This window comes from Pocillopora verrucosa, chromosome 5, assembly GCF_036669915.1.
Source record: "Pocillopora verrucosa isolate sample1 chromosome 5, ASM3666991v2, whole genome shotgun sequence".
Classification (NCBI taxonomy): Eukaryota; Metazoa; Cnidaria; class Anthozoa; order Scleractinia; family Pocilloporidae; genus Pocillopora; species Pocillopora verrucosa.
Genome location: NC_089316.1, coordinates 1,729,049 through 1,788,811, shown reverse-complemented (window position 1 = coordinate 1,788,811; position 59,763 = coordinate 1,729,049). Strand labels below are relative to the sequence as shown.

At 38.3% G+C, this 59,763-nt stretch overlaps 3 protein-coding genes across 3 annotated transcripts; 1 reads left to right on the top strand and 2 right to left on the bottom strand.

Moving 5' to 3' along the window:
* Positions 1–3,491: 3,491 nt before the first annotated feature.
* On the bottom strand, positions 3,492–8,917 carry LOC131781587 (retinol dehydrogenase 10-B). Its single transcript, XM_059098280.2, has 6 exons — positions 8,731–8,917; positions 7,208–7,291; positions 6,531–6,769; positions 5,833–6,077; positions 5,557–5,682; positions 3,492–4,956 (listed from the first exon to the last, which is right to left on the bottom strand). Exons 1-6 carry the CDS (start codon positions 8,855–8,857, stop codon positions 4,863–4,865), a joined length of 915 nt encoding a protein of 304 aa, XP_058954263.2. The 5' UTR covers positions 8,858–8,917; the 3' UTR covers positions 3,492–4,862.
* A 10,067-nt stretch (positions 8,918–18,984) lies between these two features.
* Positions 18,985–24,692, bottom strand: LOC136281167 (retinol dehydrogenase 10-B-like). Its single transcript, XM_066167405.1, has 6 exons — positions 24,493–24,692; positions 22,978–23,061; positions 22,298–22,536; positions 21,602–21,846; positions 21,326–21,451; positions 18,985–20,725 (listed from the first exon to the last, which is right to left on the bottom strand). The coding sequence occupies exons 1-6, from the start codon at positions 24,617–24,619 to the stop codon at positions 20,632–20,634; spliced, it is 915 nt and encodes a 304-aa protein (XP_066023502.1). The 5' UTR covers positions 24,620–24,692; the 3' UTR covers positions 18,985–20,631.
* A 2,996-nt stretch (positions 24,693–27,688) lies between these two features.
* LOC131781560 (60S ribosomal export protein NMD3-like) lies at positions 27,689–37,386 on the top strand. The gene is made up of 16 exons (XM_059098245.2): positions 27,689–27,738; positions 27,846–27,980; positions 28,749–28,842; positions 29,519–29,599; positions 29,783–29,911; positions 30,601–30,691; positions 30,832–30,910; positions 31,164–31,260; positions 31,821–31,873; positions 32,340–32,404; positions 33,220–33,365; positions 33,838–33,953; positions 34,262–34,334; positions 34,807–34,919; positions 35,391–35,461; positions 35,872–37,386. Exons 1-16 carry the CDS (start codon positions 27,695–27,697, stop codon positions 36,012–36,014), a joined length of 1,530 nt encoding a protein of 509 aa, XP_058954228.2. The 5' UTR covers positions 27,689–27,694; the 3' UTR covers positions 36,015–37,386.
* Positions 37,387–59,763: the final 22,377 nt, after the last annotated feature.

Genomic DNA, 59,763 nt, shown 5'->3' with positions numbered 1-59,763 from the left:
TTTTTGAGCCAGTTGTGTTTCCTCACCTTGAAGAGCTTCACGAAAAAGCGGTACAAAGGCTTCCCAAATGTTCATTGTCTTCTTTAAATTCATGTAGGCGGCTGGGGAAAGTTCTCTGTCGTTTACGTCAATGATATCGATCCAACTGACGTCAAATTTTTCTGTAGCGGTGCGAGCTCCAGGTACGCTGTCGATGTTAGCAAACATCATTTTCCAAACATTAGTTGGATTCTTTCCATCTTTGAGGCACGAAAATATGTACTGCAACAGCTCAATTAGTTGTAAAATCTTCACCTGTTGTTTTTTCTCTTCAACGTCCATCAATGAGTTGGCCATTTTGAAGCCCTTCACTTCGTTCAGCATGTCTTCCACGAGGCATTCCCGCAATCTGTTCTCATGTGCCTTGGATAGAAGTAGAGATGAGGGAATGAAGAAACTTGGAAGCTTTTCCTGCTTTATTGCTTGCAAAATGAGCTCCAAAACATCGATGATCATTTGAGATCGGAACTCCTTCTCCCAGGCATGGACATCTTTGGTGAACAACTGGGACAAGAGAACAGTCTTAAATAAGTACGACGGTAACAAGGAGGTCCTCAATCCCAGATTCTCAGACACGTCATCTCGTAAGACTTTTAAGACTTTGTAACATGCTTTAAAACCGTCAGGGGAAGTGGCCAGAATTTCTTTCTCGGCCTTAGAAAACGAGATGCGCCACTCGTCAAATCCAGCAGGAACGACATGGAATCCAGTCTTCTGTAGAATTCCTTGAAGTTCTGGCTGTACATCGGGGCGTACATCAGTTATGGGCTGAACGGGAAGACTGGATATGGGCAGGTCGATAGTTGGCGTCAAGTCCACATTCACTTTCAAGTTGTCATAAGGTTTGACCCCTTTCCAATGAATATCGAGGGTCGTCGATGGTCCATGCGTTTCGGAGTATGTGACACCAGCTGCATTTTCCTCGCCATTGTCACAAAGTATTCCACGATAAAGGAGCCACAAACGTCCCTCCGACTCGTCCTGGGGAGCTCTGTAAATGCTCAATCCTTCAGGAGTTTCCACATCAGAGATTGATTCCATGATAAGTTTTTTGAAGTGACGGGAAAGCAAGTATGGGCTGAAGAAGCCCTTTTCATCTCTGAAGTCTTTCCACTGATCTTCCTCAAGGGATAACTGCACGTAGCCGTCATCCCTCGCACAGGAGCTCTGCAAGATTGATGGTTTGTCTGTAAGAGGGGTTATCTTTACCATGAAGTCGAATTCATTCGGCTCGCAAACTTTCGTTCCTTCGTAAACACTTCCGCTTTTGACCAATGTACACTGAAATCGGCTGTCGTGCTTTTCCAGTTGGGTTACAATGTTGTTTACAAGTATTTCGAGTCTCTCTCGAATCAGTTCGGCTTCGCTTTCGTTTATAAACCTAGCTTTTTCTTCAAATCGCTCCACAATGTACGACATGATGGCCAAAAACTCGCTAACCCTAAGCAAGAACTTTGCGTTTATGTGTCACCGAATATCAAATATTGAATGTTTTACCTTTCTTATAAGGGCTTTTGAAGGCATTACGTTGTTTCCGGTGCCTATTGTCTTAAGCAAAATCAAGGAAGTCAAACTAATGCAACTCAAACATGCGCTGTCTCTTGGAACATAAGTGTTCCTTTCTTTCTCGGAAATATCAAATATTGAATATTTAACCTTTCTAATATGGGTTTTTAGAGGCGTTACGTTGTTTCCGGTGCCTATTGTCTTAGGCAAAATGGAGGAAGTCAAACAAATGCAACTCAAACATGGGCAGTCTCTTGGAACATAAGTGTTCCTTTCTTTCTCGGAATAATTACAAACAATTTAACAAGCGGAAATTGTCCTTCAATAGTGAAACAGGAAAATAACGTGGACACATTGAGCTTTTTCTCATAATTCAACCCACCAAAATTGTTTATCGAACGCCTCCAAGGAGGTAATAAATATATTAGTTTGAGGGTTTACTATTCAAAACTTTAATTTGTTAAGCTTACAAATGAAACCAGTCTAATTAAACTCAGATTTGTAATAAAAAAACAAAATAAAACAGACAACTTAAAGGAAAAAGTGTTTTAGGTTGTACAAAAATAATATGAGACGAAAAGCAGAAGCTATCCTCATAATAGTTATTTCACCCTGAAAATGTCAGTTGAGAATGCACCCCTTGACGTTCATAATCCAACGATTCATATTTCTCTCAGCAGCCATGCGAGCTGGGAGAGTTAATCTTTGTTGACCTTACTTTTATTTTTGAAAACTTTTATAGATCACGATAACCTACAAAATTAAAGGTTGATTGTCCAAAAGCTCAATGTGTCCACGTTATTTTCCTGTTTCACTATTGAAGGACAATTTTCACTTGTTAAATTGTTTGTAATTATTTCGAGAAAGAAAGCAACACTTATATTCCAAGAGAAAACGGATGTTTGAGTTGCATTAGTTTGACTTCCGTGATTTTGCCTAAGACAATAGGCACCGGAAACAATGTGACGCCTTGAAAAGTCCATATTAGAAAGTCAAAATATTCAATATTTGATAATCAGTGATACATAAACGCAAAGTTCTTGCTTAAGGTTAGCGAGTTTTTTGCCATCATGTTTCACCAATGAAGGACAATTTCCGCTTGTTAAATTGTTTGTAATTATTCCGAGAAAGAAGGGAACACTTATGTTCCAAGAGACAGTGCATGTTTGAGTTGCATTAGTTTGACTTCCGTGATTTTGCGTAAGACAATAGGCACCGGAAAGAATGTGACGCCTTGAAAAGTCCATATTAGGAAGTCAAAATATTCAATATTTGATATTTCCGAGAAAGAAAGGAACACTTATGTTCCAAGAGACAGCGCATGTTTGAGTTGCATTAGTTTGACTTCCACAGAAGATAAAGAGATTCCAGGCCGAGCAGCCACACCTGTCTAAAGAGGAAGTTCGAGAAGTAAGAGCCTGTGAACTTGTAAGCGACTGGCTTTTTGTCCACGTCGTTCAAAAGTACATGGATAACGACAATACGACTTTGTCAAGTACACACAAAATACTTCCTCTTGGATTCTGTCTGCCAGATAACAGTGCTCTTCAAGTAATTGCAGACATAGCCATGGAAAAAGGCAGCAAAGAGGCACTGGCTATTTTCGAGAAAGTTCTCAACGAGTAATTATCAGGGATTCCCGAAGAGTCTATAATAAAGGCCATTGTTTATTTTATCAAGGAAACGTTTTTGCATTCGAAGGAAGCGCTAAAACTTGTACTTGATCACATCACTATTCGAGAGCAAAAGCCTATCTCCTATGCAGAGCTAGATTTGGACTAAGCTGTAGAAATTGAAATATCTCTTTCCTCGGCAAGGTAGTCCTGAGGTAAATCTGAGTGTTCTGATTGGTTCTCACTTGGTCGGTAAGTTGGCATACGGGGCCGTTTCCACGGAAACGTTCATAAGCCGTGTAGAAAACCAAAACTGCGGTTAGTCGGCCTACTACACTCTATAATTTGCACAAGTTTATAATTTTTTAATTGTGATTGATTGGGGGAGCCGAAACGCCCAAAAAATAAGAATAAAAAAAAATGAAAAGCGTTATCCTTAATTACCGCCCAAATACTCGCGAACAATTTTAACTGCTTTGTCTCACTACATCTGACTTCAAGTTATTGTCGCTAGACTATACATACGCAAGTATTTTTTCCTCCCAGTGTTAGGATGTAAATAGCCCAAAATTGACATTTTCTGTGCAATTTTATGTACAACATTGAATAATGATTCTACTGACAAATAACATTGCAGTTGACTTCCATAAAGAAAACGCTAAGATAGATGTTTGGAAAGTTGATGGTATTAATAGTGAGACCCCACAAAAATGCTGAACTGAGATTGAGGAGAAGCCTATTACTCAAATAGATGTACAGTAATAAATTTGGAAAGCTGCGGCAAGCACAATTGATTGATTGATTGATTAACTGACAGACTGATTGACTGTTTGATTGATTGATTGATTGATGACTTATTGTGGACTGACTGACTCAGGCTACGTGAGTGACTTACTGACCAACTGATTGATTGATTATTTGATTTAAGTATTATTTGTGTAAGAAAGTGAAAGAAGCAGTTGATTTTCACTGCAGTCATATAACTAGTAAAGTGTTTGACAAAATGAATCTGTGGATAAATATTTTTGCTGAACTTTAAGCTCTAACTTACTACAAATTTGTGAGCTAAAAAGTTCATGAGGTGTTAGTTGAGTCTCAATTTCTAGAGAACCACTCACACCCCAACATTAATATTCAATCATATTCTCCAAACTGGTTCTTTCTACATTTCCTATGTTGGCTACTGTCAAGGAGAATTTATTTTGACAATCATGTGCTACTTAAATTGGTGATCATATCCTCATTCTTTTGACCTTTATATTTGATTCAGGGGTGTTATTGCACGGACAAATTATGTGTAAATTAATTTGAAGCTTCAGTATCTCCCCAACCCCTGGACATTTGAACTTTTGAAGATTGCTTTTTCCAAGTATCTGTCTCCTGGGGCTTAAATTGTGTTTAAATGCCCACGTGTTGGATTTGATGGTCAATTTAATTTTTAAAGGCATTCCCATACCTTGTAGACCTTTTTTATCTGGGCTATTCACGTGCACAACTGAACTCTTTATCTATAAACACTTCCATATAACTTAATAAAACAAGTTCATTCCGCTGAAAATATTTGACACTTCCAGCAGGGTTGAATTCTCCATCCCCCTTGCACGAGGGACAGTCAAATGTTTGTGGATTGCCCAGTGAGGTGGGGATGTCAAAGCTTCAAATTAATTGACACATTAGAAGCCAGTAACCCATAGGGGTGAAAGGTTAATCAGACTTCTTTTCATCTCTTGGAGTGTGTTCAGAGACTCCAACTTGAAGGAAGTCACTCAAAACAAGAAGAGCTTTAAATGGTAATATCCTGTAACAACATTAAAAAAAAACATCAAATTAATGTCATGAGATGGTTCTTACAGCGAATGCTTGACAATACATACATAAAAGTGTTGAAGAAAGAAAGAAAATTTTGGGAAGGGAACAATTGAAAATATGAAAACAAACAAAAGACAGAAAAGGAAGAATCTAATGGAAGTATACTTTGTCTAAATTTTTACTGTTTCTCATTCTGACATGAGCACGACTGAAAACAGTACAGTCCCTGAATTATAAGAATAAAAAATGACCATCCTTCACAATTGAGATTCAAACTGCTGAGTTGGGGCCTTTTGGCAAGAACATATATTGAATCTAGGTGGACCTGTTGGATATCAAAAATCTGGCATCCATCCAAGAGCAGTTAGGAATGTCCCCTGGGACTTCCAACCTCAAACTATACAAGTTGTTCCTTTCAGAAATAGTCAATAAACATACAGCTTATCACACAGCAGTTGAGATCTATAGATACAGGGATGCAGACACAGCTAGGGTTAGCTGCTCTGTGGGACCAGATGTTGTTAAGATTTGTGGAGTGACAAATCCCAGCTAGAGAGCCTAAGGATGATGGCAGCATATGATGACTTACCCAGTCAAAAAGAAGTTCACAGCTAGAGCACGGGGAATTAAGAGAATTTCCTCATCTCTAAGAGTGGCTGCCACAACCTCCTTGGCCACATAGTCTGGCTCGAGGACTGGGTATAGTGATGGAAAACTACAGATAAAACAAACAAATAATTACCAGAGCAGACTGATAAACAAATGGCTCAGGCCATTTAAATTTTTCCAATGGCATTTGAGCCAGAAAATTTTCCAGTCTCTGAAAAACTAAGGAATGCCTGTAGAGACCGGTTGACTGGCTTACCGAGCCTTTGGATACCACACTAGTCCAGTGTTTACTGTATAGGGTTGAACACAAGTCACTTTAATGCCAGTTTTTCCCATTTCACGCAGCTCCAAGGTTAATGATTGACTGAAACCTGTGGCACCAAATTTTGATGCACAGTAGTCAGTCAAGTTGGCTGTAGCAAAGCTGCCTGCTATGGAGGTTATGTTGACAATGTGGCCCTCGTTCTTCTCCATCATGTCTGGAAGGAATGCCCTCACAGTCTACAGTGATAAAAATAAGTATTAATTTACAATAGTTTCTTGGAGCCCTGAGAGTGACCAGCATCTAATTTCCCCTTACAACATCACCCCTGAATCACACATTAATGTTTCAAGATTGAAGGACAAAACTCTTGATTGTTCCACAAAATCTCCTTGGTACTATCTCAGGAGATGTATGGAGAACAGTTAATGGAGAATGTTCATACTGATGTTGGGATGTAAAAGATTAATACAAAATAACATTTAAGGCAGAGATGCCACGTAAGCGAGCTGGTGATAGTCTTGAAATCAAATTTAAAAACACATGTTGACTATGGATCTGATTATTAAAATATTCTCCTTCCATTTAGTGTACATTTTCCTTTAAAAAGGTTGAGAGAGTTTGGTTCCAATTCCATATAACACACTCAAGATGATAAAATTCTGGGAGAACTTAGAGAGTTCAAACCTTACCCAGAAGTGTGCCAGAGTGTTAATTCTCATGGTTCTCTCAATCTCTACATCTTTTAGATTCAACAGTTTCTTTCCAGACAAGATTCCAGCATTGTTTACCAATATGTCCACTTCACCAACTTCACGCTGCACCTTTGCAGCAACACGATAGACATCCTCTCTGTTGCTGCAGTCACAAATATAGGTGTGAGCGACCCTACCAAGGGCACGGACTTGTGCAGCAGTTTCTTCATTTGAATCTACACAAAAAGAATTGTTCAAATCACTGTCACCTAAAAGTTGGCAATCCCTCTATGATGTGACCTTCTTACATTACACTGATCATCTTGAAGCCTACAAACCAGTTCACCCTTTAACTTCCAAGATCTCATTAGTAATTCTCCTTACTGTCCTCCATATAAGTCTTGTGGTGTTACTTTGGAGAATTTGGTATTGGATCAACTGATAATCCCCTAATTGATATTTTTCTTGTTTCTCATCATTTGTCTGCTTGATAATGAATTGATATTGTTAAGAGAAATTCTGTCTTGGTCACTCATGGGGGTTAAAGGGTTAACAGCCATCTTTCTGGAGAGCAGAGATGCCTTTGTCTTCAGATCAAGGGGCCCAGGTTTTAATTATTCAGAGCATGCGGCCTGGCCAGGGGTGTTGTGTCATCTTCTTCTTTTGTAACTTACCTTTGTTTATATCCCACAGGACAAGTTTTGCTCCATGAGCAGCAAACTGGAGAGAAAGTAGTCTACCAATCCCACCACCAGCACCTTAAATGAAAATCGGCAAAACAAAAGACATGTAAATATGCAGCATTTATTATCCAATGGCACAAAGTAAAGAACAAATAACACATGAATAGAGAACAGATATCCTGCAATATTGTATGGCTATTTGGACAGTTGGTTATTTTGTACTGTAAAAAAACCTGTTTAACCAGTCAGCAGTGCGCACTATGTTTATCTATCTGCTTTGCTTTTCCCGCCCTATGAGAAATGAGTAGAAAGACTTAGCAGATAAACAAGAAGTTGGATAACAAATAACTCACTAGACATTAAGGTGTGTAGTATTGCTGAGTATTTTTACTTGTTGTTTGTATTTTGACAAGCCCCTACGGGCTTATCAAAGTACAGCACACCTTGTAAAAATACTCAGCGATACTACATACCAAAACATCTGATATATGTATTTCAACAAGTAGAATCAGGCCCCTATTTTCTTGAAAATCCCAGAAATATAATTGGTCCAAAGCTGAATTTTAAAACCTAATGCAATGCATGTCTTTTAAGCTCTGTGCTGATATTTTATTGGTTTAATTTCCAAAGCATAAATATCTCAATAATGAATGTAAAGGGCAGCTTTCCAGGACCACTTGTTACAAGGACTATCGTGAAATTGAATACCACACCTTGGAAAATTTAATTACTTCTAAATCATTATCAGTGAGGTTTGAGTAGTGCTCAGTGGCTGAACGTTCAAAAGTAATTAAATCATAAATCTTGTTCATAAGATATAAGGTACCTATGAAATAAGAAGAAAACATTGAGCGCTTTAACTTCAACATCTCTAAAACAACGAAGAGGTTACAAACTTGATCCAGAGAGTACCTTCTACCGATTACGCATGCATTGTCGAAAGTATATCGATAAAGGAGACATTTATCGTTTAAATATAAAACTGAACGGTTTGCGTTATAAAATGAACTGAGATCTGAAATTCTGCTCCTTCTTACCATCAAAAGGAATGACGAGTTGTCGAACACTCTTAGCATTAATTTAATCGTATGGAAATCGCGCATAATTTTATATTTAATTATTCACTATTGTTACAGGAGCAGTAAGCAAGAAATAACCTTCTGGAGGTCAGTGGATCAGTTTTTTGGCATACCGAGATGGAAAATATCTCAAATGCTCATGTAGAACATCGATAAAAACATGCAGAGTTGAAATGCACACATAATTTTGTCCTTACTGTTATAGCTAATCAATAGGCAAGAAAAAAAATCAACTTAAATTAATTCTGGAGGTCACTGGACCAGTATTCTAATGAGAGAAGATGGTATCTCAAATGCACGAGTAAAACGTCTATAGCAAAAAAAAATATCCAAAGCTGTTTGCACACCAAATTTTGAGTAGGATCAATCCTTCCTATATCGTGAGCAACGCCTGTAGCAGCTTTAGCAATATCATTGAGACGTGCTGTGCCTCACCTGTGATCAACACCGTTTGGCCTTCGATGTTTTTCTTAGGTGGAGGAATAATTCGACGAAAAGCTGCTTCCAGCCAATAAAAAACAAGCTTAAAGTACACCACAAAGATCTCGAAAATCAGCCACATCGTCGCAGGGAATTAAATGGATGAAAAGTCTGCAGGCTGTGCGAGTGACGCTGCGGTCCAGAAACAAATCAACAGGGGTTATCACGTGATCTAATATTTGTGTCACGCAAAGTTGTAAAGTGAAAAAGAAGAGAAAGAATGGGAACGAGAGGACTGCCTGGGTGCCTGCCTTTGCCACACAGAATCGAATAAATTTTAATGTCACCTTATGCATACTTTTGCACGGATTTTACTCAATTGCTTAATTTTTATTTCTATGTTTGTCCTCGTTCTACGAATGCACTTTTCGGTTGCAGAATTCAAGAGAAAATGATCTAAGAGAAGCTACCCCATGCGATTAGCGCCAGGTCAAATGATAATAAAGAAGAAACCAGGATAACTCAAGATGAATAAAATTTAACGGATTGTAATGAAGCAACGATAAGGGGCGCTAAACTTACCGGGTTGAGCTGGCTGTAATTGGCCCCGAGCTCTTGATACACATTCAAAGTCTATTATAAAACAACTACTCGCCTCAGGCTTGGAACTGTCTTGGAGATTATCAGAATAATAGTCACGTCGTCCTCGACAAATAACTCTCAGACAAAGAAAGAAGAGAAAGATGATTTTTTATTCTAAGTGTCATGATAAATAGATATTTTTCACGATCAAGTAAGTAGGAGAATTCTCAAATTATAACTTCATCTTCACTATAAGCAACATGAACTGATAGAGTAAAAGGAAAATTAGGTGTTTGTACAAGACTAAGAAAATGCTGTAAGTTAAAAGAAGTCTGCCACAAGAGATTAAGATTAATACGTTGAAGGATTCAAATAGAAAATAAATTTGAATCTTTTCTATTTCAAAGTAAAGCATTCTCGTTTATAAGATTCATAAATTCATATGTCATGCTTTTTAATGAGCAAAAAGAAGAAATTTTGACCGTTCAGAGCTGGCTTCCGTGATGTAAATATTTATCGTAAAATTCCGTTATTCTTTAGGGCATGGCCTTTTCCAACGGGGCAGGCACACATGAACTATTTCGTTGTGTAAATCTAAGCCTTCTAGATCGTTCAATTTAAAGGAGAAGTTTAATTCTGTCTACTCCAGAACACTCCAAATGGATGTCCATTAAAAATAACCCTCAGGTATACACTACCCAAGAGGGTATGCAAGAGATTAAAAAAACCCTCAGGTATACACTACCCAAAAGGGTATAGAAGTGATTAAAAATAACCCTCAGGTATACGCTACCCAAGAGGGTATAGAAGAGATTGAAATAACCCTCAGGTATACACTACCCAAGAGGGTATAGGAGATATTAAGAATAACCCTCAGGTATACACTACCCAAGAAGGTATAGGAGAGATGAAAAATAACCCTCAGGTATACACTACCCAAAAGGGTATAGAAGAGATTAAAAAAACCCTCAGGTATACATTACCCAAGAGGGTATGTATAAGATTGAAAATAATCCTCAGGTATACACTACGCAAGAGGCTATGCAAGAGATTAAAAAAAAACCCAGGTATACACTACCCAAGAGGGTATAGAAGTGATTAAAAATAACCCTCAGATATACACTACCCAAGAGGGTATGCAAGAGATTAAAAAAACCCTCAGGTATATACTACCCAAGAGGGTATAGAAGTGATTAACAATAACCCTCAGGTATACGCTACCCAAGAGGGTATAGAAGAGATTGAAATAACCCTCAGGTATACACTACCCAAGAGGGTATAGGAGATATTAAGAATAACCCTCAGGTATACACTACCCAAGAGGGTATGCAAGAGATTAAAAAAACCCTTAGGTATACATTACCCAAAAGGGTATAGAAGAGATTAAAAAAACCCTCAGGTATACATTACCCAAGAGGGTATGCATAAGATTAAGAATAATCCTCAGGTATACACTACCCAAGAGGGTATGCAAGAGATTAAAACAACCCTCAGGTATACACTACCCAAGAAGGTATGCAAGAGATTAAAGGTAATCCTCGGGTATACACTACCCAAGAGGGCACGAAAAATTGAATCCACACTATTTTATATCAGGAGACCGCTCTTTGTCTGGACTCTTTCTTTTGACTGAAAGTTTAGGCATCCACCATTAACTTATTTAATTATGATCCTTTACTAGTTCCCGAATGCTCGCTCGGCTATTCTTGACTGACATCATTGCAATTTCTCATGATATTTCGACCGGAGGCCTTTGCCCGCCTAAAGTGTACGGTCGAGGGCGATTTGATTTACCGTATCAACAACAAGATTATGTTTTGAGACCTTGCGAATCCATCTGCTGGATTTCTCCCTGTCTAATTAATTAGTCCGGCACGGAGACCAATTGAAGATATAACATGCATGTTGTTTGGTTACTCGGCGTTGAACGAACAGCCTTTGTTGGCGCGCTTGAGACCTGCTGGCGGGACAGAACATATTGTATTCAACTCGGAATCGACGAAACAATTCGTTCTTTGCAAAAGTTTTCGGCCTGATTTCACATTAACTTTTCGTTAGCACATACCAGTACTTTTTGGGGTCAAGATTGGATCCCGTAACTATAGAAAGCTCAGCCGATCGATCGAAGACTTCGGCCTCCATGATAAGATCGCGCCAAGTGATTTCAATGCCAGATTTCTTGTGTTTTCGTAATTGAAATTCGAGCATAGATGAAGTATTAATTATTAGGTGAACCTTTAACTTATAATCAACAGGTTTAAGTAACCGTATAGACACCTATCGACCGCAAACGTTGATGTAATTCTCTACACTGATGACAGAAATATAGCGCCTCCGTAGAATGCATGTTGCGAATTTTTTGGGGGTCCAAAGCTCCTCATGTAAACTTCAAATATCATTTCCTTCGTCTAATATCATGTGTAAAATGTTATGGACAGTTATTATAATGTCTACTTGTGTAACAGCATTCATGTAAATTTCTTGATATGTTTTACACTTGTGATCAATACTCTCAAGGGAACTAACAACAAAACAATTACCAACTTTCTGCACTCTTGCACATGTGAAGATATATCTATGGCTGACTATGTCAGTGTCTCTCTGTTTTGGCCACCTGAATGTGCCATCCTTTTTTTGGTTATCATTAATATTTGCATCTTTATCATCATTTGGACCAAGATAGGCTGTTTTAGCAAGTTTGCATTTCCTTTCATCAGTTTTGTAGACCAACACTCTTCACTGTTTGCAAAATAAAGGGAGCACATCATCAGTTATCTAGGAGCCTTTCTTATGTACGTAGTAAACCTAGAAATGGATAACAGATTCTTTTCAACATAACAGGTTCTTTTCAACATGAAGCGGTCATATACTAAGCGACGCACTGTGGAAGTGAGGTGAGGTATTTTGTATTCAGAATTTGACTGTATTTTTTATTCCTAAGAACGGTCGTAAGTATTTCCATACAAACTCTTGTAACATTTCGCCAGATGATCACAGAATAAAAATGTTCAAGTTAAATCAATAGTTAGCGCGCGCGCTCCGATGTTTACGCGTAATGAGATGACCAAGCTTGAACTTACTGAATCACTGCGTCTGTAATCTTACAAAATAAAGCGGCACAAAAAGCTGTTCGGTGTTTGGAATTCGAAGCAAGTAGCAATCGACAGGACATCAGAGTCCAAGAAAGTCAGAGCTGACATCGACAGTGATTCCTGTGAAAGCGATCACGAAATCAACAACGATGTTGTAGAAGGCGATGTCAATGAATACATGAAGGTAACGTTTCATCCCGACTGAGAAGATGGCTTGACTCTGTTAACCGGCGACTCGATTAACGAGGTAAAAATGGCATTTTTTCATTTACATTTGCATACTATTCAAAATTCCAAATTGAGGTGAGAAAGTGATTGATTTTTCATTGTTTTGTTCCACATTTCGTGTAGATGTAATGCGTACTATTGCTGTGCAACTTAAGCATCTGTACTATGCAGGTGCCTTACTGGAAAAGCCTAGAAGATTCTTCAGCCGTAAGAATGTAAGAGAAGGCCTTGAACAGGTTTCCAGAGTCATGGCTAACAATCAAAGCCAGCAGTGAGGCAGAAAAAATTCAACAAAGTCGTCCAGGCATGGCGAAGGCAAAAAGGCCCCAAAAAATCAAAGTGAGCCCAGAACTCTCTAAGTTCTCCCAGAATTTTATCTTCTTGAGTGTGTTATATAGAATTGGAACCAAACTCTCTCAACTTTTTTAAAGGAAAATGTACACTAAATGGAAGGAGAATATTTTAATAATCAGATCCATAGTCAACATGTGTTTTTAAATTTGATTTCAAGACTATCACCAGCTCGCTTACATGGCATCTCTGCCTTAAATGTTATTTTGTATTAATCTTTTACATCCCAACATCAGTATGAACATTCTCCATTAACTGTTCTCCATACATCTCCTGAGATAGTACCAAGGAGATTTTGTGGAACAATCAAGAGTTTTGTCCTTCAATCTTGAAACATTAATGTGTGATTCAGGGGTGATGTTTTAAGCAGAAATTAGATGCTAGTCACTCTCAGGGCTCCAAGAAACTATTGTAAATTAATACTTATTTTTATCACTGTAGACTGTGAGGGCATTCCTTCCAGACATGATGGAGAAGAACAAGGGCCACATTGTCAACATAACCTCCATAGCAGGCAGCTTTGCTACAGCCAACTTGACTGACTACTGTGCATCAAAATTTGGTGCCACAGGTTTCAGTCAATCATTAACCTTGGAGCTGCGTGAAATGGGAAAAACCGGCATTAAGTGACTTGTGTTCAACCCTACACAGTAAAGACTGATTTATTGATTATTTCTGTAAGGAACAACTTGTATAGTTTGAGGCTGGAAGTGCCAGGGGACATTCCTAACTGCTCTTGGATGGATGGCAGATTTTTGATATCCAACAGGTCCACCTAGATTCAATATATGTTCTTGCCAAAAGGCCCCAACTCGGCAGTTTGAATCTCAATTGTGAAAGATGGTCATTTTTTATTCTTATAATTCAGGGACTGTACTGTTTTCAGTCGTGCTCATGTCAGAATGAGAAACAGTAAAAGTTTAGACAAAGTATACTTCCATTAGATTCTTCCTTTTCTGTCTTTTGTTTGTTTTCATATTTTCAATTGTTTCCTTCCCTAAATTTTCTTTCTTTCTTCAACACTTTTATGTATGTATTGTCAAGCATTCGCTGTAAGAGCCATCTCATGATATTAATTTGATGTTTTTTTAATGTTGTTACAGGATATTACCATTTAAAACTCTTCTTGTTTTGAGTGACTTCCTTCAAGTTAAAGTCTCTGAACACACTCCAAGAGATGAAAAGAAGTCTGGTTAACCTTTCACCCCTATGAGTGACTGGCTTCTAATGTGTCAATTAATTTGAAGCTTTGACATCCCCCCCTCCCCCCACCTCACTGGGCAACCCAGAAACATTTGACTGTCCCTTGTGCCAGGGGGATGGAGAATTCAACCCTGCTGGAAGTGCCAAATATTTTCAGCAGAGTGAACTTGTTTTATTAAGTTATATGGAAGTGTTTATAGATAAAGAATTCAATTGCGCATGTGAATAGCCCAGATAAAAAAGGTCTACAAGGTATGGGAATGCCTTTAAAAATTAAATTGACCATCAAATCCAACACGTGGGCATTTAAACACAATTTAAGCCCCAGGAGACAGATATTTGGAAAAAGCAATCTTCAAAAGTTCAACTGTCCAGGGGTTGGGGAGATACTGAAGCTTCAAATTAATTTACACATAATTTCTCTTTCAAATATAAAGGTCAAAAGAATGAGGATATGATTACCAATTTAAGTAGCACTTGATTGTCAAAATAAATTCTCCTTGACAGTAGCAAACATAGGAAATGTAGAAAGAACCAGTGTGGAGAATATGATTGAATATTTATGTTGGGGTGTGAGTGGTTCTCTAGAAATTGAGACTCAACTGACACCTCATGAACTTTTCAGCTCACAAATTTATAGTAAGTTAGAGCTTAAACCTCAGCAAAAATATTTATCCACAGATTCATTTTGTCAAACACTTTACTTGTTATATGACTGCAGTGAAAATCAACTGCTTCTTTCACTTTCTTACACAAATAATACTTTAATCAAATAATCAATCAATCAGTTGGTCAGTAAGTCACTCACTCAGCCTGAATCAGTCAGTCCATAATTAGTCATCAATCAATCAAACAGTCAATCAGTCTGTCAGTTAATCAATCAATCAATCAATTGTGCGTGCCTCAGCTTTCCAAATTTATTACTGTACATCTATTTGAGTAATAGGCTTCTCCTCAATCTCAGTTCAGCATTTCTGTGGGGTCTCACTATTAATACCATCAACTTTCAAAACATCTATCTTAGCGTTTTCTTTATGGAAGCCAACTGCAATGTTATTTGTCAGTAGAATCATTATTCAATATTGTATATAAAATTGCACATAAAATGTCAATTTTGGGCTATTTACATCCTAACGCTGGGAGGAAAAATACTTGCGTATGTATAGTCTAGCGAAAATAACTTGACCTTAATACTCGATTCTGATTGGCTGGGCGCTATACTGTCTCTATATTACTACTCCTATCTTAGCGTTTTCTTTATCGTAACCAACTGAATTTTATTTGTCAGTAGAATCATTATTCAATATTGTACATAAAATTGCACATAAAATGTCAATTTTGGGCTATTTACATCCTAACGCTGGGAGGAAAAAATACTTGCGTATGTATAGTCTAGCGACAATAACTTGATGTCAGATGTAGTGAGACAAAGCATTTAAAATTGTTCGCGAATATTTGGGCGGAAATCAAGGATAACGCCTTTGATATTTTTTTTACCTATTTTCTGGGCGTTTTCGGCTCCCCCAATCAATCACGATTAAAAAATTATAAAATTGTGCAAATTATACAGTGTAGTGGTCCGACTAACCACAGTTTTGGTTTCCTGACAGTACACGGCTTATGAACATTTCCGTGGAAACGGCCCCGTATGCCAACTTACTGACCAAGTATGAACCAATCAGAACACTCAGATTTACCTCAGGACTACCTTTTCCCTTGCCGAGGAAAGAGATATTTTAATTTTTTACAGTTTAGTCTAAATCTAACTTTGGAATAGTGATGTGATCAAGTTTAAGTTTCAGCGCTTCCTTTGAATGTAAAAACGTTTCCTTGATAAAATAAACAATGGCCATCATTATAAAGATTTCGGGAATCCCTGATAAGTACTTGTTGAGAACTTTCTCGAAAATAGCCAGTCCCTCTTTGCTGCCTTTTTCCATGGCTATGTCTGCAATTTCTTGAAAAGGACTGTTATCTGGCAGACAGAATCCAAGAGGAAGTATTTTGTGTGTACTTGACAAAGTCGTATTGTCTTTTTCCATGTACTTTTGAACGACGTGGACAAAAAGCCAGTCGCTTACAAGTTCATAGGCTCCTACTTGTCGAACTTCCTCTTTAGACAGGTCTGGCTGCTCGGCCTCGAATCTCTTTATCTTCTCGGAGACGAAGAATTGGTATTTTTGAGCCAGTTGTGTTTCCTCACCTTGAAGAGCTTCACGAAAAAGCGGTACAAAGGCTTCCCAAATGTTCATTGTCTTCTTTAAATTCCTGTAAGCGGCTGGGCAAAGTTCTTTGTCGTTTACGTCAATGATATCGATCCAACTGACGTCAAATTTTTCTGTAGCGGTGCGAGCTCCAGGTACGCTGTCGATGTTAGCAAACATCATTTTCCAAACATTAGTTGGATTCTTTCCATCTTTAAGGCACGAAAATATGTACTCCAACAGCTCAATTAGTTGTAAAATCTTCACCTGTTGTTTTTTCTCTTCAACGTCCATCAATGAGTTGGCCATTTTGAAGCCCTTCACTTCGTTTATCATGTCTTCCACGAGGCATTCCTGCAATCTGTTCTCGTGTGCCTTGGATAGAAGTAGAGATGAGGGAATGAAGAAACTTGGAAGCTTTTCCTGCTTTATTGCTTGCAAAATGAGCTCCAAAACATCGATGATCATTTGAGATCGGAACTCCTTCTCCCAGGCATGGACATCTTTGGTGAACAACTGGGACAAGAGAACAGTCTTAAATAAGTACGACGGTAACAAGGAGGTCCTCAATCCCAGATTCTTAGACACGTCATCTCGTAAGACTTTTAAGACTTTGTAACATGCTTTAAAACCGTTAGGGGAAGTGGCCAGAATTTCTTTCTCGGCCTTAGAAAACGAGATGCGCCACTCGTCAAATCCAGCAGGAACGACATGGAATCCAGTCTTCTGTAGAATTCCTTGAATTTTTGGCAGTACTTCGGGGCGTACATCAGTTATGGGCTGAACGGGAAGACTGGATATGGGCAGGTCGATAGTTGGCGTCAAGTCCACATTCACTTTCAAGTTGTCATAAGGTTTGACCCCTTTCCAATGAATATTGAGGGTCGTCGATGGTCCATGCGTTTCGGAGTATGTGACACCAGCTGCATTTTCCTCACCATTGTCACAAAGTATTCCACGATAAAGGAACCACAAACGTCCTTCCGACTCGTCCTGGGGAGCTCTGTAAATGCTCAATCCTTCAGGAGTTTCCACATCAGAGATTGATTCCATGATAAGTTTTTTGAAGTGACGGGAAAGCAAGTATGGGCTGAAGAAGCCCTTTTCATCTCTGAAGTCTTTCCACTGATCTTCCTCAAGAGATAACTGCACGTAGCCGTCATCCCTCGCACAGGAGCTCTGCAAGATTGATGGTTTGTCTGTAAGAGGGGTTATCTTTACCATGAAGTCGAATTCATTCGGCTCGCAAACTTTCGTTCCTTCGTAAACACTTCCGCTTTTGACCAATGTACACTGAAATCGGCTGTCGTGCTTTTCCATTTGGGTTACAATGTTGTTTACAAGTATTTCGAGTCTCTCTCGAATCAGTTCGGCTTCGCTTTCGTTTTTAAACCTAGCTTTTTCTTCAAATCGCTCCACAATGTACGACATGATGGCCAAAAACTCGCTAACCCTAAGCAAGAACTTTGCGTTTATGTATCACCGAATATGAAATATTGAATATTTTACCTTCCTTATATGGGCTTTTGAAGGCGTTACGTTGTTTCCGGTGCCTATTGTCTTACGCAAAATCAAGGAAGTCAAACTAATGCAACTCAAACATGCGCTGTCTCTTGGAACATAAGTGTTCCTTTCTTTCCCGGAATAATTACAAACAATTTAACAAGCGGAAATTGCTCTTCAATAGTGAAACAGGAAAATAACGTGGACACATTGAGATTTTTCTCATAATTCAACCCACCAAAATTGTTTATCGAACGCCTCCAAGGAGGTAATAAATATATTAGTTTGAGGATTTACTATTCAAAACTTTAATTTGTTAGACTTACAAATTAGACCAGTCTAATTAAACTCAGATTTGTAGTAAAAAACAAAATAAAACAAACAACTTAAAGGAAAAAGTGCTTTAGGTTGTACAAAAATAATATGAGACGAAAAGCAAAAGCTATCTCATAATAGTTATTTAACCCTGAAAATGTCAGTTGAGAATGCACCCCTTGACGTTCATAATCTAACGATTCATATTTCTCTCAGCAGCTATGCGAGCTGGGAGAGTTAATCTTTGTTGATCTTACTTTTATTTTTGAAAACTTTTATAGATCACGATAACCCACAAAATTAAAGGTTGATTGTCCAAAAGCTCAATGTGTCCACGTTATTTTCCTGTTTCACTATTGAAGGACAATTTTCACTTGTTAAATTGTTTGTAATTATTCCGAGAAAGAAAGGAACACTTATGTTCCAAGAGACAGCGCATGTTTGAGTTGCATTAGTTTGACTTCCACAGAAGATAAAGAGATTCCAGGCCGAGCAGCCACACCTGTCTAAAGAGGAAGTTCGAGAAGTAAGAGCCTGTGAACTTGTAAGCGACTGGCTTTTTGTCCACGTCATTCAAAAGTACATGGATAACGACAATACGACTTTGTCAAGTACACACAAAATACTTCCTCTTGAATCCTGTCTGCCAGATGACAGTCCTCTTCAAGTAATTGCAGACATAGCCATGGAAAAGGCAGCAAAGAGGCACTGGCTATTTTCGAGAAAGTTCTCAACAAGTACTTATCAGGGATTCCCGAAGAGTCTATAATAAAGGCCATCGTTTATTTTATCAAGGAAACGTTTTTGCATTCAAAGGAAGCGCTGAAACTTGTACTTGATCACATCACTATTCCTGAGCAAAAGCCTATCTCCTGTGCAGAGCTAGATTTGGACTAAGCTGTAGAAATTGAAATATCTCTTTCCTCGGCAAGGTAGTCCTGAGGTAAATCTGAGTGTTCTGATCGGTTCTCACTTGGTCGGTAAGTTGGCATACGGGGCCGTTTCCACGGAAACGTTCATAAGCCGTGTACTGTCAGAAAACCAAAGCTGCGGTTAGTCGGCCTACTACACTCTATAATTTGCACAATTTTATAATTTTTTAATCGTGATTGATTGGGGGAGCCGAAAACGCCCAAAAAATAAGTAAAAAAAAATATCAAGGGCGTTATCCTTAATTACCGCCCAAATATTCGCGAACAATTTTAAATGCTTTGTCTCACTACATCTGACATCAAGTTATTGTCGCTAGACTATACATACGCAAGTATTTTTTCCTCCCAGCGTTAGGATGTAAATAGCCCAAAATTGACATTTTATGTGCAATTTTATGTACAATATTGAATAATGATTCTACTGACAAATAAAATGCAGTTAGCTACCATAAAAGAAACGCTAAGATAGATGTTTGGAAAGTTGATGGTATTAATAGTGAGACCCCACAGAAATGCTGAACTGAGATTGAGGAGAAGCCTATTACTCAAATAGATGTACAGTAATAAATTTGGAAAGCTCAGGCAAGCACAATTGATTGATTGATTGATTGATTAACTGACAGACTGATTGACTGTTTGATTGATTTGATTGATTGATGACTAATTGTGGACTGACTGACTCAGGCTAAGTGAGTGACTTACTGACCAACTGATGGATTGATTATTCAATTAGAGCATTATTTGTGTAAGAAAGTGAAAGAAGCAGTTGATTTTCACTGCAGTCATATAACTAGTAAAGAGTATAACAAAATGAATCTGTGGATATATATTTTTGCTGAAGTTTAAGCTCTAACTTACTACAAATTTGTGAGCTAAAAAGTTCATGAGGTGTTAGTTGAGTCTCAATTTCTAGAGAACCACTCACACCCCAACATTAATATTCAATCATATTCTCCACACTGGTTCTTTTTACATTTCCTATGTTGGCTACTGTCAAGGAGAATTTATTTTGACAATCAAGTGCTACTTAAATTGGTGATCATATCCTCATTCTTTTGGCCTTTATATTTGATTCAGGGGTGTTATTGCACGGAGAAATTATGTGTAAATTAATTTGAAGCTTCAGTATCTCCCCAACCCCTGGACATTTGAACTTTTGAAGATTGCTTTTTCCAAATATCAGTCTCCTGGGGCTTAAATTGTGTGTGGATTTGATGGTCAATTTAATTTTTAAAGGCATGATCATACCTTGTAGACCTTTTTTATCTGGGCTATTCACATGCACAACTGAACTCTTTATCTATAAACACTTCCATATAACTTAATAAAACAAGTTCACTCTGCTGAAAATATTTGACACTTCCAGCAGGGTTGAATTCTCCACCCCCCTTGCACGAGGGACAGTCAAATGTTTGTGGATAGCCCAGTGAGGTGGGGGGAGGGGGGGATGTCAAAGCTTCAAATTAATTGACACATTAGAAGCCAGTCACCCATAGGGGTGAAAGGTTAATCAGACTTCTTTTCATCTCTTGGAGTGTGTTCAGAGACTCCAACTTGAAGGAAGTCACTCAAAACAAGAAGAGCTTTAAATGGTAATATCCTGTAACAACATTAAAAAAAACATCAAATTAATATCATGAGATGGCTCTTACAGCGAATGCTTGACAATACATACATAAAAGTGTTGAAGAAAGAAAGAAAATTTAGGGAAGGAAACAATTGAAAATATGAAAACAAACAAAAGACAGAAAAGGAAGAATCTAATGGAAGTATACTTTGTCTAAATTTTTACTGTTTCTCATTCTGACATGAGCACAAATGAAAACAGTACAGTCCCTGAATTATAAGAATAAAAAAATGACCATCTTTCACAATTGCGATTCAAACTGCCAAGTTGGGGCCTTTTGGCAAGAACATATATTGAATCTAGGTGGACCTGTTGGATATCAAAAATCTGGCATCCATCCAAGAGCAGTTAGAAATGTCCCCTGGGACTTTCAACCTCAAACTATACAAGTTGTTCCTTTCAGAAATAATCAATAAACATACAGCTTATCACACAGCAGTTGAGATCTATAGACACAGGGATGCAGACACAGCTGGGGGTAGCTGCTCTGTGGGACCAGATGTTGTTAAGATTTGTGGAGTGACACATCCCAGCTAGAGAGCCTAAGGATGATGGCAGCATATGATGACTTACCCAGTCAAAAAGAAGTTCACAGCTAGAGCACGGGGAATTAAGAGAATTTCCTCATCTCTAAGAGTGGCTGCCACAACCTCCTTGGCCACATAGTCTGGCTCGAGGACTGGGTATAGTGATGGAAAACTACAGAAAAAACAAACAAATAATTACCAGAGCAGACTGATAAACAAATGGCTTAGGCCATTTAAATTTTTCCAATGGCATTTGAGCCAGAAAATTTTCCAGTCTCTGAAAACCTAAGGAATGCCTGTAGAGACCGGTTGACTGGCTTACCGAGCCTTTGGATACCACACTAGTCCAGTGTTTACTGTATAGGGTTGAACACAAGTCACTTTAATGCCAGTTTTTCCCATTTCACGCAGCTCCAAGGTTAATGATTGACTGAAACCTGTGGCACCAAATTTTGATGCACAGTAGTCAGTCAAGTTGGCTGTAGCAAAGCTGCCTGCTATGGAGGTTATGTTGACAATGTGGCCCTTGTTCTTCTCCATCATATCTGGAAGGAATGCCCTCACAGTCTACAGTGATAAAAATAAGTATTAATTTACAATAGTTTCTTGGAGCCCTGAGAGTGACTAGCATCTAATTTCCCCTTACAACATCACCCCTGAATCACACATTAATGTTTCAAGATTGAAGGACAAAACTCTTGATTGTTCCACAAAATCTCCTTCGTAGCATCTCAAGAGATGTATGGAGAACAGTATGGAGAATATTCATACTGATGTTGGGATGTAAAAGATTAATACAAAATAACATTTAAGGAAGAGATGCCATGTAAGCGAGCTGGTGACAGTCTTGAAATCAAATTTAAAAACACATGTTGACTATGGATCTGATTATTACAATATTCTCCTTCCATTTAGTGTACATTTTCCTTTAAAAAAGTTGAGAGAGTTTGGTTCCAATTCCATATAACACACTCAAGATGATAAAATTCTGGGAGAACTTAGAGAGTTCAAACCTTACCCAGAAGTGTGCCAGAGTGTTAATTCTCATGGTTCTCTCAATCTCTACATCTTTTAGATTCAACAGTTTCTTTCCAGACAAGATTCCAGCATTGTTTACCAATATGTCCACTTCACCAACTTCACGCTGCACCTTTGCAGCAACACGATAGACATCCTCTCTGTTGCTGCAGTCACAAATATAGGTGTGAGCCACCCTACCAAGGGCACGGACTTGTGCAGCAGTTTCTTCATTTGAATCTACACAAAAAGAATTGTTCAAATCACTGTCACCTAAAAGTTGGCAATGCCTCTATGATGTGACCTTTTTACATTACACTGATCATCTTGAAGCCTACAAACCAGTTCACCCTTTAACTTCCAAGATCTCATTAGTAATAATTCTCCTTACTGTCCTCCATATAAGTCTTGTGGTGTTACTTTGGATAATTTGGTATTGGATCAACTGATAATCCCCTAATTAATATTTTTCTTGTTTCTCATCATTTGTCTACTTGATAATGAATTGATATTGTTAAGAGAAATTCTGTCTTGGTCACTCATGGGGGTTAAAGGGTTAACAGCCATCTTTCTGGAGAGCAGAGATGCCTTTGTCTTCAGATCAAGGGGCCCAGGTTTGAATTATTCAGAGCATGCGGCCTGGCCAGGGGTGTTGTGTCATCTTCTTCTTCTGTAACTTACCTTTGTTTATATCCCACAGGACAAGTTTTGCTCCATGAGCAGCAAACTGGAGAGAAAGTAGTCTACCAATCCCACCACCAGCACCTTAAATGAAAATCGGCAAAACAAAAGACATGTAAATATGCAGCATTTATTATCCAATGGCACAAAGTAAAGAACAAATAACACATGAATAGAGAACAGATATCCTGCAATATTGTATGGCTATTTGGACAGTTGGTTATTTTGTACTGTAAAAAAACCTGTTTAACCAGTCAGCAGTGCGCACTATGTTTATCTATCTGCTTTGCTTTTCCCGCCCTATGAGAAATGAGTAGAAAGACTTAGCAGATAAACAAGCAGTTGGATAACAAATAACTCACTAGACATTAAGGTGTGTAGTATTGCTGAGTATTTTTACTTGTTGTTTGTATTTTGACAAGCCCCTACAGGCTTATCAAAGTATAGCACACCTTGTAAAAATACTCAGCGATACTACATACCAAAACATCTGATATATGTATTTCAACAAGTAGAAGCAGGCCCCTGTTTTCTTGAAAATCCCAGAAATATAATTGGTCCAAAGCTGAATTTTAAAACCTAATGCAATGCATGTCTTAGCTCTGTGCTGATATTTTATTGGTTTAATTTACAAAGCATAAATATCTCAATAATGAATGTAAAGGGCAGCTTTCCAGGACCACTTGTTACAAGGACTATCGTGAAATTGAATACCACACCTTGGAAAATTTAATTACTTCTAAATCATTATCAGTGAGGTTTGAGTAGTGCTCAGTGGCTGAACGTTCAAAAGTAATTAAATCATAAATCTTGTTCATAAGATATAAGGAACCTATGAAATAAGAAGAAAACATTGAGCGCTTAAACTCCAACATCTGTAAAACAACGAAGAGGTTACAAACTTGATCCAGAGAGTACCTTCTACCGAATACGCATGAATTGTCGAAAGTATATCAATAAAGGAGACATTTATCGTTTAAATATAAAACTGAACGGTTTGCGTTATAAATTGAACTGAGATCTGAAATTCTCCTCCTTCTTACCATCAAAGGAATGACGAGTTGTCGAACACTCTTAGCATTAATTTAATCGTATGGAAATCGCGCATAATTTTATATTTAATTATTCACTATTTTTACAGGAGCAGTAAGCAAGAAATAACCTTCTGGAGGTCAGTGGATCAGTTTTTTGGCATACCGAGATGGAAAATATCTCAAATGCTCATGTAGAACATCGATAAAAACATGCAGAGTTGAAATGCACACATAATTTTGTCCTTACTGTTATAGCTAATCAATAAGCAAGAAAAAAAATCAACTTTAATTCTGCAGGTCACTGGACCAATATTCTAATGAGAGAAGATGGTATCTCAAATGCACGAGTAAAACGTCTATAGCAAAAAAAAATTTCCAAAGCTGTTTGCACACCAAATTTTGAGTATGATCAATCCTTCCTATATCGTGAGCAACGCCTGTAGCAGCTTTAGCAATATCATTGAGACGTGCTGTGCCTCACCTGTGATCAACACCGTTTGGCCTTCGATGTTTTTCTTAGGTGGAGGAATAATTCGACGAAAAGCTGCTTCCAGCCAATAAAAAACAAGCTTAAAGTACACCACAAAGATCTCGAAAATCAGCCACATCGTCGCAGGGAATTAAATGGATGAAAAGTCTGCAGGCTGGGCGAGTGACGCTGCGGTCCAGAAACAAATCAACAGGGGTTATCACGTGATCTAATATTTGTGTCACGCAAAGTTGTAAAGTGAAAAAGAAGAGAAAGAATGGGAACGAGAGGACCGCCTAGGTGCCTGCCTTTGCCACACAGAATCGAATAAATTTTAATGTCACCTTATGCATACTTTTGCACGGATTTTACTCAATTGCTTAATTTTTATTTCTATGTTTGTCCTCGTTCTACGAATGCACTTTTCGGTTGCAGAACTCAAGAGAGAATGATCTAAGAGAAGCTGCCCCATGCGATTAGCGCCAGGTCAAATGATAAGAAAGAAGAAACCAGGATAACTCAAGATGAATAAAATTTAACGGATTGTAATGAAGCAACGATAAGGGGCGCTAAACTTACCGGGTTGAGCTGGCTGTAATGGGCCCCGAGCTCTTGATACACATTCAAAGTCTATTTTAAAACAACTACCCGCCTCAGGCTTGGAACTGTCTTGGAGATTATCAGAATAATAGCCACGTCGTCCTCGACAAATAACTCTCAGACAAAGCAAGAAGAGAAAGATGATTTTTTATTCTAAGTGTCATGATAAATATATATTTTTCACGATCAAATAAGTAGGAGAATTCTCAAATTATAACTTCTTTTTCACTATAAGCAACATGAACTGATAGAGTAAAAGGAAAATTAGGTGTTTGTACAAGACTAAGAAAAATGCTGTAAGTTAAAAGAAGTCTGCCACAAGAGATTAAGATTAAGACGTTGAAGGATTCAAATAGAAAATAAATTTGAATCTTTTCTATTTCAAAGTAAAGCATTCTCGTTCATAAGGTTCATAAATTTATATGTCATGCTTTTTAATGAGCAAAAAGAAGAAATTTTGACCGTTCAGAGCTGGCTTCCGTGATGTAAATATTTATCGTAAAATTCCGTTATTCTTTAGGGCATGGCCTTTTCCAACGGGGCAGGCACACATGAACTATTTCTTTGTGTAAATCTAAGCCTTCTAGATCGTTCAATTTAAAGGAGAAGTTTAATTCTGTCTACTCCAGAACACTCCAAATGGATGTCCATATGCAGTGAACGCATTGTAAGCTTCTCTGTTCTGCTGCATCCTGATCTGAGTATGCGTAATTTGACTGGCATGAAATCCTGGACTTTGAAACGGCGTCATATAGGTGTGTGTATACATGACGGGGTTGTTTTGTGGAATGTTCATGAATGCCGAATGCATGATTGTATTTCCATTATAAGGTAAATTTGGAGCCAGAACGTATCTGGGTGACGCTCGAAAATTTTCATGATGTGGCACATAGTTAGGAGCACGACCAGTACATTGCAGTTGAGCAGGAAATAGGCTCTCCGTCTGTTTGGAAGGATGGTTCTTTAACTGACTAGCAATGCGCACGCTTCTTAATTCAGCCGGGCCACAAGGAGCCATGGGAGGGTTTTTGGTGTCGGGCCTCACGGAAGTTGGAGCAAGGCGTTGTGACATCACATGAGTGTTTACACCGTACGCAGGTTGATGTGTCTTTTTTATCGTCCCTAGGAATTGTAATACAGCAAAGATATCAAGAAGTTACCGTTGTTATCTCATGTCTAAGGCAAGGAAAGATTTAACCTACCAATTGGTAGCTCCTGGCTAACGACGACTGTGGCGGCCGATATAACATTTTCTTGCTTTCCAGTTGAGTCTTCTTTTCTCGCGTTAAGGCACAAAGTATCCTTCTCGGCATCTTCGCAGGTTGCATTTGCATCTGCCCCACAGGCCGGGGAGCACGGCAAGGACTGCGTTTCGTCTTCAACAGATTTAGTCATCCGCTCTTTCCTTTTAAAACAGTACATGCAGAATATTTACCATCACAAGTTTAAAATTATATTACATAATGTTATTTCACTTACGGGTTAGTGGATGAGGAACTGATTCTCGCGCATGTCAATGGAATAAAGTGCAGTTTCTGGAGGATTGGAACACGTGACCCTTAGATGCCAACAAAGCACTACTTTTATATGAGTTTCAAAACTGAGCAACAGGTTAGGAGAGAAGCAAATGTCTGATCACTGTTTGGGATCGAGTTCTTTGAAAGGAATCAAAGAGCTTACACTGATATTTTTGAGACCTACGTTTGCAAATAATTGGGCGTTTGGATCATTCGTTTGTCAAAGCTAAATCTAGGAAAATACCAATCAAGCAAACAATACTTAATTAATTAGAAAAGTTTTCTAAATGATTAAGAAATATAATATATGATACACAAACCTTTCTTTTTCTTTAGTTTTCCTGTTTAAGCTGTACCGTTTGAGTGACTTAGATCGTTTTGAACTTTCCTCCAAAATTTTCAAGTTCATGATTCCCTCAATCAACGAATACGCTCTTTGTACGTCGTTAGCGAAATGAACTTCCTTTATTTAAAGTAGGGCGGAAAACTACTTATCAAACCTCGTTAAAGATTCACCGTCTACTGCGCTGAGATGTCCCTGTACCCGAGTATAATTCACAGTTTGCTTCAGTTCGTTAACTACAGTTTTGTCTGTGTCGTTATGTTCTACAGCGCGCGCGCGTTCAAAGTGCGTTGTACGCCAGAATACACTTTGCGCTATTTGTAGTGACGTGGAATTGAAACACAGAGACAGCCTTTTACAGACTTATTCCTATTGTCACTGTAAATTCTGGAAAGCGTTTGGAAAAATGGTACCAACCTGCAAGATCTTAAAACGGTTGTGCGCTTATAAAGCCCTACACTAGATATTTCAAAGAGTTATTCTGCCCTTTCCATATTTGGATGACGAGAAATCGAGAACGTTACAGAAACGATGTTCGAATGATAATGAAGGAGAAGACGGAAGAAGAAATCGTTGTATCTTCGACATAAAGGAATTTATTTATCCATTTTGCTCCCCAGAAATCGACCTCGTCTGTTTATTCGAGTCATCATGATCATGTGCAATTCCATCCCCACCCAGCCCCACTGAGTAATAAACTCTTACGCCATGTTGCGCAATACTACCCACAATTCTTCTTAAGCAACAATCCAACATGGAGTATATGGACGAAATCCCTTCTTCCGAAAACCAAACCAGGTATCAAAAACACAGACGATTTGCCAAACTTAGCTTTACTTATACTTTGATCTAGTCTTTTAAAGGAAACACTCGCTGAAAATATTTCCTTTGGTTACTATCTTCAGCCTTTGTTGTCAATGTGGTGTGCTTACTACTCCGAACCCATCCAACATGTGCGTTGGGTGCCTACGAACGCAAGTCGACATCACTGAGGGAATTCCCAAGCAAAGTAATTTATATTTCTGCAAAGCGTGTGAAAGGTAAGTTTTTCAGACTGATTTAATCTTGACCTCATATCGATGCTTAAAAATCGACGGAAACTCGTTTACTTCATAGATTTTGTCGCGTCATAACTATAAATTGTGTTATTGAAAAAAATGTGCTGATAGCAACTAAAGAAGAACATGAGAACAGTGTTGACATTCGTAAAGTGACTATAAAAGATTTTCAATCGGGTGAATTGTACCTACAAGAGTTCAAATTTTAAAAATGTAATATGTCATTATCATCATCATCATCATTATTATTATTATTATTATTTTCTTTATCAAAACTATAACAAGATTCTCGAACGTGTTTGATGTCACCAGCCCAAGTTGAGCACTAATAGGACAGTGTACATGTCGTGCTTTTCATAGGACAGCGTAATGTGAAAGTTGACACATCACGCCTGTGTAACTGGACTGTAGGTGTCATGTACACATGCTGTTCTCATGCATTTTTCCTAGTTAACTGTTGTCTTTGTGTGAAAATTTATAAACAATGTCTAGTTTCTTTCGCAAATTTTGTCATAGTTTTAATTAATTGGTAACAGGACTTTGCATCATCCAATTCTCTCTGTAATCTTACTTGTGATCATAAATCAGTGATGATTATGGACCAAATTGGATTCCACCCAGTCCTATTAATGTAATTAATAATTATTGTTATGGTAAAAATCAAATTTTGGTGATATGCCAGCTTGCTGATTCATACACCTTAACATTTCCATACTAACGGATCTCCTCTATTTTCTGTTTTGTCTTCAGATATCTTCAGCCGCCAAGCCAGTGGACAACATGTGCATTAGAATCAAGAGAACTTTTGGCACTGTGTTTGAAAAAGCTAAAAGGGTTGAATAAGGTGCAGTAAGGAATATAAATCCTCTTTTCTGACTGCTACACATTTTCTTGTATTTTGGATTGTAGAATTAGGTGTTAGATACTTACTAAACCCTTTAACTCCCATGAGTGACCAGGACAGAACTTCCCCTTACGATATCAATACAATATCAAGCAGACAAGTGTTGAGAATAAAGAAAAATATTAATTATGGGATTGTTAGTTGATCCAATACCAAATTCTCAAAACTAACATCACAAGAACTAAATGACACACAGTAAAGAGAATTACTAGTGAGATCTTGGGATTTAAAGGGTCAGTGTTCTTGCCAGAGATTTCCTTTATTTTCACTCATGTCCATTTTGTATTTGTGTTTATATCATGATATAAGGAAAAAATCAGATTTTGGTCTGTTACGACCAAAAGGAGTTATTAATTGTAACTCAGTTGGTAGGAAAAGTGAGATACTTACCATTTGAACTTAAAGAGAAAATTTCAAAAATACATTCAGGAGACTAAGATTTTGATTCACCAGAAGAAAATCATGCATCTTCTGAGGATTCTCTTGGAGCTTATTGTCTCAAACTTACTCACCGCATTGCCAAGAAGTTAATAATTATTCATTCATCCAAAGAGCTATATGTCACCTTGTTATGAATTAGAACCTTGTATGTGATTAATGATACATCTTACTTCAGGTTCGCTTGGTTGATGCAGGGTTTGTTTGGACAGAGCCTCATTCTAAAAGAATCAAAGTGAAATTAACCATTCAGAAAGAGGTTTGTTTCTTATTGTGTTAGTGATAAAAATTTGAGTCATCATTCCCTGGAAACTTTGTCTTTAAGATTCAAAGTAATTGAGAAATTAAAATTAAAAAAACTTAGAACCAGACATCATGCCCTTTACTCATATTCATTGGGAGGAAAGTGTAAAACTGATTAGTAAAACCTCTTCCATTGCAGGTGGTAAATTCAACAATATTGCAGCAGGTGTTTGTAGTGGAGTTTGTTGTGCAAAATCAGATGTGTGATGCATGTCATCGACAGGCTGCTCAGGATTACTGGAAGGCTGTTGTCCAAGTCAGACAGAAGGTACTGTGTGCTTATTAAAGTAATTGCATTTTTTTTAGTGTGGGAGAACTGGGAAATGAAATTTGGTCATGTCATATTTTGGATCAAAAGGCACAGTCATGAGTCTTGGACAGGAATTCTTTTCAACTTAAATTCAAAATTAAGTTAACAGCATATTCACAATTTAGCCAATGAGGATGGAGGAACTTAGTCTTGTGCATTTATTAGCTCATCGCCATGGTAGCTTATCACAGTTTCTAGACCATGAAGGGACATGAAATGCCTCTCCATAAGTATCCTTTTAATAATAAGAAAAGTTCTTTCTAATAGTTTGAACCTCTGAGAAGTTATGGTCATGTTCAAGAACACAATAGAAAATCCTTGATAATGCCTTGAATCCAGAACTTTTTATAAAGCTTCAGTTGTTTGTTGGGTGGATAACACTGGATAAATTGCCATCCACTGGACAGTGCAGTACTTTTTTTAACTCTTAGGGATTTATCCATAAGATGGTGTAATCTGCACTTTGATTAACTGAGCATGGGAGTCTTGAGGACTAACCAGTACTCAAATAAGTCTTTCTTCCTCTGCAAACCATTAGCCACCAAGATGTGCTTATGTTTTAGGCGGGTTGTAACTGCTAAATTAAATGAAAATGTTAACTGTAATCAAGAGTACAACAATGAAATATTGTTTGATGTTTTTTCCAGACATCACACAAGAAGACATTCTTCTATCTTGAACAGTTGATTTTGAAACATGGAGCCCATCAGAATACTGTGAAGGTCAAGCAAGAGTCAGGTAAGAGAGACATTTATTTTAAAATTTAGTGAAATTCAGGTGACTTTTGTGGAATGGGAGAGGTTCCACTGTGTCAGCCCTGCTATTGTTGTTTGACATTTAATAACTGAACTTTGCTTTGTTATTCTAATCATATTTAGACGGGGTGGACTTCTTCTATGCATCTAGAGCAGATGCTCGCAAGTTTGTTGAATTCTTGCAGTCTGTTGTTCCTTGCAGGTGAGGAGAAATTGAATTTTAACCCCTAACTCCAAAGGTCACAATTATGTAATTCTCCCCACTGTTTGCCTTAGATTTCTTATCATGCGGCTTCTGAGAATTTGATACCAGATCGAACAGTTTCCATCACCTGTGAGCTTGATTGTCATAGTTCACATCCTTTTGGTAACACGCATACATGCACATAAATTGAATGCAGCTGTTTTTTTTTTCCTGTTATGATTATTAAGTAAACCTTTAAAATTATTTTCAGGTACAAAACGTCTGAGAAGCTCATCTCCCATGATGTACACAACAATACATACAACTACAAGTACACTTTCTCTGTGGAAATTGTTCCTGTTTGCAGGGTTTGTAATAATACTAGTTCAACGTCTAGTTTTGTTTAGTCCAGTCCATTCCAAACACTACTCAAGCATTTCCAATGGCCAGGTTTATTTTGGTTTTTGCCATTGAAGGAGTTTTCAAGACAGTCCAATGCTTAATATTTCATGATTAATACATGAATCATACATGATAAAAGATTTCCAATTCCATGGAGTCTCAGATAAATGTTTTGTTCCCTGAAATATGAAATATAAGAACAATTAGGTAGATATTTCATGTCAGAGAAACCCTGAGCAAAAATTATGATTTAGTTTAACCAGAATCAAGGCAAATTTCACAGATTTTACAGTTAGGGTTTTCAATAAGAAATAGAATAACACTGTGGAAGATAATTTAATTTAAAACAGCAAGTGAACATTCTCTACATTTTTAGAATTTATTGCTCAGGCCATGATGATTTAACCAGGGAATCAGTCTGCAAAGTAACCAAAAAACTATCTGATCTACCATGCCTAATGAACACCTTGCTCAGTCTTCAGATTGAATTTTAATAATCAGCTGTGATCACAATGATGTTTTCCAGGAGGAAGTTGTTTGTTTGCCTTTGAAAGTTTCAAGATCTCTTGGTAACATTAGGTAAGAAAATGGAAAAATTTTATTAGCCTGCTTGAGGTGGTATTGATGCATCTGCAATATTCCGAGAGATGCTTAGGGCAAGTTTTCCAAAGTACTGTAACTGAATATTGGAGTTATAGTTCCAGTCTTCAACTGAGGAAAAAATCATTAAACCCCAACACTGGCAGTCTTCGAAGTTGATGGCTCAATGTATTTTGCTTTCAAAAAGTTAAGTTTATGTGTGCAAAAATGAAATCTTTTATTTGAAATCAGAGAAGTAAATTTGTGATCTTAAAAGATTACAAAGGAAGAAAATAAGTCCACTGCAAATTTTGAAAATACTGTTTGCCTCAGAGTAATGATGCCAGGAGAGGAGGAAAAACATTTCACTTTATGGCTCCAAAAAAATTTTTTTTCAACTTCAGTCATTGCATAGTGTGTAATATTATCAGTATTGAACTTGTTGTCATTGCTTTTTATTTTTCAGTCAAAATGTCATCTGTAACCGAGTCAGCACAAATTTACAGTTTATTGATCCAGCAACATTACAAAGTAAGTTTTCATATCAGAGCTGTAGTTTTCATGCCATCATGTTCAAACAGATGCAATTACCAAATGGAAGGCAACAACCCCAGTTACTGTGCCAAATGATATTGAAGAGGTGGGGTAAGGGAATGGGAAGGTGGAGGCAAATCAAGTCATAAAGGCTGATTGGTCCAAGTGCCACAGATCATGCCAGGGTTCTGCAGCATAGAGGGAACATTACTGATTCCACCCCTGTTGAGTGGGATGCTTTGTTGACCTAAGGGACCCCCTCTGTGCATTTTTATGCAATGATGTTTTTCTTTATGGTATACAAATACTAATGTATACTTGTAAGTGGAGAGTGGCATTGTAAGAGTCAATTGTGTTGTGCTAGTTGTTACTTGTTTTATTATGAAAGTGTTTTATTAAAACCCTTTAACCTCTAAGAGTGTCTAGCATCTAAATTCTCCACACAATGTCACCCCTGAATCACACACTAAGGTCATGAGAATAATGGAAATGATCAACAACTACAGAAGTAGATTGTTACACTGATTATCCTTGTCAGCACCTGAGCAAATGTCTAGAGAACAGTATGGAGAATATGCATACTGATGTTTGGGTGTAAACAGTTAAGAATGGAAGTGGAACCTAGGAGTGGAACCTGGACCCTTTCTGTGCTAAACTGTAGGCCACTGCATCCTGAGAATGTGTAATAACTATCGCAAAAACGTGGTTCACTTCAAGATGAATAAAAACCAAGGAAAAGTTCAATTGAATGTATTCAAATGATTATTAAAGTCAATTACCATTTTCTATCTTTTGTTTTCTATATCATTTAGCTGCAGAAATCTCAGCATCGAACTACTGGCGTCTGCCTTTCAAAAGCCTTTGCACATATAAGCAATTTACTGAGTACATGGTTCTTCAGATTGAGCCAGTTGATTCAAAGAATTTATCTTCGTCAACAACCAACCTCAGTCAAAGGGTATCTGAAATTTCTGTATACATGAATAAGAACTTAGCTGTGTTCTCTACTATCCTCTTATTTAAGGCAAATATTCCCGAAATATGATTTGATAGGGTTAAATTAAATCCCTTATCCACCAGTGAGTCTCTTTTACTGATTTTAAAGTAAAGTACCCCTACTCCTTGGGATTTTCCGCCATCGTGCTATTAAGGGGGTTTGTGAAAAGACTTTTGTTGGTCACTTGAAGTCAGACTTGGCTTCTGTAGGATCAAAATATCTCAGATGTTTTATGGGTATATTTTTAGTCATAACCATGTATGTCATTGTGCTATCGAAAACGTTATTCTCCTCGGGTTTGACAAATACCTACCAAAAATATTATTTATTTTCACGTTGGCTTCACAGAGCGCTTCTCAATTATTATTAAGATGGTCTTTTTTTGTTTTTGTTTTTTTTTTTGTTTCTTTTTTTTTTTTTTTTGCTTTATCAGCATGTTTTGGCGGATGTATGGGTAGCGCGGATGCAGGACCTGGGCACGAATGATTGTCAGTATCACTGCCGCACTCATCTTGGCCATCTACTGAAGACTGGGGATACTGTTTTGGGGTAAGACTAACCCCCATCCCCCCATCCCTCCTATCCTTTTGTTTTGTACCGACGTTACAGACTGGTCTTTGAAAATAACTTGTGGTCCATCTTTCAAGTGCGGCATGGAACGTCAAAAAAAGAGATATGGTGTTTTCACACTTTAATTATTTCACTCGTACTTTTGCTCTTGTGTACACTTAACGAGGAGTATTTCACACGTACCATTGTTATGTACACTATGAGAAAACCGTTTGAAAAGTGTGGTTTGTTCAAATGTTATAACCGCTTAGTTTTTTTTATATGTTTTTATGTTTGTTTTTGGATAGATTTGATTTCACAACAACAAATGTAAGCGATGAGAATCTTGCCAAGATGAACCCCGAACGAATTCCAGATGTGGTAAGAGGTCTCACTGTGTTTGTGATGAGTTAAGTTCATTTTTCAGCCGTAAGTCACCGCCAAAAGAACAGCCGTGGGCTAGAAACCACTCAACCAAGTAGTCTTCAAGAAGACTACTACATATTAATTTGTAAGATAAAAAATCTGAAAGAGGCAATAGTAAGCAAAGAAAAGACAAGGATTGTTAACGATGGAGAAGATTGACGCGGATTGAAAATTACGAACTTGAGTCAAATTTTGAGCCCTACAAAAAAATCTTCAATTTTAAGGGAGACTTCAGAATTTCAATTAAGCAAGAAATAGAAATAAAAAAGAACCAAAAGGAAGTAAAGAAAGAAAAGGGATGACTAAGGATGGAGAGGATTAAAACAGATTTCAATTGACTCACCAGAAGAACGTAGACTAAGTTTTTCAAGATGCAGAAACGTTGGCTTTACTCCTTTAATGAGATGTTTGTTGTCAAAACTTCCAGATTTTGGTGAAGAAATCCTACGGTGACAAGAAGAGGCGACGGCGGAGAAGAAACTGGAAATTAAAGGGTCTTGACAAAGAAATGGCAGGAATTGATCAAGACAGTTTGGATGGGTACTCTAATTGTTTTGATGGATTTATGAAGGACGTATTCGCTTTGCTCGGCGCATGGCCTGTCCTCGGCGTATGGCCTGTCCTCGGCGTATGGCCTGTCTTCGGCGCATGGCCTGTCCTCGGCGTATGGCCTGTCCTCGGTGCATGGCCTGTCCTCGCCTTAATTTCATGTTTCCTTGTGTGTAAAAATGATTGGAAAGGTGGTTGTTGAATTGAAATGTTCTTTTAGTCACGAGAAAGGGAAAATGAGAAAGTATGAATGACCCATAAAATTAGGAAAACATTAGCGAACATTCTGTTTTAAAAGGTTATATGATAGTCTCCTTTTACATTTTTTCATGAGTCACCCACCATGCACATGCGCTGAGCAGCAGAACCGACCCTTTGTTCCAATGTCCTTATTCAACACTATAGCGAGGTAATTTGTTTGACACTATGACCGAATTTAATCTAAGCAATTTATCTGTGCAGAGATTACGATGCTTTCCTTGGTGATCTGGAGGAAGATAAGATCTACCGACAGCAGATCAACATTTATGTCGGTAAGTGATTAACACCTAATTTATCTCTGTAAAAACATAGCGTCATGTTCTAACGTAATCCGGAATATTCCATAGTTTTTATTTTATTCCATTCTATGATTGGTCGAGAAAGCTCCCGCTTTCCTCTCAAACAATCACTTGCAAAATCCAACTTCAATTGGTCTGGCCGTCCATGCTTGTTTACAAAGAATCCTTGTGAAGCTCAGTTTTGTTCCGATCAGCCGTTGTAGTTACTTTGGTCTTTGTTTTACAACGCTTCGCGAAATGCGCTCCACACATAGTTTCCCGCATGGACCATATTGTATCCGAGATGAGTAGGAATTTTGCCTGAGAGTGAATTCTCAGATCAAGATAAAATACTCTAGAACAAAGCTGGCTAGGAAACTAATTGACACCATTATTACTTTCAGATCGTGATTACAAAGGCGCCTCAGAAGATGATGACGATGACGCCCCACGGATAAGTCTCCAGGAGATGTTAGAGGACCTGCATCTTGAGGAATCCGATGCAGGGGACCACGGGGCGGAAACGGGCGCCATGATGACAGAATGATGTACCTGTCTAAATATTCAACGGCAATATCAAAAGCAGACACTTTTCACAATGAGACAAGATGACATCAATGAAAACGTACTGAATAAACTTGGTGTCACTTGCACTTTTGAGCTCACGTGTCTTGCACTTTTTAGCTCACGTGTTGACTTGATTTCGTCTCGTGACACTTCGAGTGTCTTCGACTTCCGTTTGGATCCGCACTATCGTGACCAAGTTTCAGGTGACAATTTTGAAGAAGGCTTTTTGAAATGCTGTGGCAGAGGAGAAGGTGTAAATGTATTCACCTTCCTACCGTGTCCAAAAATAGTTGCTTTTATCGTATGGCGTACGCGATGTCTATTTTTTCTTCGTATGGAAACCTAAAAGCTTTTGTAAGTTTTTCATCGAACTCTTCTACTCTAGGTCGAATGAATTACTGCTCTGGTTGATTCAAAAAGACAAATTAGATCAAGTAATATCTACAGATTATATCGTAAAATATCTAACTCTCAGTGTTTAAAATTACTAGCCTTGAGATTTTGTTAAAAGAAATTTATCCTATTCCGGCAACGCAAATAAGATTGGATGAGTGAGTTTTCAGTTGATGTTATATATCACTTTTCATCAAAAATTGTACAGATAATGTATTAATTTTGTAAGACAAAGCAAGCCGAAAAGATGTCTGCAAGGGTTTGGGCACTAATAATGACTACTTGTGCCAGACACCTTCCAGATCGATCCCGACTCGCTGTGCCAAAGGCGTAATACTCGTGCAGAGAAAAATGCTTGTGCTGCAACTGTTATGAGACTAAGAACGAGAGCCTGCTTGCATGGCTGTAAATAATGCACGAATTTCTTTGCATCGAGATTTGTTTACCTCGACCAAACGTTGACCTCCCAGAAGATTTCATAATCGTCAACCCCTTCGTCAACTGTTGGGTGTGCTCCGTCCATCCACCCGGCCCGGCAAGTCAGTTCCACATTCATGATGCGGCAGGTAGTTTGTAGGGATACTCTTCCAGCTCCAACCGACATTCCACGAGGTAGCTCTTCTTTTCCACTGTTTCCACTGGAATTTAGAATGTTTGTTTTTGTGGAGGAAGGAAAACCGGAGGACCCGGAGAAAAACTCTCGGAGTGACGACAAGAACCAACAACAAACTCAACCCACATGTCTAATATCACTTTGATTCACAACATAGTAATTATGATTTTCAATGGGATTGCGAGTCAGAGCAACGCCCCAAGGGCCATATCATAATAGTTATTTAATTTTCCTTCTGTGGCTCACTTCAGTTTAGGAAATTTAATCAAACTGACCCTTTGTTTTGCTGGTAGAAAACAACAGTTCGACAGCCAGCTCTTTGCATGCCACCCGTTAAACGCTTTCGTTTAGCGTCATGTCTTCTTATGAAATAACCATCCACTGAGAAAATATATCAACGTTATTGAATAATTGGAAGTGTAGCTTCATAACAATCCTACATAAGAGACTCCTGCTCCATATATAAGCCGATTTCAAACTCTTCACAACTTTTCGCATTTAACAGGAAATTGGAATAGAAATAGCACGTGTCCTCAAAGCAGGTGTAATACATTCTCTAAATTTTTAGTCAAATCGACCTCAAAGGGTTACAGACATGTTCAAATTATTCTCAGGCATTTTTTTGATAAGCATTCGGTGTGGAAAGGACATGTCAAAGAGGGCGCTAAGAGAAGGGAGATGAAATTTATCTCACACACTTACAGAATTCTACCCCAAAGAACAATCACTTACAGTCGACTGAAGTAACTAATTAAAGCAATTACAAAACATGCTGAAAGAATGACATTGAAGAAACTAAAGTAAATGTATATAATACTTGCTAAAAGAATGGCATCTCTCATAAATTTAACTCGTATAATTCTGCAAAGTCTTGATCAGGCCTCCTTTAATATTCTAAACGATAATTCTTTAAAAGGACGAACTGTTTTAAAGTTAAGTTTCATTCTTGACGTGCTTGCGATACCTGAATTAGTTCAACAGCAGGTTAAACAAACGACTACAGATCAAGGTATAATGATATACAGTATCCTTAAAAACAAGATTTGTGTTTCAGCCTCTAGCTTTTTCCGCAGTACCGGCTGTGACAAACTTGGACCGGTTTCAGTCTGTATACAAAGAAAGAGCCGCAATTCCGTACGTTGATCATAATGTGGTTGTAACAGCATTTACCAAATCCACTAAAACAAACTTTTCTGGAAACGACTCCTTCATCAACTGTTGGGTGTGCTCCGTCCATCCACCCCGGCAAGTCCGTTCCACATCTATGGTGCGGTAGACAGTGAGTAGGTATACTCGTTCCAGCCCCCACTGAGAATCTGTACCAGTCTTCTGTCAAATGGTTGTCACATTTTATGTCACCGCGACCAAAATCGCTATGTCGATCGGAGTCATTCAGAATCTTGTGCTGATTGCATTCTGAGGGAACTAAAAATGAAAATGTATTGGAATACTCAAGCATGTGGCTTCATAAAAGGCGAAATGTTCTGATATCTCATAAAATACAGTGGAAGCTCTAACTTTTAGCTGAGGCAGCTAAAAATGAAAATGCATTGGATATATTTTATTTTTATAAAAGATGGCGGAGGCGAGGACATTGGCAACGAAAACTTTTTTTTCGAAGGGGGGGTGGAAGGAATTTCCTCATATTCACAGTCGCTCAAAACCCTGTATTGATGACGTTCTGAGATACTTGGACATTAAAGGTCCTTCGAAACATTCATGCATCTGATGATATAAGGAGAGTAAAAATTTAAACAACTGCCTCGGGGAATAATTGTACCAGAGGACGACAACAGTAAAGACAACAATATATCTGTTATTCCATAACTGCATCATCAAATAAATTCATGAGGACGCGCACAAAACTTGATATGCCACGATAATAAACGGTATTATACAGTAGAACAGGTCAAAAATACAAAGCAACACACGTTGATTTTTCCTTCTTGCGTTTGTTAGGCTTGACTTGTAATAGAATACTCAAATAGAATACTCAAATGGTTTCGTTCGTGTTGTTTTCGTCTTTCGCGTACTCCTTATGCGATCGATATACGATGTAGAGATGAGGCCGTAGGATGTATTTCGCAAACTCCAATAAAAATATTAAAAAGTGAAATAATGGTGGAGTCATATATTCCTAATTCAATGGTTTAACATATAACACGAGAGGACATTTTGCTCATTTCTCGTATTTTTCTAGACAACTTCTACAGAAAATACTACATAACTCGCAAAATATCCGCACGTGCTCTAAGTTAAACCGTCGAATAGTGTTGCAGCTGACTATGGAATTAGGAACTATTCCTGCTCTCTCTTACTTCCTTGAGCTCTTGAGGTACAAGTGACAAATTCTTAGTTTTGTTAGACGTTTTGAAAGACTGATCAAAAATGAGCTAAAATGGTCATGGGCTGAAGAGGATAACTTGGATTTCAGATGGTGTTATCCAGTTCCTTACAAATATCTTACCTGTTTCGCATTTTAACCCAGTAAAGCCTGCAGCACAAAGGCAGCGGTACCCGTGTGGTAAAAACCCGGATTGACATGTCCCACCATTCATACAAGGCGTGGTTCCACATGAGTTCTGGGAAATGATAAATGGAAAAAAACATTTAAATCAGACTGAAGGAGACAGGAGGATTATGGGAAAGTACGAAAGAATCTATGAACGTAATTCTTTCTGGAATGATAAAAGGTTAAGGTTTGCGAGCTGTAGCTCATAATTGCCATAGCTTTTCTCAGTTTCCCTTGAATGAAGCGACGTAAAGAACTGCAGCTCTTCATCGGAATATGTTGATCTGATAGTTTTTAATCATTCATGTTCCTCGGTGGAGAGAGGGCCAGGCCCAGGGCGTGAATCATCCGACATGTGCTGATTGCAGTGTTCGCAACAATGGGGAACTACAATATTGAACCGCTCTAATGAGACATCATTTAGCCCCTTTGTAAAATCATATATGGTCCGACTGCTAAGACTTTGTATCTGTTTCTTTCATTGAAGGGAAACTTGTGTTGAAGTGACATCAATTCTAGCCCTGAAACTGTCCTTTGAATAAAGCGACAAACTATTATAGAAGGGGGCTTCTATGATAGTTCTATGAGAGGGTCCCAATGGGGTGGTGGCATTTATGGCTAACGATAGAAATTTTGGCCATTTTACCGCTAATGGTTGATAACTCCATTACTATACATTAAACTTATCATGAAAACTCTGATTGGACGACAGCATACATTCAATTTACAATGACGAATGAAGTTGACATTATCATGTTGATTTCAAAGTCTGCCTTGCTTCTAAGCCCGTCGTCCGCGTTGTGTTCTCACACTTATGACAAACCCAGAGAGAAGTGTTTTGTTTTTCAGATTGTTTAAAAAAATGTGTAATAAAACAATTATTTCAACAGTTAAAGTTTCTTTACGACTAACGATTAGAGTTTGCCAATATTTACGCCTATTTTTAAGGCTAAACTTTTTGGCCGCTTTACGGCTAACGGTTATCCCTATAGAGATCCTTTTCTAGGTGCAAAAATTGTAAAATTAAAGGAAACTTTTGTATACCTCAGCTCCGCGGTAAATGAAATTCACTCTCGGCTTTAAATCATCCGGATGTTGTATGTCTGTCGAATTGTTTAATTCACAGACCTCATCTCCTGTTACTCTCTTTCCAAAGTTGTACGATACGCATGCGTTCTCCAGATAACACTGAACTCTGCACGAATGCTCCGAATTTAAGGCAATTGTTCTCATAACGTGTTTTTCCAGCGCTGAACCATCTTTGGCATCCAAAAACTGCAGTATTCGGTAATAATCTGCAATAAAAAAATATGTTTTGAAAATAAGACATCGATAAGATCTCGCTATCAATTATTTAACGGCAGGTTGTTTCGTCTTGTTATAGATTATAACGGATGTTCTTTCAAAAATTTGGAAGAAAAAACGGACTGGAAAACACATCGGCTGAGATACGCGCTGAGGACAGACGACACACTTTAGAAAATTATCAGCTTTTTTAATTTTGAGAAACTGCTTTCATGATGAAAACTGGAATTCGATTTATTGACATTTGAAAGGACCAAAATTACCATGAGAGTGACGTTCATTAACAAATGGGCTAAAACAATTGAGGAGACCCGGCCACCAATCTAACCACGACTTATTAATAAGACAAAATATATTCATACTTTTAATATGTGGAAATTCAAATTGGAAAAAAGATATTCATTTTCTTTTAGCCGTAATCTTATCGCATAACTCATGTTGATATTTCCATTATTTCAAATTTAAAGCGTCGTGACAAGCCAACCATCTTTCATGAGAACAGATAAAATGTAAATTCCGCTTCAGCTATTTAAGATATGACGGATCATTCCCGCATTATTTACAGAAGAAGATGGAAGCTCTCCAAAGAGGCAAAGAGGTATTGACTGTCCCGATTTTTCATGTAGATTTTTAACAGACGCAGGGTTAAGCACGAACACCATACTCAACACAATTGTATAATTTTCTCAATAATAACAAAAATGATTTAATTTTTTGGTCACTCGGCAAAGGAAGAACTAAGAATAAAGCATTGATTATTGAAATTTTTCTTCACGGAAACAGGACCAAACGTACAGAACAAATCTTCAACTTAGTGAAGCATTTAGCTGATACAATCTATTTTTAAACTCACCTTCCGAAAGAACCAAATAAATTGCAATCGTGAATAGAAAAAAAATGCTGATCAGTTGTTCCACCATAAGGAAAAATATTCCTCCAAGTATCAGCAATAAAACTATTTTACACAGTTCTTCAGTGGTTTGAATTCTTTCCTGGCAAAATACGAGCAGAACAGTTTGTTTCTCCAATATACGTCCCTTTGCGCTCACTGAGGATATGCCGTGATGACAACAGGTCTTTATGATTAAGGCAACTTGTTTTAGAAATGATGTTGCGTTTGTCGTGTTTTATCATTGATCGATGTTCGCTTTCCTGGCGGGAGTTTAAAATTAGGAATGTTGAATGGCAGCTCAGGGCATTGTTATCACAAATATCACAAAATAAAGAGAAAATTCTACGAAAGCTACTGAATAACATTTAGAGGTTAATCTATTATACACGAAACGGATAAAAGACACGGATAATGGCGCCGTATAAGCAGTCATTTGTCAAAGTCCCAAATATGTTTCTTCTTAATCACTGTAATAATTTTCACCTCTATTAAGCGGTCACTTCAATTAGACGATCGCAGTCACCCTTTACAAAGTCCGGTTTTACCGTCCTTCACCTGTATTTAACGATTACTGAAAGCGGGACTGTTCAAATGAAACTAAGAATAATCTTTAAAGTTATTTTGAATGCATGTTTCTCGCCCAAAATCAAAGTAAGTAGTATTTTCGAGCGAGATTCTGTACATTAAGTGGTCAATGATGTATTTTAGCGGTCAACCCGCCATTCCCACTGTAAAAAATTTTGACCGTAAAAAATTTCACTAATGAAAACTAGCTCAATAAATTGAAATAATATATTCATTCTGAAGAGCTCGCTCTGAGAACTCCAAGCCCAACATGGACCCCCAACAGAACAAATATCTGCATTTCTGACTAATTCGAGACTTTATTTTTCCAGTTCAAACAATAGCTGCCTAATCAAACTTTCAAAGAATATCAGGTCAAAGTCGCTTATCTCGAGGTGGACTTGAAGTTTCATGTAGAGTAATGTTTAAAGATTTTTATCTCAGGGTAATTTGGTATTATCAACTAAGTTAATAGCGTAAATTGGCCACCGTAAAGAGTTTCAAAGCTGAAGTTTCGAGCGTTAGCCCCTCGTCAGAGCGATGGAGGAATTGTGGATTTTTATTTCAGTCATTTTGTTCAAATCGGCTCTAATACTCCCAGCTGGTTTTTCATAATGATAGGCCCCCTTATACCCTCCCTTGAGAAAAAGAAAACTATAACATAAAACACGTTAAGATAATATTCCTATAAGGATGCTACCCAAATGGTTACGCCGAAAAATTTTTGCTCCATGTTCAGTACAAATTATACTTGTGTTTATAAAAACCTCTGTTTTGATTTGTGTTGATTTTTCAATCAAACAAATGTATACTATGTAAGCTAAGCCATAATTCACAGAAACATAAATTACTTCAATTCTATTTTTCAACACGTTAACTAAACAACCCCCACCATCAGATCATGACCTCGTCTAGCAGCCAAGCGAGAACTTAAGGTTTTCAGAGCGTTTACGACAACTAAGGATAAATGGAGTCACAATTCTATTTAATAATATTTATAAACACAGAGGTCAAACGTTTGCGAATGTACAAACGTATTATCCATTATGCTTTTAGGCCGTTGGAACCCAGTGGTATCAATAAAAGCCATTTTAGCAGTAGACATTCCACGAGGTGGCTCTTCTTTCCACAGTTTCCATTGGAATTAAGAATGTTTGTTCTTGTGGAGGAAGGAAAACCGGAGGACCCAGAGGAAACTCTCGGAGCAACGACAAGAACCAACAACAAACTCAACCCACATGTCTAATATCATAATAGTCATTATTTTTCTTCTGTGGCTCTCTTCAGTTTGGGAAATATAATCAAACTGATCCTTTGTTTTGCTGGCCGAAAACAACAGTTCGGCAGCCAGCTCTTTGCATGCCACCCGTCAAACGCTTTCGTTTGCTTATGTCTTCTTGTGAAATAGCCATCCACTGAGAAAATATATCAACGTTATTTAATAATTGGAAGTGTAGCTTCACAACAATCCTACATAAGAGACTCCTGCTCCATGTAAGAGCCGATTTCAAACTCTTTTTTGCATTGAACAAGAAATTGGAATAGAAATATCACGTGTCCTCAAAGCAGGTGTAATACATTCTCTGTAAATTTTGGTCAAATCGACTTAAAAGGGTTACAAACATCTTCAAATTATTCTCAGGCATCTTTTTGACACGCATTCGGTATAGAAAGGACAAGTCAAAGAGGGCGCCAAGTAAAGAGAGATGAAATTTATTTCACACACTTTATAGAACTCTACCCTAAAGAACTATCGCTTACAGTTGACAGAAGTAACTAATTAAAGCAAGTGCAATACATGCTGAAAGAACGACATTTCTCATGAAGATTACTCTTTTTATTATGCAAAGCCTTGATCAAGCCCTCTAAATATGCCAAATATAAAAAATTTCTAGCATGAATGGTTAAATACCGTCAGAGGAGTTTCCTGTTGCCCTACCGATGGTTTTATCTACCTTCAGTCAAGTCGAAACCGCGAGCCATCGATCGGCAACCATCACGCACTAGCACGCACTTATTTCTAATTATCACGTACGAGAGTGCAGTTTGCGTCAATTTCATTCCATTGAACGTTCTGGGCTCAGAATAAAGAAATGGGAAGAGAAGAGAGAAAATACAGCTCTGATTCAAATTATCTAGCGTAAACCGTTCTGTCCAGCTTTTTTGTTTTGTTTTCAGGAATGAGTTAGGGCCTTAAAATTTTAACCAGCAGCAGTTAAAAGTCTAAGACGACCGTTTAAGATAGTCAACAATAAGTTAGGATTTTATATCCGCAAATTAAATGTCATCTAGGTCACTGCACAAAAACAACTGTGAAAAACTTCAGTCTTTGAAATGTTTTGAACTCATATTCACTATTGCTGAAAGCCAAAGACTGCAACGGGGAAAGGAATTTATGTGACAAATAGCTCGAGGCCTCAGAGCAGCTGTGATCCTTTCGCTGTAATTATTCGTCAAATTTGAATTAATGTATCACAAATAAGTCCAACTTTTTTTAGAAGGGCATTCATTGAGAACAACTCTTGGATCTCTAGCGACAGGGAAAGTCAAAGACACTACAAAGTTAAGGTAGGTGCATTTAATTACACGCATTACAAACCTTCTACCTTCAAGGACAATCATTTGGTGTAAGCATCAAAATTACATCGTCTTTCATCATATTCCGATTGGAGTAGTCGCTAACTGAAGAAACTAAAGTAAATATAATAACCTGCTGAGAGAATATCATTTCTCATAAATTTTACTCGTATTATTCTGCAAAGTCTTGATCAGGCCTCCTTTAACATATCAAACTCTTTCCCCAGTGCGACGAACATTTGTTTTTCTCGATTCCAGGTGTACGCAACCACTGACCCCACGTAATGAGCATGCTCTCCGTGACGAATTTTCAAAATGGCGGACAGGCCAAAGAGGGAAATAAAAAAAACAAAGCGATTTTGCAATGAATACTCAACATACATCCCTCGTTAGAAAGGCGAATCCACGGAAGAAAGATACAAACTATATGATATTGAGATCGATATGATATTAAATCGACACCGAGGGCCCGTTTCCAACTTGCTAAGAAATGCATTTAATTGCCTTCCGCCACGATTACTAGCTTTCTTGACAGCTTTCTGAAGACAGAATACTTTCTTTCCGAAGACTTCTGATATGCAGCTATTGATTATTACACCTCGTATACCTGATTGCTCAAAAACTTTGTTTACGATTGTTGAAAGGACTGGTTCTTCGTCTCCGTCTTTACATTGCTTTGAAATAGTATAGATTAGTAAGCTGAAACGAAAAATTAATCAGGGAAGTTTACGAAAAATCCAGCAAACAAGCTTAAAAAAGGCATTTATTTAGAACTTCACAAATCTTACTTGTTTATCTTGTAAGTAAACGATGGCAGATTAATTCCCGAAGCGCTTTCTGAGTTTCCCGATCCCTCTCCTACTGCTTTCACGTTACAAAACAGGAAAAAATCGAAAGGAGGAAGATACAGCTGTTTTGAAACGCCATTTGACGAGGGTAAATCTGCTTTTTGTTCGACACTTTACATATCAAAACAAAGGAAATTTGTTACTCTTTCTGCTTCTGGCGGTACATTTTTAAATTGCGCCTGCGTAAAAGAGATATCGCCCGAGACCCTGCGCTCGGTCGTATTTTGATCAAAAACGCCTTGTTAATTTCACACAACCGCTCGGAGAAAATGTAAAAATGACGAGGGAAAAACTTTACCTTCAAGTTAGAAAATTAGCAAAATAGAAAGCCACAATATTATAGTTTAATATTTCAGAGGTACATTGAGTGCTTTTTCCGTAGAGAATCCGCACGATGGTAAAACATTCGAAAATTACAGTCGATTTGAGTGGGGTGTTGAAGTGGGCGTGGTCACTACATTCATGTTAAGACTATTTGTACCCCATGAGTTTGATATGATTCTAAATGAAAATTCTTGAAAAAGAAAGAACTGTTTTAAAGTTAAGTTTCATTCCTGACGTGCTTGTGATATCTGAATTAGTTCAACGGTAGGTTAAACAAACGAATAAAGATACAGTATCCTTAAAAACAAGATTTGTGTTTCAGCCTCTAACTTTTTCCACAGTACCGGCTGGCACAAAATTGGACCGGTTTCAGTCTGTATACAAAGAAAGACCTGCAATTCCGTACGTTGATCGTAATGTTGAGGTAACAACAGTTGTCAAAGCCATGAAAACAAACTTTTCTGGAAACGACTCCTTCATCAACTGTTGGGTGTGCTCCGTCCATCCACCCCGGCAAGTCCGTTCCACATCTATGGTGCGGAAGGCAGTGTGTAGCTATGCTTGTTCCAGCCCCTGCCGAGAATCTGTACCAGTCTTCTGTCAAATTTCTATCACATTTTCGGTCACCGCGACCAAAATCGCTGTGTCGATCGGAGTCATTCAGAATCTTGTACTGATTGCATTCTGAGGCAGCTAAAAATGAAAATGTATTGGAATACTCAACCATGTGGCTTTATCAAAGGCGAAATGTTCTGATATATTATAAAAGATGGTGGAGGCGAGGACATTGGCTAAGAAAAAAATTTTTTTTTTGGGGGGGGGGGGTGGAGGGAATTTGAAAAATGATGGGTTCATATTTTCCCATATTCAAAACCTTATACTGATGACGTTCTGAGATACTTGAACATTAAAGTTCCTTCGAAACATTCATGCACCTGGTGATATGAGGAGTGTAAAAATTTAAACAACTGTCTCGGAGAATAATTGTGCCAAAGGACGACAACAGTAAAGACAACAATATATCTGTTATTCCATTACTGCATCAATTAATAAAATAAATTCAAGAGGACCCGCAAAAAATATGCCACGATAATAAACGGTATTATACTGTAGAACAGGGAAAAAATGCAGAGCAACACACGTTGATTTTTTCTTTCTTGCGTTTGTTAGGCTTGACTTGTAAAGAAGTGAACTTTTACGCGCGACAGAGTTTTTAGTTGGTCACATAAAACACTCAAATGGTTTCGTTCGTGTTGTTTCGTCATTCGTGTACTCCTTATGCGATCGATATGATGCACAGATAAGGCCGCACGATATATTTTGCAATCTAAAATCGAATGAGTGAAATAATAGTGGGATAATAAATCCCATATTCGATGGTTTAACATATAACACGAGAGGACATTTTTCTCATTTCTCGTATTTTTCTAGACAACTTCTACATAAAATACCACACAGGTCGCAAAAACGACGGGCCGTCCTCGTCTCCAATGCAATGTGGAGAACGTACACGAAAGTAATTAACAGTAAACAGCTGTTACGAGCATATTGTCGGCTCTAAATTTTAATCCCAAAATTCCCTTGCTTTAATTACGTGCATGACGTATTGTGACGATAGTGTCACACGACACTACAATCTTTAATTTAGCTGGAGATGGACAGATGCTCCGTTTACGACTGAAACCGAAGCCTCCGTTTTCACCTGTCCACACTAAAAAGGAGCGTTTTAAAACGGTGCGTTTTCAAAAGACTCCACTTTTGAAACCGCTTTCGAAATTTCCCGTTTGTATCAAAGTATTCGGGCGTTTAAGTATGGATGACCGGCGAAAACACATCAAGAAGTATGCGTTATCAAACAAAAACGCAGTAGTGTGACACGGGCCTAAATTTACCATGGTCTGTCTAATTATATGAAATAGTTATTTGTGCAAACTGAAAATGTGAGTTACCGTATTGATATAGAGGTCCTGTGAGGCCTGCAGCACAAGGAAGGTGATTTCTCTGACGGAAAAAATACAAATGAAAATTGCACCATTAATTCACAAGTTTAAGTCTGTAACTGAAAATATCACAAACAAAATATGATCTTTCCACCAGCTGGACAAATTTGTGTTTCCGAAGTGAAACCCTGATAAAGTAAAAACATGTAAAGGTTACGGTTTTTAAATTTGGACTAAAACACGCGAAGAGAAACCAAGTTTAAAGGTTTAACGGTTGAAGGGGACAGACTTAGAATTCTTAGTAAACCGTCACATAGCCCCCCAAAAAAGACAAAATCCAAAAAATCCCCAGTCCGTCAAGTATTCACGGCAGCCATTTCCAGCAGCATTACAAAAATTGATAAAAAATACCACACAGGTACAAAAATTGATTGACACGTTGTGTAAGACGTAAATTAAAGACCTATGTACCTTCACGAGCGAAGAGAATGTCACCCCTTTTTGATCATCAAGGTTTGTATTCTGATCGACGTATCCATGTTTGTTTAGTTCACAAATTCCTTTCTTGTTCACCTCGGATAGCTCTCTGAAGTTTGTTGAAGTACACCAGGAGTTCCTGAGGCACCAGTGATTGCATGACATAAAACTGGGCGATTGAAACTGCTTAACGACATGACCATTAAGCCGAGTATTTTCTCGCGTTTTAAAGAGAGCCGAATTAGTAGAAGTGGCGTGTTCTGTAAACATTATTCCTTGAACAATGATAAAAAAGGCAATTTTCCTTTCACCCATTACTCGACAAAACATGCGCAAAGTTAATCGTGACTTAGAGAGAAATTCAAGAATCCTTTTTCGTCCTTCACTAGGTAAAACTCAAGTTGAAATGCGAGGGGGCAATTTGACCATTCCTGCTAACAGGTGTTCACCATCCTACGTCTGAGAAAATTAAGAGAGACATTTCACCACACAGAGGCGTTTTAATTACAATATCCTTGACATGCAATATTTTCAAATTAATAATTAAGTTTGTTCCGTCATTCCACGTTTAAGTTTTGTATTCAGCTTCTTGTCGTCAAGCAGCGCTATTCTCTTTCAATTACGGTGATGTGTTTTCTCATCAAGTGCATTTCACAAAGAGACTCGAGAAAGCAAGAAGGAATGGAGTCTTTTATTTAGGAAGAGGATGATGGAGAGTTTAAAAGAATTTTGTAAACCTCTTTGTGAATAATAATAATAATAATATGATAACAATAATAAATAATGGGAATTTAGCAGTGGACATTCCACGAGGTAGCGCTTCTTTCCACTGTTTCCATTGGAATTTAAAATGTTTGTTCTTGTGGAGGGAGGAAAACCGGAAGACCCGGAGAAAAACTCTCGGAGCAACGACAAGAATCAACAACAAACTCAACCATTATTTGTGTTAGTCACAACATGAAACTCATGATTTATTGAAGAACGCGACTCATTTTTGGCTCACGTCAACCCATCCGGCCCCACACATGTCAGCTTCATTATGGTTTTCAATGGGATTGTGAGTGAGAGCAATGCCCCAAGGGTCATATCATAATAGTCATTATTTTTCTCCTGTGGCTCACTTCAGTTTAGGAAATTTAATCAAACTGACCCTTTGTTTTGCTGGTAGAAAACAACAGTTCGACAGCCAGCTCTTTGCATGCCACCCGTTAAAACGCTTTCGTTTGCTTATGTCTTCTTGAAATAGCCACCCAATCAGAAAATATATCAACGTTATTGAATAATTGGAAGTGTAGCTTCACAACAATCCTACATAAGAGATTCCTGCTCCGTGCATAGGCCGATTTCAAACTCTTGGAAACTTACACATGGTTTGATGCTACTCTGGTTTACAGATTTAATGAATGTAACCGAAGAAGTTACAATTCATAGACCCAACGTTTCGACACTCCTGTCTAGTGCCTTCATCAGGGGTAATCTAAACGCTGCAACAAGAGGTCTTTTCATATGATCACTAATTAGCGGCCTTTTTTCTGACGAGGTGTAAATAGGCATCAGGAAGCAAACCGCCATCGTCATGATTTAAAGGAGCGTGGGCGGAGTAAATATGCCAAGCCTCCGAACAAAGGCGCTGGTGGTAACGCCGATTAGTGGTGATAATTTTAGAAATATTCCACCCAATTGTATGGTTAGTTAGGCATGTGTGCTCCGATAAAGCTGAATTTTCCTTTTTGCCAAAGAAAACCGCTTTTTGATGCTCTTTCAAACGTGTACCAAACTGACGTTTGGTCTGTCCGATGTATTCGTTGTCACAGTCATTGCAAGGAATAGAATAAATGGCGTCGGTTCGTTGTTCTTTCGTGACAGGATCCTTAGGTTTGGCGAAAATATGCCCCAAAGTCTGAAAAGGTTTTTGAGCAACTTTAACGTTCTGGCTATTCAAAATTCTCTTGATGGGTTCCGTAACCCTCTGAATGTAAGGAATAACAGCAAAACCAGTCGCTGGTTCCCTTTCATCAAGAGCGTTACTAGTTGTAACTGGTTTTGGGCAGTTACGGAGAGAGGTTTTGTATAGCCATTTGCCTTTAGGACATTAGAAACATATTTCCCCTCCTCAGCCTTCGAATCGAGTGAAGATGGAAGACAGTCAGCCCTCCTAAGTAAAGTTTTGGCTACAGACTTTTTATGGCAAATAGGTAGGTTAGAATCGAAAGCGAGGTATTTGTCGGTGTGGGTAGGTTTACGGTAGACACTTATCTCTAAATTACCCTGAACCCCTCTGGACACATTTAAATCGAGAAAGGGCAAATGTCTATCCTTTTCACGCTCAAGGGTGAATTGGATCGACGGCTCTAATGAATTCAAATGCGACAGGAGGTGCTCCGCTTCGCTTCCGGAAACCGCAGAAATAACATCATCGACACATTTCCAGAAAAAGGGTTTAACCGGTGAAGTGGCTGAGGCCCTTTGCTCCACGTCTTCCATTACCATGTTAGCAATGACAGCAGAGACGGGCGAACCCATAGCTGTAACAAAAACTTGTTGATTGTTGATCTGAGGGCAGACGACACACTTTAGCAAAATTATCTCCGAAAGTCATCAGGGTTTTTTAATTTTGAGAAACTGCTTTGATGATGAAAACTGGAACTCGACTTATTGACATTTGAAAGGACCAAAATTACCATGAGAGTGACGTTTATCAACAGATGGACTAAAACAATTAAGGAGGCCCGACCCGCTAATCTAACCACGACTAATAAATGAGAAAAAATGGCCGTTTTTATGCTAGAGACGTTAACGTTGTCTAAGACGTTAAAGTCGTCTCGAGACGACTTTAACGTCTTAGACAACGTTAACGTCTCTAGCATAAAAACGGCCATATATTCATACTTTTAATATGTGGAAACTCGAATTGGAAAAAAATATTCATTTTTTTTTAAGCCGTAATCTCTTATCACATAATTCATGTAAATAATTCCATGATTTCAAATTTAAAGCGTCGTGACAAGCCAACCATCCTTCACGAGAACAGATAAAATGTAAATTCCGCTTTACCTATTTAAGATATGACAAATCATTCCCGCATTATTTACGGAAGAAGATGGAAGCTCTCCAAAGAGGCAGGGAGGCGTTGACTGACTCGATTTTTCGTGTACATTTTTAAAAACTCAGGGGAAAGTATGAACACCATACTCAACACAATTGAATAATTTTCTCAATAATAGCCGAAATGATTTTCACTTTCTGGTCACTCGACAAAGGAAGAAAGAAGAATAAAGTATTGATCATCGAAATTTTTCTTCATGAAAACAGGACCAAACGTACAGAACAAATCTTATACTTAGTGAAGCACTTCGCTAATACAATCTATTTTTTAAACTCACCTTCCGAAAGAACCAAATAAATTGCAATCGTGAATAGGAAAAAAATGCTGATCAGTTGTTCCACCATAAGGAAAAATATTCCTCCAAGTATCAACAATTAAACTATTTTACACAGTTCTTCACTGGTTTGAATTCTTTCTTGGCAAAATCGGAGCAGAACAGTTTGTCTCTCCAATTTACGTCCCTTTGCACTCACTGAGGATATGCCGTGATGACAACAGCTCTTTATGATTAAGGCAACTTGATTTAGAAATGTCACGTTTGTCGTGTTTTATCACTGATCGATGTTCGCTTTCCTGACGGGAGTTTAAAATTAGGTTTCCGCAATTGAATGGCAGCTCAGGGCATTGTTATCAAAAATATCACAAAATAGAGAGAAAATTATACGGAAGCCATTGAATAACATTTAGAGGTTAATCTATTATAAATAAATCGGATAAAAGACAACAATCACCTCTTCTCGGCGAAAATGATGAATGAAATAATAGTCGAACCTGCATTTAGTGAAGTGGTATCAATAAAAGCCATTTCAGCAGTAGACATTCCACGAGGTGGCTCTTCTTTCCACTGTTTCCACTGGAATTAAGAATGTTTGTTCTTGTGGAGGAAGGAAAACCGGAGGACCCAGAGAAAAGCTCTCGACAAGAACCAACAACAAACTTAACCCACATGTCTAAAATAACTTTATAATTATTTTTTTGGGTCACAACATAAAACTCATGATTTATTGAAGAACGCAACTCATCTCTACCCAAAGTCAATCTATCCGGCCCAACACATGTTAGTTTTATTATGGTTTTCAATGGGATTGTGAGTCAGAATAATGCCCCAAGGGCCATATCATAAAGTCATAATTTTTTCTTCAGTGGCTCACTTTAGTTTAGCGAATTTAATCAAACTGACCCTTTGTTTTGCTGGTAGAAAACAACATTTCGACAGCCAGCTCTTTGCATGCCACCCGTTAAACGCTTTCGTTTGCTCATGACTTGTGAAATAGCCATCCACTGAGAAAATATATCAACGTTATTGAATAATTGAAAGTGTAGCTTCAAAACAATCCTACATGAGAGACTCCTGCTCCATGTATGAGCCGACTTCAAACTCTTGGCAATTTTTTGCGTTTAACAATAAATTGGAATTGAAATAGTACGTGTCCTCAAAGCAGGTGTAATATATTCTCTGTAAATTAGGGTCAAATTGACTTAGAAGGGTTACAGACATCTTCAAATTATTCTTAGGCATTTTTTTGATAAGCATTCGCTATAGAAAAGACAAGTCAAAGAGGGCGCCGAGTGAAGAGAGATGAAATTTATTTCACACACTTTACAGAATTCTACCCTAACTGAACTATCCCTTTGGGTCAACTTAAAATTGACAAAAGTAACTAATTAAAGTGAGTACAATACCAAAAGTCAAAGACACTGCAAAGTTAAGAAAGGTGCACTTAATTACACGCATTACAAAACTTATACCTTTAAGAACAACCACCTGGTGTAAAAATCAAAATTACGTCGTCTTTCGTCATTTACTAATTGGAGTAGTCGCTAACTGAAGAAACTAAAGTATATATAATATTTGTTGAGAGAATAACATTTCTCATAAATTTTACTCGTATAATTCTGCAGTCTTGATCAGGCCTCCTTAATATTCTAAATGAAAATTCTTTAAAATGGACGAACTCTTTGAAAGTTTAGTTTCATTCTTGACGTGTTCGTGATATCCGAATTGGTTCAACAGCAAGTTAAACAAACGACTAAAGATCAAGGTGTAATGATATACAGTATTCTTAAAAACAAGATTTGTGTTTCAGCCTCTAACTTTTTCCACAGTACCGGCTGGCACAAAATTGGACCGGTTTCAATCTGTATACAAAGAAAGAGCTGCAATTCCGTACGTTGATCATAATGTGGCGGTAACAACAGTTATAAAAGCCATGAAAACAAACTTTTCTGGAAACGACTCCTTCATCAACTGTTGGGTGTGCTCCGTCCATCCACCCCGGCAAGTCCGTTCCACATCTATGGTGCGGTAGACAGTGAGTAGGTATACTCGTTCCAGCCCCCGCTGAGAATCTGTACCAGTCTTCTGTCAAATGGTTGTCACATTTTCTGTCACCGCGACCAAAATCACTATGTCGATCAGAGTCATTCAGAATCTTGTGCTGATTGCATTCTGAGGGAGCTAAAAATGAAAATGTATTGGAATACTCAAGCATGTGGCTTCATAAAAGGCGAAATGTTCTGATATCTCATAAAATATAGTAGAAGCTCTAGCTTTTAGCTGAGGCAGCTAAAAATGAAAATGCATTGGATATATTTTATTTTTATAAAAGATGGTGGAGGCGAGGACATTGGTAAAGAAAACTTTTTTTTCGGAGGGGGAGTGGAGGGAATTTCCTCATATTCAGAGTCGCTCAAAACCTTGTACTGATGACGTTCTGAGATACTTGGACATTAAAGGTCCTTCGAAACATTCATGCATCTGATGATATAAGGAGAGTAAAAATTTAAACAACTGCCTCGGGGAATAATTGTACCAGAGGACGACAACAGTAAAGACAACAATATCTCTGTTATTCCATTACTGCATCATCAAATAAATTCATGAGGACGCGCACAAAACTTGATATGCCACGATAATAAACGGTATTATACAGTAGAACAGGTCAAAAATACAAAGCAACATACGTTGATTTTTCCTTCTTGCGTTTGTTAGGATTGACTTGTAATAGAATACTCAAATGGTTTCGTTCGTGTTGTTTTCGTCTTTCGCGTACTCCTTATGCGATCGATATACGATGTAGAGATAAGGCCGTAGGATGTATTTCGCAAACTCCAATAAAAATATTAAAAAGTGAAATAATGGTGGAGTCATGGTTTAACATATAACACGAGAGGACATTTTGCTCATTTCTCGTATTTTTCTAGACAACTTCTACAGAAAATACAACATAACTCGCAAAATATCCGCACGTGCTCTAAGTTAAACCGTCGAATAAGGTGTATTTATAAAAAGTTAAAGGAGTTATTCTATTTTTTAATTGATGTACATTTAGAAAATATTGACATTATTTACCCTCGATCCGGCGTGTAACATAGAGCATGCGTTAAAAATGGTCGAAAGGACACTTAACGTTTCCGAACGCTTTATTTTCGGCCGATCATCCAAGTTAAGGGGTCAAATAAGTACAGAGGATCGGCCTTGCTGCTAATCCTAACCCTACACCTTTTACGTACAAACACGAAGAACTATTCAAAATATTCCGTTCGCTCTTAAAGAACGAACCTAAGAATCACCAACCTATATCACACAGAGTTCCAAGGTAGCCCCCAAGACAGTCACACTTGAATCCATTGACAAGATTTCGGCATGATCCTCCATTGTAACAAGGATTAGTGCTGCATTCGTTTATATCTGCAATTCCAATTGTGATTGGCTTAGCTAAGCATGATTCGCTACCTTGCGTGTCGCTCCAATGTTTTGTTGGGGAATCAATTAACGCTGCATGGGACGAGTAATTACTCGCAAGACAAGAGTGATTGCTTTAAGCTATCCAAGGGACTTTAGAGGGTCTTAGGACCTTTAAAAACAAGAAAAATTCGCGACTAGGATTAGTTATTTCAAGATTTCCCAATGACTTCAGAAACGGGGGTAAACTAGTTGTAATGTGGAGAACGAACACGTAAGTAGCTAAAAGTAAACGGCCATCACGAGCACATGGTCTGCTCTTCTGTCTAATCCCAGAATTCCCTTGCTTAAATTACATGCATGACGTAATGTGACGCTAATGTCACACGACAATGCTTTGCTCCTTTCCTTTAGCTAAAGAATTCGTACCCAAAATTGTAGACAAAACATCTATAACAATACTAGACAAAAGAAAAAAAGTGCTCTCAAATAAAGGCTAAGGCGACTGAAAGTTACGGAGAGGGGTGGCACGATAGTTGCGGAGAAACTGATACATTAATTGCTTCCAGTTTGTAGTGGTGCGAAGTACCTTTCCAAAAGACCTCATGAACCTTTCAACTTCGCCATTTGCCTCTGGCCATAAGGGGGTGACTTTTCGGAATACAAAACCAAGATAGTCAGCTAATTGTGCGAACTCATGCTCATTGAAGAAGCGACCGTTGTCAGTTTTCACGACTTCAGGAACACCATAGGCAGCAAAAATGCGGTCCAACTTGGGAATCACAGCATTGGCAGCAGTTGAATGCACAATCTCAATATCAGGGAACCTGGGGTAGTCATGTCTCACGACAAGAACATAGAGCCCAGCCACTTCGCAGAAGTCGATGCTGACTTGGTGCCAGGGACTACAAGGTAACCGAGTCATTTTCAGAGTTTCGTGGGAAGGCTTCGGTGTAGCAATTTGACATGGAAAACACTTTTTAACAATTGAATCAACAACACTGTCCATTCTTGGAAACTAAACCTTTGAGCGTTACAGGCTACGTGTCCTAACTATTCCTTGGTGGCCCTCATGAACTAATTCTACTACTCGCTTCTGAAGGACTTCAGGTATCACCATGTGGTTTCCACGGAGCACGATTTTCCCATCCACTGAGATCAGTTCATTACGGACTTTCGCAAAGATTTTGAGAGTGCTTGTGTCGACAGTTGTCGATCCTTGCTGAGGCTTGTGAAGTCGGACTGTTAAAGATTTGCAGCAGGGGCTTGTGGTCTGTCAACACTTTGAAGTGGCTTCCAAATAAGTACATACGGAAATGATGGCAACCCCAAGCAATGGCCAAAGCTTCACGCTCTATCTGGGAATAGCGCTTCTCCACACTTGAAAGAGCTTTGCTGCCTTATGAATTGACTTTGCCATCCTGAGTTAAGAGAGCACCCAATCTGACAGGGCTAGCGTCCACCAGTAGGACTGTTTTCTTTCGTGGGTCAAAATAAGCCATGACGTCGTCAGATGTAGGACTGTTTTTGAGCCTGTCGACAGCTGTTTGATGGACCTTTTCTCATTTGAATACCACACCTTTGTGAGTGACCTTACGTAAGGGGGCTAACGATGTCTGTATAATTACGAATAAAGCGAGACACATAATTAGTAATGCCTAGCAGACTACGAACGTCCTTCACAGAAGAAAGTGGATCTGCTTTCTGAATTGCTTCTATCTTTGCGGGATCAGGAGACATTTCTCTACCACTGAAGACCAGTCCAAAAAAGGTTGATATCTTTGCGCAGAGTAAAGTTCAATTTCTTAACGCGTGTCTACACTGCATGAAGGGTCTTGTTGTGTTCCTTTCTGTTTGCACCATAAATTATGACATCGTCACTGATGTTTTTCACACTGGGAATGTCACTAATAGCTGAGGCAATCACATCTTGAAACATTTCTGCAGCAGCATTGATTCCAAAAATGAGACGTTTGTATCTAAACATCTCAATGGGGATAAAGATGTGGTGATGTGTCGCGAGTCAGGATGCAGGGGTAGCTGGTGATAACCTTGGTTCAAATCCAATTTACTTGAATACTGTGGCACCATTTAGATTATGTATCAGCTAATGAAGGGTTGGCATAAGATGTTGCACTCGGGAAGCTTTGTTGGCTTCCCTCATGTCTACACACAGTCGAACACTACCGAGTTGTTTGGGCTTCGGGACAAGAACAACTGGGCAGACCCATGGTGTTGGTCCCACAGTAGATTTAGTGATGTCTTCGTTGAGCAAGGACTCCATACAAACTTCCAGGTTCTTTCCTTGACAGGAAGGAATTATTCCGTGTGACTGATGTACAGGCTTTACACTTTCATTGATGTATAGCTTAATTTCAACATTATTCATTTTTCCAAGGCCAGAGAACAGGCTAGGATACCTTAAGAAAATGTTTTCTCCTCTGAGACGGCATTAGCAGTGCGAAGTATGTCTAGTTCGGTGACAGTGGCATATCCTATAACTATTAATAACAAAGAACTCAGACTGGACTGCGCTGCACTTAGACTCCACTAAAGCTCAGAAATTGCCTAGAACGTGGAACGGATCACTGGAGTTGTAGACATACACTCTAGTATCACAAGACTTCAGATTCACGTTACACACCTTTGAAGCACTCAAGCTCAGACCACCGTGGATTACGATTTCGCGCAAGTCAACCTTTCTTCGGATCGTGTGGCCAGCTTTCACTGCATTCCTAGCACGAACGTTTTTTTCTGAGGAGTTTCTGGCGGCTGAGGTAACACAGAACTGGCACTTTCAAAGGTTCAATGTCCTTCGCCTGTTTTTCGGACACTTCGAGCGCTCTGGCTTCATCCAAAAATGCATCGAGGGTCATCGTCCCATCCCTTGATGCTTTATAGCGCAAACGTTGTGACGAACAAGATTGAATTATTTGCTATTTAATTTCCTTGTCGATTTTAGCAAACTCACATGTAAATACCAGTTGACGTAAACAAGAGTGATAAGCATTCATCAACTCACTATGATTCTGTTTCGCTTGCTGAAAGTTGTAAATTTCATACTCGACATTCTTTTTGTGGTCGAAGTACTTGGTGAGTTTCTCTTTCGCCGTTTCAAAATCATCTCCGTTCTGCGGCAAAGTTTCGAAGATGTCACACACCTCTTCTTCAGCATAATAGAGTAAAAAAGCTCTTTGCCTCGTTTTGTCCACGATATCAGCAGCAACTAACAGATTTTCGAGCCGCTTGATCCATTTTCGCCATCGTCGAGCGATTGCACCATCTGGTGTATATCGAACGAATCGAAGCTTGGAAGACAAGAAGCCATCACAAAGACTGCGGAGACTGACCTGAAACGACGGGCCGTCCTCATTGCCAATGTAATGTGGAGAACGAACACGAAAGTAATTAGCAGTAAACGGCCGTTACGAACCTATGGTCTGCTCTCTATTTTAATCCCAGAATTCCCTTGCTTAAATTACATGCATGACGTAAATTGACGCTGGTGTCACACGACACTACAATCTAAATATACCTGGAGATGGACAGATGCTCCGTTTACGACTGAGACCGAAGCCTCCGTTTTCATCTGTCCACACTAAAAAGGAGCGTTTTAAAACCGTGCGTTTTCTAAAGACTCCACTTTTGAAACCGCTTTCGAAAGTCCCCGTTTGTATCAAAGTATTCGGGCGTCTGGATGACCGGCGAATACACGTCAAAAAGTATGCGTTTTCAAACAAAAACGCAGTGGTGTGGCACGGGCCTAAATTTAACATGGTCAGTCTAATTATATGAAATTATTATTTGTAAAAACTGAAAATGTGAGTTACCGTATTCACATAAAGGTCCAGTGAAGCCAGCAGCACAAGGAAGGTAATGTCTCTGACAGAAAAATACAAATGAAAAATTGCAGCGTTAATTCACAACTTTAAGTCGGTAGCTGAAAATATCATAAACGAAATATGATCTTCCCGCCAAACCATTGTGCTTCTGGAACGAAACCCTGCAAAAATGAAAACATGTAAAGGTTACGGTTTTAAAATTTGGACTAAGAAACACGTGAAAGGAAATCAAGAGATTGAAAGGGATAGACTTAAAATTCTAAGTAAACCGTCAGACACTGTAGAAAAACAATATGCAAAAAATCCCTTTCCGTCAAGTATTTATGGCAGCCATTTCCAGCTGCATTACAAAAATTGATAACAGGAAAACTTTCTAGCTTCTGATACGTTATGCAAGGCTTAAACTAAAGAACTATGTACCTTCACAAGCAAAGAGAATGTCACCCCTTTTTCATCATCAAGATTTCTTTTCTGATTGATGTATCCATATTTGTTTAGTTCACAAATTCCTTTCTTGTTCACCTCGGATAGCTCTCTGAAGTTTGTTGAAATACACCAGGAGTTTCTGAGGCACCAGTGATTGCATGACATAAGACTGGGCGATAGAAACTGTTTAACGACATGACCATTAAGCCGAGTATTTTCTCGCGT

Excerpts from the sequence above, each read along its gene's own strand:
- LOC131781587 (XM_059098280.2), bottom strand. The coding sequence starts at position 8,857 with ATGTGGCTGATTTTCGAGATCTTTGTGGTGTACTTTAAGCTTGTTTTT. Across the intron at positions 6,078-6,530 it reads ACACTCTGGCACACTTCTGG|ACTGTGAGGGCATTCCTTCC; the intron begins GTAAGGTTTGAA and ends TTATCACTGTAG. Across the intron at positions 5,683-5,832 it reads GTGTGGTATCCAAAGGCTCG|TTTTCCATCACTATACCCAG; the intron begins GTAAGCCAGTCA and ends TTTTATCTGTAG.
- LOC136281167 (XM_066167405.1), bottom strand. The coding sequence starts at position 24,619 with ATGTGGCTGATTTTCGAGATCTTTGTGGTGTACTTTAAGCTTGTTTTT. Across the intron at positions 23,062-24,492 it reads CCAAACGGTGTTGATCACAG|GTGCTGGTGGTGGGATTGGT; the intron begins GTGAGGCACAGC and ends TTTTCATTTAAG. Across the intron at positions 22,537-22,977 it reads CCTGTGGGATATAAACAAAG|ATTCAAATGAAGAAACTGCT; the intron begins GTAAGTTACAGA and ends CTTTTTGTGTAG.
- LOC131781560 (XM_059098245.2), top strand. The coding sequence starts at position 27,695 with ATGGAGTATATGGACGAAATCCCTTCTTCCGAAAACCAAACCAG. Across the intron at positions 31,261-31,820 it reads AAATTGTTCCTGTTTGCAGG|GAGGAAGTTGTTTGTTTGCC; the intron begins GTTTGTAATAAT and ends GATGTTTTCCAG. Across the intron at positions 33,954-34,261 it reads ACTGGGGATACTGTTTTGGG|ATTTGATTTCACAACAACAA; the intron begins GTAAGACTAACC and ends GTTTTTGGATAG.